General features: G+C 41.8%; 7 protein-coding genes across 8 annotated transcripts; 2 read left to right on the top strand and 5 right to left on the bottom strand.

Moving 5' to 3' along the window:
* Positions 1-521: 521 nt before the first annotated feature.
* RB195_007296 (uncharacterized protein) lies at positions 522-14,806 on the bottom strand (the record flags this gene model as incomplete). The annotated part of the gene is made up of 22 exons (XM_013437552.2): positions 522-633; positions 719-820; positions 1,627-1,772; positions 1,837-1,956; positions 2,018-2,194; positions 2,947-3,048; positions 3,286-3,441; positions 3,516-3,644; positions 4,345-4,440; positions 4,492-4,606; positions 4,666-4,749; positions 5,508-5,637; positions 5,734-5,845; positions 5,902-6,050; positions 6,113-6,206; positions 6,394-6,513; positions 6,611-6,826; positions 7,387-7,525; positions 7,590-7,678; positions 7,753-7,872; positions 9,855-9,986; positions 14,648-14,806. The coding sequence occupies 22 exons, from the start codon at positions 14,804-14,806 to the stop codon at positions 522-524; spliced, it is 2,799 nt and encodes a 932-aa protein (XP_013293006.2).
* Positions 14,807-25,592: 10,786 nt separating this feature from the next.
* On the bottom strand, positions 25,593-31,644 carry RB195_007295 (uncharacterized protein; the record flags this gene model as incomplete). Its single annotated transcript, XM_013437551.2, has 3 exons — positions 25,593-25,692; positions 28,448-28,544; positions 31,590-31,644. 3 exons carry the CDS (start codon positions 31,642-31,644, stop codon positions 25,593-25,595), a joined length of 252 nt encoding a protein of 83 aa, XP_013293005.2.
* Positions 31,645-31,850: 206 nt separating this feature from the next.
* Positions 31,851-32,578, bottom strand: RB195_007294 (uncharacterized protein; the record flags this gene model as incomplete). The annotated part of the gene is made up of 4 exons (XM_064180845.1): positions 31,851-31,972; positions 32,044-32,048; positions 32,275-32,314; positions 32,473-32,578. 4 exons carry the CDS (start codon positions 32,576-32,578, stop codon positions 31,851-31,853), a joined length of 273 nt encoding a protein of 90 aa, XP_064037683.1.
* A 1,137-nt stretch (positions 32,579-33,715) lies between these two features.
* Positions 33,716-37,077, bottom strand: RB195_007293 (uncharacterized protein; the record flags this gene model as incomplete). Its single annotated transcript, XM_064180844.1, has 4 exons — positions 33,716-34,261; positions 35,967-36,088; positions 36,292-36,454; positions 37,045-37,077. The coding sequence occupies 4 exons, from the start codon at positions 37,075-37,077 to the stop codon at positions 33,716-33,718; spliced, it is 864 nt and encodes a 287-aa protein (XP_064037682.1).
* A 579-nt stretch (positions 37,078-37,656) lies between these two features.
* Positions 37,657-56,840, bottom strand: RB195_007290 (uncharacterized protein; the record flags this gene model as incomplete). Of its 2 annotated transcripts, XM_064180840.1 has the most annotated exons (16): positions 37,657-37,702; positions 37,781-37,830; positions 37,917-37,967; positions 39,164-39,302; positions 39,364-39,476; positions 39,542-39,647; positions 45,662-45,753; positions 45,837-45,920; positions 47,744-47,878; positions 47,931-48,044; positions 48,964-49,050; positions 49,134-49,223; positions 49,290-49,415; positions 53,304-53,385; positions 53,606-53,697; positions 56,784-56,840. In XM_064180840.1, 16 exons carry the CDS (start codon positions 56,838-56,840, stop codon positions 37,657-37,659), a joined length of 1,464 nt encoding a protein of 487 aa, XP_064037678.1. The 2 variants fall into 2 exon arrangements, with proteins under 2 accessions (XP_064037678.1, XP_064037679.1); XM_064180839.1 differs by lacking the exons at positions 37,657-37,702; positions 53,304-53,385; positions 53,606-53,697; positions 56,784-56,840 and adding an exon at positions 51,859-51,894 and having other exon boundaries at positions 37,777-37,830.
* Positions 42,860-43,087, top strand: RB195_007292 (uncharacterized protein; the record flags this gene model as incomplete). The annotated part of the gene is made up of 1 exon (XM_064180843.1): positions 42,860-43,087. One exon carries the CDS (start codon positions 42,860-42,862, stop codon positions 43,085-43,087), a length of 228 nt encoding a protein of 75 aa, XP_064037681.1.
* Positions 43,902-44,603, top strand: RB195_007291 (uncharacterized protein; the record flags this gene model as incomplete). The annotated part of the gene is made up of 1 exon (XM_064180842.1): positions 43,902-44,603. One exon carries the CDS (start codon positions 43,902-43,904, stop codon positions 44,601-44,603), a length of 702 nt encoding a protein of 233 aa, XP_064037680.1.
* Positions 56,841-58,072: the final 1,232 nt, after the last annotated feature.

Here is a 58,072-nt window from a genome sequence, read left to right as displayed (position 1 = left end):
TCATGATTTGTTACAGTTGTATCTAAAAAATCCAATACCCGCGTAATCTAACAACAACGTCTTATTCTGGCCCGTTTTCGCAATTTGTGCACCTTCGGTTAGAAAAAAAAAACAACTTAAAGCTCAATAGCAACTAAGGTGATCTCAACAGATCAAAACGACTAGACCGATTTATTCACAGAACTCTGAATATAAATGTGAACATAAATCATATAAATAATATGCAAACAGAAATGTAAAGCAGGCTTGTCCTGCATCATAGTACACGAAAACAACTCAGGAAATAGAAAGTGCTAAACATGATCACCCGTAGCAGGAGAGGACAAATAAGAAGAAAACTACGAGAAGTTGAATGCAACAACTGTGTGCATGTTAGTATGAGCAAAAAAAAGAATAGTAGAAAAACACACCGGTGATTATCAGAAAGAATGTGAAGTTACCTGCAATTCAAACACAAATGCGGGTGGAGCACCAGCTGCTGTAGAGCAAAGCATGAGGCATGAAAAAATGATCAGTAGGACTTAATCAACTCTTAGATGTAATTGACTACATTGTGTAGCTGGTGCACGTCGCATAGTGGAATTTGCTAACGGAGCACCGGGAATTGGACCACCAGGCGACATAAGGGTTTGCCTGAAAACAGAGTTTGTGATAATTTCAAAAACAAAAAAAGCTATCCCATAATTCGCAACTATAAGTTCTTACAAACGTATGCTACCTCTCTTTTCCTTTCCTTTGACGCTTGATGTATACAGCGAAAATTGCGAGAACAACCAAAGTAAGTGCTCCTACCAGCCCCAACGCAATAGCTGTATAGACTCTGAAAGGAGTATCAGTCTACAAAATCTATATCTTCAAAACTAGCTTGGATCTACAAAAAGAAAATTCCGGTTTACATTTCAAAAGTCGCAGAATGTGCGATGCATTAAAAAATAAACAAGAGCAGCGGTGGATGTCCGCTTTTGAAGGCACCAGGTTTCCCCAGCGGCGTTCGGAAGAATTCGAAGTGAACAAACTTCGAATTCATATCCGTAATCAACACCCGTAACATAATATTTTTGTGGTATATTGCCCTTAAACACAGTGGGATGAGACGATTTCTCAAAACAAACAATCTCTACCTTATAGTAAGTCACAACCGCATCTCAGCTTTAGCTAGACTTTCTTTTAAAAATGTACGATGTATACCCCAACTTCGTTTGTACTACCACTACTTGTCTCTTCATACTTAAAGTCCCCTTACATCCTTTTCAATTTAAATCATACTACACAACGTTTAACCTTCATCATGGGAATGACTAACATTTTTGTGACCTGAGGTTAAAAAATTACTAGATAATTCATAGTGAAATTTTTTCTCCTACATTTTGATCCTAAATATGAAACTGAATGATGCGTATTATAACGCAAAAATGAAAATATTACTTCCCATCAATGTAATATAACTACTCCTGCTCTTCCAAATTTCTATAACATTTCTTTAATGCAATGATAGTATACATCCAGCCAAATTACTCTGGTGAAAGCTGCATTTATATATTGTAATTACTAAATATCAAGGAGAGAAAACTAGGCAATATTCACAAGTACAGAGTTCCTGGAAGTAAGTACAGAACAACAAATTACCTCATACGTGCAGCTTTCGCTGCCTCTTCCTCCTCATGAATCATTTCATTCGAAAGCCGATTAATGTCATAAGGTGAAAAAGTGGATAAAACAGGTTTTTCGAATTTTGGAAGCTTCGACAACATTTCTTCTAATGAGGTATTTCCCTGCAAAAGAAAAAAATAAATAAAAAGCTATTAAGAAATATTGCATTGATATGTGAGGACATACCGTCGCAACTCTGTTGAAAATTAGGCCTAGTTTATCGCTGTTTGACTTGAAGTGTTCCAAGAGATCTGACGGCAACTTGCGAAGATCAGGAACTTCCCCACGAGAGAAAGCTGTTATGATCTATAAAAAAAGATATCGATTCTTCGAAAGAATGGATACGTAAATGAGAGTTATCGCTCACTTCCGAAGGAATCTTGCTTAAGTCGTAACCGGTTGGCAACATCCTCAGCATGTCCATCATTTCCTTTGAAAACACGAACGCTGGTCTTTTTACTGGAGGTGATTTTGATACAACATCGGTATCGTTGTCGCTCTCATCTTCGGTAGCCAGGACAGGGATGAGGCTAGTGTAGTAATCCTGGAAATAAAACAGCCGATACGACTCGAACACAAAAACAGCGCCGTTGTGCACACGATGCTCTCGAATGCAAGATAGGAAGGGCCACTTGGTTGGAAGCAAAAGTTCCAGACAGATGTGGATCAAAGATCCGCAAACATTCGGGGTTGATGAGCCGTTCAGAAGAGACACCACGTTTATAAGGGAAGAATGGATTGATTCTGTTCAAGCTTTTGTTGGACATTCAGGAGGTACTAAACGTACCTTACTTGTAACTTACTTATTACTTTGATAACTTACATTACTTCAACCCTATAAAAACTGCATCACAACGGAGAAGAAAGTGTTGAGTTAGTGACATGAAGTGGAAAAGAGTAGTCGCGACTGTTAGTTATCATGCACATAAAAAGAACATGGAATCGTCAGCACACGGTACAAATCAAGTATCAGAGGTGATGATATAAGTTGACATCGCAAACGTTGAGTCAGGAGACCCATTACGTAGCCTCACTCAGAAATAAGCGCCTTTAAACCTTAAAAATCGGTAAAAACACTCGGGTCAATGCGACTTGAAACGGTTGCATAGGCGGCTGTACTCGCAGCGGTGCGGTTGAGCGTAGCGGTTGTGGTCGAGAGGGGACCCTAGGTAGCTGAACAGCCGTTTACGCAACTGCACCATGCTTCAGGCCATTACAATCCGTGCATAGTTAAATTGTGGTACGAAAGAGGTATGCAGTTGAAAGAGGCAGACCGACACACCAACAAGGGTTCACCTTGATTGTTTGAGTTTGAGTTTCGTTCAATCCAGGAAGTGTATCACCTTGGATCACACCGGCGATCAACTCATTAGGTAGCTTGTCAAACGACGGAAGGAACTGAAAAAAGACTAATCCTGTGTTAGTGAAATGATAAGCGATGCGTGGGGTTAGCAGAGTGTTACTGAAGCGAAGCAAAAAGCAAAAGATCTCATAACTGGATCCCATTCAAAGAAACACTATAGTCACACATACGGATGTGAAAATGCTCATCAAAACACAAGAATCACGGAATTCCAACTTTCTGTATGTAGTTAGCCAAGCCTTCATCAAACTACCAGAACTAATCGTACTCACCTTCTCACCGTCAGGCAGCGGAGTTCCGCTCCGTGCTGCTGCAGCCGCCTCATGCATCTTTAGCATGTATTGTTGGACAATGTTGTCCAATGTCTCTTTGGGAATTCCAGGGATTTGTCCACCTCGTAGAACATGTGAAATGAGATTGGGATCCAACTAAAGTTCACAATATTACGAGAGATTACTACGAAGATAATAAATGTTGTAGAAAAGAATGTATAAAACTTTACCTTGCTAATATCTACATTTCCCAAACCAGGAACGTTAACCACAAAGTTTGGAATTGACTCTATCAACTGCTGAATGTCACTAGCTACAGGTTGACCTCCAGTAGCAAAGCGTACGAGTGGAGCGGTGAACTGAACAAGAGTATATTTGCAACAAGTATATTCTCATTGTTTCAATCAATCTTTAAATATCACATATAAAGCGAATACAATTATTTCTATCGTAGTTAAAGTTACCACAAATTTGAGGTGGAGTACGGGATAGTAGATTACGGAGAGGTGTGTGGTTCCGCCCATTTCTTCCTAACTGCCGTAAAAAGATGGGGCGATGCGGCGCAGCACAGGGCTGACGCGCTCCAATCGAACTTCTTGTGGAAAATAGTGCGCCGAAACGCTCGAAGACGTATCTTCCGAGCAGTTTTCTACGGCAATTAGGAAGAAATGGACGGAATCACCCTCCTCCCCATAATCTACGACCCCGTATATGAATACTCCACCTGAAATCTGTACCACCCCAGATTCGTGGGGTGATTCCTTTAAGTCAGTTTAAATAGCAGCTGCAACGAAAATGCTCTGTGAACATTAAATACGTTATTGTACAGAAATCTGATCTACAGTTAGCATGCATGAAAGAAAGAGGAATATAGTTAAGATGACACACGTAAAAAAGAGAACAAAGTGATAGTAAGTTCACTTTATGAAGTTATGAGTCTGTCCATAACCTTCACGAAAGAAAAGAAGATTCCTCAAGAAAGAAATTAGGGTTACATGATTCCAACGAGGGTGAAATCTGAAGAATCATTAAAGAGTCAAGGTAAAGACTAAAGATTACCTGCTCAATAGCAGTGTTCAATTGGGGATTAACAGGTTGTCCTGCAACTGCTCCTCCAGCTTCCAAAGCAGGCATATTTCGCATGGATGGAATTGCCTTAAGAAATTTCCGTATTTGTTGCATGACTCTGATACAGCAAAGTCATACCTGAGAAAGTGTTGATAGGATAGGAATCCCTGCCGCGGCGTGTTCTAACGCAGAACTGTCCATACCTCTAGATTGCGGAGGATTAAGACCAGGAATCAGCGAAGAAATGAAGGATCTTAAAACATTAGGAATCTAGAGTTGGATGTAAAACAAACGTATCTATTAGTGACATACCTTTGCCCTTGCTCGTTGAATCCAAGAGTTTTCATTCCCTCGTTTAATGTGTCATTCGCCTTCTTCATCATTAGATCTTTTAGTCTAAATCAGTTATCCTTTAATTAATATTGAGTTCCACTAAGCTTTAATCAAACAATGAGATAAAAGGCAGTACCACGAAATAGCCTTTTAAAGACAACGTATCAAGACTTTGACGTGGTGCGAAACCCACAGCGAAAACGCAGTAGTAGTAGGTCGTCGTTCCGCTCATCTTTCCCTTATCGTCGTAAAGAGCGGAGTATGAACCGCCTTCGTTCCTACGAGGCACGTTAGAACCATTATGTAAACGTTCCAGATCCCTCACCTCATTAATTGATTTCACTTGAAGAGGGTGGTAAGGAAAACTCCTTAGAATCCTCGACCGCTCTCTCGTGCACGGCGTTTTTACGACGAATAGGGAAAGATGAACGAAACTGCGCTGGATTTCGCAATCTACTACCCAAACCCCCTGGGTGCCGCATCACGCCAAAATCGTGATATGCTGCCTTTAAAATCAAAAATTCGCAGCCATTATAGAAACAAGTTTATTCTGTCACACGTGTGTGAAACGGTATTCCAGGAAGCAGTTACATTTACACAGATTTGGACCAAACTTTGAACATAGGGACATTTTGACAAGAAATTAGGCCTTCATGTTTTCCAGAGATTGCAATTAAAAGTAAGTGTTCTAACGTATTTCACAAGCCATAAATTCCCAATTCCTCTTAGTGTTCATGATGAAACTCCGATCTTGCAGATCCTAATGACATCAACTGCAGATACGTGAACATCTAATAAAAATAAGTGAAGACATCTCTTACCTGACTCCAGCGTATTTCTCAGGACCAGCACAGCTGATTTCAGCCTGGAACGGTAGGAACGTTCTCACACGGTTGGTTACAAGGTATCTTACGAACCAGTCGAATGAATCATCGCATATTAGACGATTTCCTAAAGAAATTGAATGCATTTATGAAAACATTGGCAGATGCTAGGAAGAAAAGACAAATAGTCAAAAAAGTTGTAGCAATCCAGACAAAAAAGTACCATCTAAAAGAATATTAGCAATCTTAGAGTCGAATGTGCCTTCCTCGAACGATGTTAGTTGATTATTTGAAAGGTCCAGCCAAAAAAGCTTCGTTTGATGCAAGAAAGTTTTCTAAATACACATTTCGTGAGCAGAAAATTCTACTGAACAGGATAAACTAAACAAACCTTTCCGATTTTCTTGAGATTATTGTAGGCTAAATCTAGCGTCGTCAGTTGTCGAAGTGAGGAAAACGTGTTCTCATCTACAGATGATAGGGAGTTGTTGCGAAGGTTGAGCTGCTGCAGATTCTTCATTCCATCGAGCATACCACGTTCTATTGCAGGACATTGTTTTAGATTTGATCAAAATCTTCAACAAATACTTCACCAATACTACCTATGGTCTGAATCGAGTTGTTTGACAGCAACAATACTAAGAGTTGATCCAAGGAGTCGAAACTGTTTCTGGCGATTTGTACGATATTATTGTTCTGAAATACAAAATACAAAATACATTTCCGACAGCGAACGAACAGAACATGGGATGAAAGTCGCACTACAAAAAATGTAGTTATTGTATTAAATTGAATAGAATTAATTAAATAATAGTATCAAAATAGTTAGAACATGATAGTTTGGTTTCGACGAATTCAGAAGGAATTAACCGCTAGCGTATACCTGAAGACTGATCAACTGCAGCTTTGGATTGTTAGAGAATGCGAGAGTTTCCACCTTCTCAATTAGATTTCCATCGAGGCGAACTTGCTTCAGGCTAGTAAGATCTTTCAGCTCCGGAAGCTAAAACTGCGTCAATATATGTTTTGTTTTCGCAGCAACGTTAGCATCGTTAGTTTGTTTTCAAGCACAATATCGCGTACAGAAATGAGGTAGTTACCTTTTGTAACAAATTGTTAGTTACATCCAAAATTTCTAGCTTATGGAAGGCTTGGAGCCTGTTTCCATCCAGGCTGCCAATCAGATTGTCTCTCATGTACAAATACTGTAGTTGTGGTACATTCATGAATGCCATAGGATGTATCTGATTCAAAACGTTCCCATGAAGACGAAGCTCTTTCAACTGCGGAAGATTCATCAGCTCGAAATTGTTGATCTGAGTAATTGGAAGTAATATGTCTCATATTGATTACCTTAATTTTTTTAGTTAGCTATTTTCTCTTAAAAACCCTTTACCTGATATATAGGGCATAGGATATACAGCAGACTAGATTAAAACATAACGGATGAAGTACAGAAAGTGGCTTATAAGGAAATTCACGAGAACTTGTCTACATCTACTTCATTAAAACTTTATCCTTGCATGTTTTGAGAAAAAACATACAGAAGTTTCCTAGTAATGGCGCTATTGCGGGCACATAGTCCGCTCAAAACGACATGAAGAACGGTGTCTTTCCGTACGCGCTCGAAGTGGTGCGGTGGAGGCAGCAGTTGGAACCCAGGTGGGACCATCGCAAACTGCAGCGATGGGTGGTGCCAACAAGGGTTCCAGTTCGCTCCTAACCGCTACGCTCCACCGCACCGCCTCGAGAGAAGCTGCTTACGCAATTGCACCGTGCTTCATGTCGTTTTGACCCTACTATAGATGATGATGATGATGAATATGGCCGTCATGTAGTAAACTCGAGAAAAAAAAAACCTCGATTTCAACCGTACCTCGCCAATCTTGTTATCAGACAGGTCAAGATACATGAGCATGACACTATTACGAAGATTTTGTGCGGGTATAGCAGAGAAGCAGTTCCCACTCAGATCGAGCAGCTGTAGATTTGCTTTCACCTCTGCCAGCGCATTCCTGCAATAATTCTATGTACTTTGAGGGGAATCTCAAGAAAAAAAATCATATCTATTAAACTAACGGTGAAAGGGAGCAAATCCCGTTGCGCTCTATCCGCAAATATCGTAGGTGTGGTAATCCATCAAAGGCATGCTCAGGTACATCTTTTAACTATACTTCCACAAACAAAAGCAAATTAGAAGAACATATTTAGTACAGACCCTGATTCTTTCACCAGGACTCACCTTATTTCCATACAAATTCAATGACAGCAGCTTTGACATGTTCCCAAAGAGTGGCACGTTCGACAGGCTGTTGTTCAACAAGCTTAATTCCTCAAGCGATGACTCTACTGTCCGAAAAACCTGAAATGAGAGAATGATGTTTAGAAACAGAATGTACAACAGAAAAGATCCATGCTTAAGACGAATGTGAAGAATCTTCTATGGAACAATTGGTGATGATATTTTGAGAGCACATGTATCAAAATAATTACTTTTACTATGTTGAAAAACATTGTAGTTCATCACACTAATTTGTAAAATATATGTATCATCTATCGTCTATCATTTGTAAAATTCTCATGAAAAAGTCAAAATCATACAACCTTCATATAGTGTGTTTGTTCGCCGTGACTAAGTCATCTAACTCGCATCACTTTATGGTTTTATGCGATCGGAACACATTGTGTGCACGCATTGTAGTCGCAGAAAATACGCTTATAGCATACTATAGAAAAGACATGTGTTCAACAAACCATGCGTAATACCATACAAACCACTTGCAAAAAACTGCAAAAAAAAAAAAAACTGCAACTTGCTTTGTTTCAGCAGCAAAGATTGCAATGATGCAATAGTGTTAAATAATTACGTAAGCAGCTGCAAATTCGCAACTACGCTCTCAGCGTTTGGTTTGGGGTTTCTCACACTCTATGGTCACAGCAGGAAAACAAGTGGTCTATTATCAAAAACAGTTTAAATTTGCTATTAACTTGAACAACTGGATCTAATACTGCCAACAATGCACCTCATCAGCGAATATTACGCAAATGACAACTGTTCGTTCGCCACCATTTGATCGTATACAAGAATTTTAGTTCAGAATTGGGAAGATGAACGCAGAAGACCAGATCAGTCTCTACTTATGGGTTGAAACCAGCGACGAAAAGCGGATACCTTTTTCCTCCCTCAAGTTCCACATCCAGTTTCCGCACTGTACGACTTTGAGTAAAACTTTTCAAAATTCAGAGATACGAAATTGTGTAGATTGAAATAGATTCATCGAAAGGCATTTTAGGAAATATCCGATGTATTGCATGTTTACGTATGATTTTTAAAATACATCTTGTACATATAAAAGAACAACGAATATCCAACATTGTTGTCAGAAGAACAGCAGTTAATTGCTTCAATATCTGTATTCCACTAATGCAGCACATGTGTGCCTGATGTACAGGGTCATTATGGAGCTGGGGAGGGAGAAAACCGTTTCTGAGAGCTAACGAAAGAAATATACGAAAATCTGGAAGAAAATCTTTTTTGAATTCTTTGGTTTCGTACTATTACAGAACCAAAGAATTTTAAAAAATTACAAATTATCTGACTATTGCAGAAGTGAAACTATGCCAGAAACAGAAACAAATTATTTGAATTGTGAGTGCTGCCTTCAAGTTTCTGCTTGCTCAAGGATTGTATGTTCTTAACCTACGAGAAATTAACAATGTCTTCATGACCGAACACCACATATATTCTAAATTTCCCAACTTACTCTATATTAATTCCTTCTATATTGATACCTTATACATAATATATTTGTACTTTATTACTCTTTATCCAGATAAATTGGAAGAGTATAGTTTCTTACGGGATACACCAAAATTATTAGAGGGGGGGGGGATTGTTTATCACATGTCCAGCGAGTGACAATTGATGATCCCGACACATTTCAGAGATATCACTGTTGTTCCCTGTTGTTCGGTCAATTGACAACTATTCGCAACAGCCAGTGTGACCCAAATTCCTTCCGTCATCAACCTCATCGATTCATACTCAATCGATGTCGTACCCTTAGCGCAAGCTCGCTTACTGACAGAACGTGTTGAATTATTGTGATGAAAGGAGCAGTTCTGTTGATGAGGGTGTTTAGTGAAATTCGAATAGACAGTGTATCGGTTTCAATCACCACAAATCGCAACAAAGATTATACCGCGACCCCGTTTCAAACCTGAATAACCACAGACAGAAAACATCTCTCGACTCCAAATGGAAAGAAATACGTAAAAGTAGAATACGCAATGACGAGCAATGAAGACTCTTTTGCGAAAAAAAAAACGAAGTCGTCGACGAACCTTTGGATCTATGGAGGATATCTGGCAGTTTGACAGTGTCAGCGAACGGATCTTTCCTGGTGGCAGCACGTCCAGTGTCGGTTGTGAACATTTTGACACCCGTAACCGTTCAATAGGTGTTGACGCGATGTCCTGAAAGATCAACATGTTTCGTTTACATTGAAAGTGTGAATCGGCAACAGAAATCTCCTTGCTTAAGTAAGCCGCAGGAAAAGTCCACATTTGACAAACTCATTACACCAAAATTTGAATTCGTTCTTCTCAAAAAAAAAAAAGACTATTCCAATTCTTCATAGGTATTTCCTTTATTTCCTTCGATCGAGCACATGCGAAATAATGCAGAACCTTCACTATTCGCTAACTTGTTTGCAGTTCTTTTGCGCAACAAAACTAAACAAACACAAAAGAAACCGAACATGTACGAGTTTGGAGCGGAACATGAACAGGCAACGCTAGGAGGCGCTTACAGAAACTTTCGAATAGTTTAAATTCTCTGTATGACATAAATGTGCTCGTAAAGAAAAATTTATAACGTTTGGAAGAAAATAACCAGTTCGTGGACGTCAACTACTGCGAAGAATATGGGAAGTTAATTGTAAATTTCTTCCTCTTAAATTCAGGATCAAATGTATACTTCCTGTATTTGAATGCTACAACATTTACTATGTCCACAAATACGCGCCGTGCATAGATTTAACAGCAAAATAATAAAAAGAAAAGAAAATCATGGAAGCCAGCTTTCCCCCACTCTACACTTCTTTGCCTTCTTCATTCTCTTGACTGGTACGGAACACATGCATTTGGCACACTTTTTTTTTTGATAAAAACCTGTTCACATCATTACATCCACAACTTACCATACACTCTTCAATGATCGAGCTACAGTAACACGGAAAGTATCCTCAAACTTCAACTAGTATATAGACAAAATTGAAAAGTTTCATTTGTAATCTAATGGCGAAAACACCACCTACAGGTACTTATGCCTTCAGGGACAAAACGTTATTTCAAGCAATCGGCCTAAAATGTGTTCTACCATGGGGGCCGTGCATGCGATTGTCAGAGCCGGTGCTCCGACCCTCTTCACTTTTTGACGGTTGGCGAATTGACCTTCTCCACTTTTGGACGGTTGAAAAAGGGACCCCCTTCACTTGTGGATAGTTGGCGAAGGGATCGCCTTCTTTCTTGGACAGTTGGCGAAGGGATCGCCTTCTTTCTTGGACGGTTGGCGAAGGGACCCTCATAACTTGAGCTACATCCCATGAGCTAGACCCTCATCACCTGAAGAAGGTTCGGCTCCTCCTCATCGCACCTATGATGGGGACGCCTCGCGTCCTCCGTGAAAATGTGAGCTGGCTTCTTTCCACAGTGCGCGACAAGCTGTCCAGAATTTTTTCTTTCTGTTTTCATGGTTTTCCTTATTTTTCTCACAATCTTGCATGAATAGGAACACAGTCCTAGCAAACTCATTTTCAATCACGACCTCCTGACATCTGTTTTATTTCTAGGGCGCCTCCAACACGTTACTTTTAAGCACTTTAAGGATTAAATTCTCGTTCCACTTTTTGTGTAGTTGTGAAATAAAGATTGAATTCTCGCCCTACTTTCTAGTGTACTTGTGAATCATTGACGTTCTTTTTAATATGAGTCGCATTAAAACACTCAAAATGATTATGGAAAGATGCCAACCACGGAAAATTATACTAAAAGTGGGGTACGCCTAGTTGAAGTCCTTGCAAAGATCCCATGCTACCAAAAGAAACTGTTCAGGGAAAAAAGGTCCTCCTATTATTACGACTATGGGGAATACTAATCACGTACAATTAAAAGGCATCACCCCACGAATCTGAAGTGGTACGGGCTCCAGGCGGGTAATGCCTATACGGGGTCGGAGATTGTGGGGAAGAGGGTGATTCCGTTCACCTCTCCCTGTATCAGTGGAAACGGACGACTCTAAAATTGTTTCTTACAACGGCTCCTGTTGCAATGCGCAACCGTTGCGCCCCATCCCCGCCTACGATTCGTCTGAATGTGTTTTCGACCGTCGACTGTCCAGGGCCGTCTGTTTACACTGATCCAGGGAAAGGTGAACGGAATCACCCTCTTCCCCACAATCTACGACCCCGCACGACGTTACCCGCCTGAAACCCGTACCACCCCAGATTCCTGGGGTGATGCCTTCAAACGAGTAATGGGACAGAAATTACACTCATTCAAACTAAGGTGATTTTGGAAGATCATGGAGTCCTCGGAATAAAACACCATAACGCTAGTGGCGAGCTACTCCGCTACCTATTCCTAAGAGCACCGAATCTTATTCAGGAGCCATGACACAGAAAAAAGGATTAAAACTATGGAAACAAAAATGAAACATCTCCTAGGAGCATGTCACGCTCTGTGGAGGGGAGGCCTTCACCCATGGCACAGTGCGCCAGCCTGATTTACCATGTAGTCTGCATGCATGCAGGGTTTGTCCCAGTAGTGAGACTGGAAATCTGTTAAAAAAAGATCTCTTGCACATTCTTGTAAATACAGACGGCAGTTTTCAGAGTTTCAATGCCCTTGAGTATCAATACACCGCTTCCAACGGTTCTGCCACTGTTCCAAACAATTATGGAGATGGTATGATGTTATTGCGAAAACATTTCGATTGGAGCTAGCAAGTGAGCATTGGTAAATCCCAGGTACATATAGTCTGCTCAAAACGACATGAATCACGGTGTAGTTGCGTAAGCGGATCTGCTCGAAGCGACGCGGTGGAGATAGCAGTTGGAATCGAGGTGGTACCATCGTGAACTGCAGCAATAAACGGTGGTAGTAAGGATAATCACTCGATCCTAACCAGTATGCTCTATCGTTCATGTCGTTTTGACTCTACTATAATACAGAGTGCGCGCACGGGGGTTAAAAGAAGCCTGATGCAGTTGTCGAGGGTCCCGCCACGATCGCAATCGCTAGCTCCACCGCGCCATTTCAAGAGCAGCCGCCTACGCAATTGCACCGGGCTCATTGTCGTTTTGACCCGAGTATGAACGTAGCCCTAATTGACACATATCGTCTTGGACGAGTTCAAGATGCTGATCGATCCAAGATTTTGCATAAGTCGAATGATCGCATTCCGTGATAGCTCCCCATTCATAAAGACTGCCACCCTCGCAATTCACTCGCAACTCTTTTGCTGATATTGCCATGCTTCACTAAGTAGCCATTGGATGATCAAGTTGATATTTGATGATCCTTATTCAATCACTTCACCACCATAGAAGAATTGCACCTAGCACTTAGCACTACTTTCCAACTCATTAAAAATGAACGAGAAAATCAGTGAACTCGAGAATCTTACAGGTAACCAACGCATTTAAATGAATATCTCGCGCATAGCATGCGATCGTGTTGCGTTATTTTTACAGGGATATGTGTTTTTCTGCATCGGAGACATAGTTAAACAATGTGCAGCCACACACCAGTTTTCCACGAATAACTGGATACTATTAGCATTGGCCCACAAAGCAGATTGGAAAGAGGACACATTTAATAGCCCTACCAAGCGCTAGCAGCGTTCGTCAGTTTGAGCGAACGAGAAAAAAAACCTAGCGGAGAGAGAAGAACATGATTACGCACATGTGACTTATTTGATAACTACTTAGTGACGTTTAGCAAGCAAATGTTAGAGGTTCGAGGAAAATTTCTTGACATTACATTTTGGATTCCTCCCGGGTAAGGTTCGATAAGTTGCTAGTAAACATTGCAGCAAAAACAAACATCCTCTCCAAATTTTGAGATCAGATGGATCAGGCATGTCACAGTGACGGACAAAGGAACTTTTTACACCCGTATAAATAATAAAAGGACGTAAAGTGGAGTTTATCATGCAAAGGGAATGCAAAGAGTTGTTTTTTGTCTAAAAATTTCATTATTTCTACACTTCGGCGAATTTCATTTCACCACTTGTACAACAGTAAAGAGTTGCGTCGTCTGATAATTTGGTCACTCTGAAGCTCCTAATTCTTTTCATTCCAGGATTTGTAGAGATATTCCGATATTTACAGAACCAGATCAAACCTGGTACATTTCCTCACCAAAACCACCGTAACTAATATGTGAAAAAAAATGAACCAAAGCAAGCGAAATGAAAAGGAAGCCGCGAATAGGCCAGACTTCAAAAACACGCCAATAAGCAAAATTAGGTGAGTATAGCTGTAGAAATGAAATTTTATGTGATGTAGTGGAGAATACGAACTGAAACTTCGAGCAATTCGATCAGATTCTGACCATCACTGTTTAGAACCTGTGAATCTTACAGATTTTCTCTTCTCGAATGAAATAATCCAATAACTTTACTGTAGCTACATGCTTTTTTTCGAGGATCTAACTATTTATTCAAGGCCGGAGTCCCCAATAGGGGCACATGGAAGCTACCAGTGATTCAAGTTGTAAATTCTCCTCTATCATCGCTTTAGCATAGTGACCACGTCAAAAAGTTGTTCCGACGACCTATTCCTGTCGCCGATCATTAACTGAAAATCTGGCATCAAATCCGGCGTGCGCGGTCTATGACTCGCTGCGACCCATTAAATAACTAGATCTGACCCCTCTACATGGAGAATCGACCGCCAATTGAAAGTGAATTATAACTGAACAGAAGCGGGAAAGTGGAGGAACACTTTGAGTGGAAGGTGATCCGGCGCAAATCCAGTGCTTCCCAGAATAGCATACATTCATAATCTCTTAATCTACATCCAAAAAAAAAATAGGACTTGATTGGAAGATGATGCAAAAAATCACATTCTTACCTTAAATAAACTGGGCAGATGCGCTCCTTCACAGGTGATCGACACTCGACCATTCGATTCTTTGTTACATACGCACGTTGACGGTAAACTGGGACAATCAGTAGCAGCAGAGGCGAACCAAACGGTGCTTAGCAGAAGAAGCAGGATCGTCCGGGACATAACCCGGTTGGTTAGTAGAGTTTCGATGAATGAGTTGATGAGTAGTGAATGGCATTCGGGGAAAACCCCGGATCGATAGTCACCCGCCAGATCTTTACTGTGCTGTGTGATCTGCGCGGGAACAGATCAAAATCACTTTAGTAGATATAGTAAATAGAATAGCAAGTGGAAAAAGACGAAATCACGACAATAAAATGAGCAAATGATGTTCACCACCTTCTTTACGAAAGTAAGAAAAAAACAAGGATTTTAACGACTGAACGACTCAATTGACATGCGGGGAAAAAATGGAGGGAGAGATCAAATACGTTGAATGCAATGAAGCAAATGATGTGTGGAAATTTCTTGCGCTTGTAGAAACGAAACGTAAAACAATAGAAATTCCACTGCTTGTTCCGAAGTAGCCCTGACTGTTGTGGATTGGAGCCAGCCGGCTGCCAGGGCGGAGCGATGGATGACGAAGGAACCGGCGTTGCGCAAGAAATTGGGACGAGGTCACTGACACCGTGAGTAACCATACCTAAAGGGGAAAAATTGGACCCGGATCTCGGAAAATGTGGGTGAATCCGTGTTGTTTCCGGTGGGAATTCTTCGAAAATTCTCGAAAAGAAGAAGAAACAAGAAGAAAAACGCTGTGTGGACCAGATCTGGAAAAGAGAAGGGAAGAGATTGTGCATAAATAAAATCTCTCGTAAATTGTATCACCAATCAGCTTCGAGCATCAAAACCGATCTTTTTGGGAAATTTCGCGAAGATGTTCGATCCATGTGCTGTAGAGAGGAACATAGCTATGAAAGTGCAGTTTACGTGGACCATAGACCAGAACTTTCCAAATCATAACACGATATGGTAAATACAGTATGAATCTGTTCTAGACCTCCTATCTCCTACTGGTATAATAGCTAGGTAGCTACAGTTTTGATGCCAACAGTTCCCAGGACCTACATGGAGAGCGCTTTTGAATAAGTTTTATTATACAAAAGTATATTACATATAGTTTATATTATTATAAATTATTACAAAATTATACAAAGGTTAATCAGTAGGATGATTAGTGATCGAGCTCTGTTTCGGAATCAATATTTACTAAATGGACTTTTTCACTGCCACGACTTTCTTCGATAGTTATCATGCTATATAACCGACACCCGCACCTACCCATGAGTTTGTTTATTTGTTTGTTTGTTTGTATTTGTCTGCATGTCGCGAAATCCTTTCGACAATGCCTAAATTTCTTTGAAAAAATGAACGAAAAGAACAGAGCGTTTGGAAAAAAATACAATTCTTTAGCAAAAATTCAGAACTGCCACTAATTTTATTTTCTATTGAATAGTGAAGGCGAGCGATGCGAGAACCCCAGACTGATACACTAGTATAGTTTCGTCAAAACGACATGAAGCAGGGTGTAGTTGCACGAGCGGTCGCGCTGGAGCAACGCGGTCCTCGACCGCTCTTAGACGGGCTGCGAGCGGTTTTCCTGGAAATTTGCCAAATTTTTCCAAGTGGGCGTCATCCGAATCGATGTTGACCGCGATTTTTTGGTTGTTCTCATTCTTTTCTCTTCCCTTACTGATTTTTCATCTTTTATGTTTTTTTTTTCATCGTATTTTAGTTATGTTTGCTGTATTTGCTTTTGTAACATACATCTATATTGTATCAGTATTGTTCCTAAGTTATTGCAATGCTTTTTCATGTGCATGTTCTGCTTTAGAAAGTTGGTTCAAAATCCTTATTATTTATGTTTATTTGTTTTTCCCCCTTTCTCGTTTAAAAAAAAAAAAAAAAAAAAAAAAAAATAATTAAAAGAAAAAACCACAAATCTGAGGCGGTGCGGATTTTTGTTTGTTTATTTGTTTTTTCAATATTTATTTGTTTCTTCCCCTACCCTCCTTCCTTTACAAACAAAAAAAACCTTAACATGAAAATAAATACATGAACAAAAACAATACAGTAACTTAAGAACAATACAGACACAATATATATCTTAAACTTAAAAACTTCAATTTTAAAATTTTCCTAAAAAGACATTTGGTCAGCAAAAACTTCACCAGAATATAGTAAGCGGAAACAGAGCAATCAATCAAAGTGGAACAATCTTACACACAAACGATCCATATCAATATTTTCAGGATGGAGCTGTATATTAAAATTCGGTGTCAGTAGTTTGATTGACGCCTTTATGGACCTTTTTTGTGGTGGGAGAGTTACACGAATGAAAAGCAGAGCGTGAGATCGGTAGTGTTCCAGATTCAAGCAATAGATTTGCGTCGACAATGTGGAATAACTCTACAGTCGGGTGAAAACGACATGAAGTTCGTTGTGGTTGGGTAAGCGGCTGCGCTCGAAGCGGCGTGGTGTAGCTAGCGGTTAGGATCCGCGTGGGACCATCGCTTATTGCACCGATGAGAGGTGCTAACAAGGGTCCTTTTTGGATCCTAACCCGCTATGCTCCACCGCTTCGACCGCAACCGCAATTAGGATCGAGTGAGGACCCCTTCTGCAACCCTTCATTGCTGCACTAAATGGTGGTCCCACTTGGATTCCAACTGCTATCTCCGACTGCAACCGCTTACGCAACTGCACCGTGCTTCATGTCGTTTTGACCATACTACATGAATGCATGAATGCGTCATCATTAAAGTTTTAACTTCTTCTTTCCTGAAACTTTCCTGAACCCAATTAAAGCTCGCTGGTTACACCAAAGCTGGGTTAGGTATGCAACACAGGTGCATTAGCAAGGCCAACAGATCTGTAGTGATTTTTGATGTGGAGCTTATTCTGTGTAGATTCTAGGATAAAAGTGGACAAAGGGCAATCACTGCGCCACCAAGTTCACTACAATTCAGAATCGGTTGAGGTTTACGAACGTGTAACTGGCCTATACAATGACTTACGGGAGCCAGCCGATTGGTCAAATCAGTGTTTTTACCTTCCCAGACAAGTTTGGCACTGATTTAGCGACCCCGGAAGGCTGAAGGGTTTGGTAGGCGCTAGGACGGAATTGAACCTCCGATCGATCATGCTGCAGCCACAGGAGAACCTTTTACCGACTGCGCTACACCTTCCCGGAATAGTTCCGCAATTCATTACTATAATCACATCCAGTACAATTCTGGGATACTTCCATCAAATTAATCCGACTCGACTCAGTCGAACGCATCCAAATATGCATCATCTTCAATAATGTTAGCTTTTTTCCTCGTAAAACTGCGAATTCCGCTGTATGAGTCCAGAGGTGAGCCGAGAGACTCCAGCCGCAAAATGCTGGATTTTGTTGCTCTGAGACATTCTGTAGGTATTTTTGCATCAAAATTTTATGCTCTTACCAATAAATACGTATACGTACCTAATACGTATAAATACGTATTAGGTTGACTCATAAATAACTTCTGTTTTCTTTTTCATATATTTATTCTGATGATGATTTCCTGTGATTGTGATTTATTGATGTCTTGCGCTTCTCTGCTGACTCTCTCGTTGTTTGTTGTGGATTTTGTTCCACGTACTGACTTCAACATATCTTCATCGAAGTCTGAAGGGTGACCTCTTCCAGAAGGATCCAGAAGGACGAAATTTGACGAACGAATTTCTAAACGCCCGATCGGTTATCACTTCATCACCATGCACATTGCATATTTTTTGAGCCACGGCTGCAGCAGTATTGCCTTGTTTAAAGGCATCACCCCACGAATCTGAGGTGGTGCAGATTTCAGGTGGAGTATTCTTATAATGGATAGTAGATTATGGAGAGGGGGGTGATTCCGTCCATTTCTTCCTAATGGCTGTAAAAAATGGTCCGGAAGATTCGGCGCCGCACAAGGCTGGCGCGCTCCAGTCGAACTCCTTGTAGAAAATAGTGCGCCGGAACGCTCGAAGCCGCATTATCCGGGCCGTTTTTACGGCAATTAGGAAGAAATGGACGGAATCACCCTTCTGTCAATAATCTACGATCCCGTATACGAATACTCCACCGGAAATCTGTACCACTCCAGATTCGTGGGATGTTTTTAAATTCCCAAAGCATCACATGGCATGGGTTGTATTTTTTGATTCTGCATTTTCAGGGCAAACAAAAAAAAAAAACTAAACGTAAACCGCACAACACTAGACTGATGTCTAAGGACTAATCAAAGTTTTGGCTGCTGCGAAGCGATAACCAAAATCCACTGTTTGCGTAACTCATTGTATGCGTAAACAGGTAAACAATTGCAGAAGATATATACCATGAACATGAACATGCAGAAGATATATACCATGAACATGGTTGGAAGTTACTTATGGCTAAACTTAATACACATCGCACATTGTCATACGGTGACACACGTTGATTGTTTGGCCTGAATAATTTTTCTGGGAAACAGAGGCAAAGTCCGGTGCGGCGGTCGCGTTTGCACCCATTAACAGCCGCATAAAAAAGCCGCTGGTACTCGAAATCAGGCCTTTCGCTTCAAGAACTAGGAACGGTCAAGGAAAAGGTCAAGGAATGCTTTCCACCGTCATTTAGCAACTATTCATATTCTTATCCAACAAATACTTCTAAGCATCTTCCTAGTATTTGAGATATCGCTTTCTGGAGCAAGTAAGAAAGTGAGGAGACGCATACGTTGACAACATTGTTCGAGATATTTCTTTTAATTCAGATTCTTTTAGTTTTAATATTCTCTGGATCTGATTCTATCTAACGAATTTCAAGACCCCACAGATATTCCGGTTAGGAAGATTTGAAAATCCCAGGAAGTTGATGACAAAGATGTTGTTAACGCAAAAGCGGCTCTTAAAGGAGAGAAGATTCTCTTTAGGTGGATCTATTTTTTAAAAAATTGGTTTTAGGTAATATATTTATCATTTAGGCGGTTGCAGTGCAGTCGGTAAGAGGTTCAGCTGCCTGCATGACTGATCAGAGGTTCGAAACCGCCCTAGTGGCAACCAAATCCTTCATCCTTTCGAGATTGATAAATAGGTACTAATCTTGTCTGGGAGGATAAAAACACTGAATTGACACATCGGCTAGCCCCAGCAAATCATTTTATAGGCCATTTATACGTTCCTGAAAACCAAACGATCCTGAATTAAAGTGAACGTGATGAATCCTTTTATCACAACAGTAAACATCGACGAAGAATATTGTCGTCTTGTCTGACGCCATTACGACAATGCAAGAGCTGGATGGTTAGAGAGTTGTGGCAAAAGCCAGCCTTCAAAAATACGAGGTGAAACGGTGTGGTGCGTAGCAGCAGCAGAAAACTATGTGTCAATTCCTTCTGAAGCTCATTACGCTTAGCAAGGAAATTCATAAATGAACATCTCGAGGAAGTTAGAGGTGAACAATATCGACTGAAGCAGCAAAGAAGAAAGGGAACATTTCCTGCGAATTCTGAACATCTGAGGAAAAAAAAAGGCATACTATGCTATATTGCACTGTGCTCGTCGATACCTAGCAAAGTCCTTCATACTTCAGCTGTCGGAATAAGGTAAGGTTACTAACAATGAAGAACCAGTAAAACCATTCTGTGTAGGAAAGGGGACCCGTGTGACAGTTGTTTACTTTATGCCACCATCTACAAGTAGTTCAAACAAATAATCTTCAGCGAGAATGAATGAACATCGGATGAACGACAATAATAAACAAACAGTGAAAATTGGAAGGAATACATACATAAGAGTGGAAATTAACCGGTGGAAGTTACACCAACATAAAAAATGTCATTGTAACCTTGAACAACAAGGTTGAAGACAGCGTATCACGAAGCTGAGAATGTTGGGGTCTCTGTGGAAAAGTATAGACTATAAGAGTGCAGATTGTGGGTATGGCCTCACCCAACTCCCCCCAATCGCCTTGAAAAACGGCGTGGGAAATGGCTTTTGTTCCTACGAGACACGTGCGAACGCATCACCTTTGTGCACGAGCAGCATCCATGAGCCAAAATCAATACAAGAGACCACAACATGGTCAGGTTGGTGATACGGTGACTTTGAAACTTCGAAAGCCACACGAAGCGGACATCGATGAATCATGCGGAGAAACTGGTCTGCGGTTGAAAATAGAGGAGATTTTCCTTTTCTTCTCTGGTTTTACCGGATCCCTCTGATCCGTGATTCACCCTTTATCGGATCTCGTCAGCTATTGGTGTCAGCGATTACAAACGTAATAAGCAACTTACTTTCAAAGTTGAGCAAGAGCAAACGAGCTTACCGCTATATTGCGACCTTATCGAGGACGCATTGAGGAAGATCGAAGAAATTTATTCCCTTACCCTACCTAGCTAACATAACCGTCTGATTGGGTGGAGGGGAACCCATTGGCGCTCTTATTTCTGGAAGTAAATAACTAAATCCATCAGGACTCTAAGACCTAAGCATTAATCTTAGAGGATCTATGACATGTAAACTAAAGTTACTAAGAGAAAAAAAGTAAAAGAGATAGAGCTTCCGGAAAGGAGGGCGACACTTAGTGTCCCCCGCCCCAGCTACATTTTCCCCATCGTCCTTCCTGCACCCCATCACTATGCTGTTGTACGAAAGTGATGAAAAATGTTTGAAGTATATTAAGGTGAGATCAATGGACCTCCGTCATCGCCAATGTTCATAAAATTAGGTACACCGTTCACATGAAGCATCAGAACGGCAATCGTTGAAGAGGAACCTCACCAAAATTTTAAATTTTTACGGGTAAAAATAGTTAAGTGGCGTAGCTAGAAATTGCTGCGCCATTTTCCATTTAAAAACTGTTCGCCATGGACTCCTTCGTCCAAAGCAGTAATCATGCTCATCGCTAATGGTTTGAAGAACTAACTGGACTTAGTGCCTCCAAGGATAGGAAGACATGAAACAGCTATGGATAAATCGATCAGATCGATATAATCAGTGGATCGAGAAACCCAAAAGTGGTCTATAATGTAGTTGTTAGTGTTTGCGTCCAAAGTCTGGTCAAACTAATTCCTCTGCACACGGTTCATACCCACATAGATACCCACTTGGTATGTGGATTTTCTTCCATATATAACATGGATCTAGAGTGCTTCAGCCTAACCATAGTAGGGTCAAAACCACATGAAGTACGGCGCAGTTGTGCAAGTAGGTGTGTTTGAAGGTCGAGCGTAGTGGTCAGGGTGAGGGGACCCTTACTAGTACCATAAATCGCTGCAGTTCGCGCTGGTCCCGTGTCGACCCCAATCGCCATCACCACCGCTCCGCTTCGGACGCAGCCAATTACGCAAATGCACCGTGCTTCATGTCGTTTTGAGCCGACTAGATACCATAGTGTGAGGTCTCAATGAGTCACAAGAAAAAGATTACAAGGTAACGTACGGCCCCAACACGAAGAAAGCAGCTAATTCCAATAGTTTGAAGTAGAAATAGGACGTTAGAGCCGTACATGAAAAAACTGTCGCAGGATTCCCAAACGTACATACTTGAGCGCACGGAAAAAAGCAACATCCTTTTAGATGGCGAACTCTTGAGAATGTTGTTCAAGACGATGAAAAGAAAGAAGCGCTAGCAATCGTTGCGAATTTGCAAATCTATTCAATTCAGCAAATTTTTTTTAAATTGAGAATCAGTAACTGCTGTTTCATCAAATAAGTTAACTTGATAGCAAAAATTACATTTGTTAAAGGGGAAGCGCTGTAGTGAAGCGGTTACAGGTTGTGCTTCCTGCACGATCGATCGGAGGTTCGAATCCGCCCTAGTGCTCACTAATCCTTTCATCCCTCCGGGGTGGATAAATTGGTACCAGGGTTGTCTGGGAAGCGAAAAAAACACTACTTGACACATCGGCTAGCCCCAGCAAGTCATTGTATAGGCCAGATACACGTTCGTAAACCTCAAACGATTGTGAATTGAAGTGAACGTGGGGGCGCATCCCAAGCGGATTGGTTAACGCCAGAAACTTTATCCTTTATCCTACTCAGAGGAAGGCGAGCAACTAATCCAAAGCCGTCGTACTTGGCTAGCAGTCTTCCTTAGTCTTATACCAGTCCAGATCCTAATCCTAAAGAGGCAGCATATCACGAATTGAAGTGATGAGGGAATCCGAGGGAAAAGCTAGAGATGGGATTGCAGTAGATTGGAGGATCCGGGCTGATTCCGCATGTGTTTCACACTTCTCGTCACAGGATGAAATGGCAGTGAGATTATACTGTAGTTTTTTTTTTCTCCACACTTCAATTCCCGTGTCGAGATATCAAATATCACCGCTTTTCTCGTACTCTTATTTCTCCTAAGAGGCCCGTAATACGAAGTAATGCGTCATGACAAATACGGTTGGGAGGCGGAGCTGTCACAGCCGTAAACCATCATCCTGTATCTGATTTTTCCTTCTTACGTTGTTGACTACTTTTTTCTACATGGTTCTAGCCACGCACACGAGAAGAAAGGATCCTGAGTGCTTGAGGACCGCTCTTGTTAACTAAGATGGAGATTAAAAGAACCCAACGAATCTCCGCCTGATATGTTTGCGGGATAATTTGCTGCTACCGTTTGAACTGTTTGATACAAAAGTCTAAAAAGGATAAAGTCTCTGGCGATCCAATCCATTTGGGACTCGTTTTACTGTAATTCATAGTCGTTGAGGTTTTTAGGACACCTGTTGGCCTATACAATGACCTGCGGGGGCCAGCCGATGTATCGAGCCGTATTCTTATACTCCCAGACAAAGTTGGTACCATTTTACCTACCTCGAAAGAATGTAGGGTTTAGTTGGCACTAGCGCGGTTTCGAACCATTGACCGTGTGGCTCGAGCCGCTCCCTCCCCCCGCCCCTAAGTGCCACCAATATACAAAGTTTTCATGAAAATCATTTTCACGAGAATACCGAGAGTGTGGATTGAGCCCAACTCCGACATCCTTAGATTGTGTAGGAAGTTATGGATGTTCCTTCGAAAGAATTTTACGTTCTCCCAAAAAAAAAGAGAGGAAAAATGTTAGAAATCCTTCTACAAAAACTGACATGACAACTGTCAACGTCTATCTCTAACCTCTTCTGTATCTTCGGTATCTATGACCACTTGAAGGAAAAAGTTCATTTGATAGGACCTCTAGACTTTCTGAGGGCAACAACTAGACAAAATTCGCTCCTTCTCTTTTAGTAATCCACCACAGAAAATATCATGTACTGGGGCGGGTGCAGTGTAGCGGTTGGAGGTTGCGCCTCGTGCACGATCGATCGGAGGTTCGAATCCGCCCTAGTGCTGACCAAGCCATCCCTCCGGGGTCGATAAATTGGTACCAGACTTGTCTGGGAGGATAAAAACACTGACTTGACCCATCGGTTAGCCCCCGCAAGTGATTGTGTAGGGCAGTTACACATTCGTAAACCTCAAACGATTTTGAATTGAAGTGAACGTGGGAGCGCATCCCAAGCGGATTGATTAACGCCAGAAACTTTATCCTTTACTTTATCCTTTATTAAGTACATTGTTCTTTAATATATTCGGTAGTTCCAACAACTCACACCATCCTTCTTTGAATCTTTCCTTATAACTGTGTAGTTCTCTACGTCTCCATAACTAGAAGGACATCCAAGGCGATTGTCTGCATTTCTATGAATTAGTGGAGCGTGACTTCGTCGAGGAATGTTTGCGTATCTCCCGGCATATCCACTGGACACGTAATGTCTCGGTGGGACTCGCGGAAAAGTCTACGGTAGCCTATTTACCGTTCACCGAAGAATGTTTGAGAGGCAATGTTGAACTCCTTCTAAATGTTTATTCCATGTTTTTCTTCCCGAAAATCCCAGAGAAACAGACTATGCCAAACATCAAGAGCAGGGCTGCGCAGGTTGCCTTTATATTTATAGATTATATGATCTATTATTATTATTATATATTACTATATTATTTATTATTATATTTATTTATTTATAGATCATATTATTTTATCTTTATATTAGATTATATTTTATCGAAGAGAACCAACTAACTAGCTGTTTATTCCTAATCAGTTTCTTTTCAGTAATAGTAAATAGTAAAAGTATTAGTTTTGACCTATATAAATGATATATGTAGTCGGTTCAAGAGTCAAAACGACCTAAATCGACTGTATTCGATGAGGCTGAGTGAAACTATCGGTTCTCATCGACTTGGGACCTTCACTAGTTCCATCCAAAAGAGCAGTCCGAGTGAATCCAGCGATGGTCCCACCTCCATTCCAACCGCAAGCTGTATCGCGCCGCAACCGCTTGAGCAACGGCACCGAGCTCCAGGTCGTTTTCTCCCGTGTATACTTACATTTCGAATATTACTGTACTTCTGAGTTAATAAACGCGCCTGAATCTGCTCAGATGGTACTAGAAGACGCTGTGTCGTTTATACTTAACTGCACTTCAACTATTATTTTGGTTAATTTCTGCATCGCACAGAACAGTTTTCCATCATGCTGAAATGCCAACACGAGGAAGAACACAAATCCGCCCCGTAATCCCTCCTCTTGTTGTGAATGCGTCCATTAGATTGCTATTAACACCTAATGACATTGATCACTACTTTATCTCAAACATGACTAGAAAACAATGATAAATAAATGTTAAAGCTGCAAGAGACGGTGCAGTAAAAGCGGTTAGTTCTCTGCGAACGAACAGCACACAAGAAACAAAAGTTACAATATACTGGATACGGGAAAGATCAGCAAATACATGATTGGAAGCACATAAAATTGGAACTAGCGAATGTCAGTGTCATGATACCTAAGGAGGCAGTCAGTGCGTTATCCGAACTTTGTCCAGAAAATTTTGTTATGGCGATAAAAGTGGATGTTAGTTTAGCTTGCATGATATCACAGTAATTGTCTTTTACAAAACAGAACATTTGCTCTTCTCAGCCCATGGGTTCACTTTCTTATCGATTGGATTCACGAGTGGATCCTCTTGTGTTTCGGTGTAGCGACGGAGTCTGAAAACATGATTCTGATGAAAAAGCACCAGGCAGAACCGCGAAAGAGGATGAATACTTGCCTTTGAAGAAAAAGAAAAGTTTTACAAATGAGATTACTTTATGGATAGTGGCGATTCTAAAAAAGAATTTAACTCAACATAGCAATCTTCTACTATTTTTTAGTTTTTATAGGTACATAATCAACTACACATTTTTATTCTTTTTTATGGTTACATCTGTTAATTAAAGGCATCACCCCACGAATCTGGGGTGTTGCGGATGCACTAGGCTGGCGCGCTCCGATCGAACTTGTAGAAAATAGCGCGCCGGAACGCTCGAAGTCGTATCTTCAGGGCCATTTTTTACGACAATTAGGAAGAAATAGACGGAAAAATCTACGATTCCGTATAGGCATAACCCACCTGAAACCCGCACCACCCCAGATTCGTGGAGTAATGCCTTTAAGCAACATCAGAACGTGAGAGGGCTTATAGTCTAGGAGATTACTTAGAGGCATTCCTATTTATGCTTATTTTCCCCGTTATTTTGCAGGAATGGTAAATCTGCTAAGTTTTGCTAACCTGGAATTGCGAGTATGAGGGTAAACGGTACGGTAGAAAGGAACAGAAATGCTCCCTAAACTACAACAAAGAGCACAATCTTTGCTACTAAAGGTACGACACCACGAATCCGACTGGTGGAGGGAATCGCGTGAAAAGCTAGAGATGGGGTTGTAAATTGCAGGATCTAGGGTGGTTGCGCTCATCTCTCCCTAATCGTCGTAAAAAAACGACATGGGAACCATTTTGTTTCCTACGAGGTACGTTAGAACGTTCCTCTATATAAGCGTTCTCGTCCCCTCAGCAGCCTGTTCAGTGGTTTCACTTGAATAGGCTGGTAAAGAGACTTCATTAATCCTTGACCGCTGCGCAGCGTGCACAAAGGTGACGCCTTGCAACTGAAATCGTCGTGAAAAACGGAGTTTTCCACGCCATTTTCGATAACTAGGGAGAGATCAGCGGAACCTCGCCGGATCCCACAAACTACAACTCCATATCTAGCTTTTCTTACAGATCCTCTCACCACGCCAGTTTCGTGGTATGCTGCCTTTAAAGTGATGAGGAACAAGTTCTATTATAAACGGGAAGAAAATAATAAAATGAAAAAAAAAGAAACTGAAGCAAATGCCTCAACTCAAAAATAACTCAGAGACATTTATGACGTTTTAATTATTTATGTAATAAACTCTATGATTTCTTACAGTTTTATATTACAAAGTTATCATTTAGTATTGTCCTTGTTCGACTCTCCTTGAATCTTGGCATGTTGGAATCGTAGCTTTTTTTTAATTGATTTGCTTCAGCTATGGCCAAGAATAGTAATTACCTTTATTTTGAGCTAAAACAGTTATCATTTAGTACACCTCTAAGAGAAGACTTTGGAAGAGAAGGCCAAGATCAGGCAAGGATCGCTCTTCCGGTGAGGTCACAACAGTGAAGTAATTGTGGATGAAACATAGAACACTTCAAAAGCTGAGTCTACTACGACTTTTAAAAGCCGATTATATGTCTTATTCTGCTTGTGAATGGAATAAATTTAAATTTAGGAGCGAGTTATGTGTGAAGAGATGACTCTTGGGGCGCGATATCGCGTTTATTTCGCTGATTTTAAAGACGGTGCCAACGGTACCGTAGTCCTTCCAGAAGTGCTCGTGTAAAGGATGTGATTCGTGGGTGATTCATGTGATTTACAAAAAATAATACAGGAAATTACATGGGTATATAGCAAGACAAATTTGTTAACTTAACCATCCACTTCATGGAGAAAATATTTAACCACAGCCAACTCTGTAAAGGACAAAAAATCCTCCTACGGGAAAAATACATCTCCATTGGATTTTTGGGCTTTATTTGAAAAGGTAAGTAAACCAAAAACTAATGCGACAAATATTTTCGTAAGCTTCCCGTCATCCTCAGAATAAAAGGTTGTTTTAGGGAGTTCCATCATCTCTTCAGCTGTTTACAGATATAATCGAATTGATCGGAATGAGAGTGAGAGTGTTGTTCATAAACAACTGGAAGAAGACTATGTAATCTTTATTTCCAACAGTTTGATGGGCGTGAAAGATCTCCGGATGTAAAATAATTGGGATCTTGCCGAATATCCACAGCTAGATGATTATTGACGTCGTCAGTTTGTTTTCCAGTAAATTGACGACGTCAGTAATCACATAGCTGGTGATCGTGGGAAAACTCCTAATGAGCTAAGAATAACAGCTTAACTACAGTAGTAAGTTGTATAAGGTTTGCCGAGAAAGTATGAGAGCTCGCCAGAGGAATAATCGAGGTCTATATATTTTAACGAATATTTTTGAAAATAAAATACGAAATTAAAGGCGAACTGGTATTTGTGATTCAAAACTTCCCAATCATTGAAGAAAACATTTTTCCGTTTCCATGTACGAGTAAAAATCCTATGACTTGCAGTTAAAAAAAAGCACTACAGTATCACAAACACTTATCAGCCATTATTTGATTGGGAATGAGGTCACCTAGGAAAAAGTCCGTCAGAACAAATACAAACTCTATCGTTGAGAGTGAGGTAAATGATACAAAAAAAAAAATAATTTTTAAGTACTGTCTTCAAGTACTGCAGTCTGTAATTGTTTTCACATGAGTGACTGCGGTGAACATGATGGTAAATACTGGAGAAATAAGGAATTCTAAATCACGCGTCATCTTCTAAAAAAAATCTCTGAAAATTGTCGACTTACTCAGTTGCACTTTGACTAATTGGTGTTCGTTCGATGTTGAGTTGACTGCGTAGAGAGTCAACACTGCGTTGCATGTCCGACTTATCCATTATCGTTTCTGGAAGGTTGACCTTTCGTCGTGGCATTTTGTTTTTCATTGTTGTTACAAAGATGACGGACGGGAATGAAAGCGACGACAATGACGGCAAAAGAATTATACAACGATCGTGAATGGAATACGAGCGCGAAAGACATTTAGTTATAGGAACAGGAAGGAAGGAAGAAATATATTTGACATTTTGTAACCGCTAACCATTCTCAGAAATTAGGATAAAACTTACAGTATGCTGACAGTAACAAGAAATTTTGAAAGAGAAAGTGATGGAAGGAGCTGCAGGAGAGTTTTGGCGATGAAGAAGGAGTCGGGCAGCAACTGGGTCCATCCTCCAGAGAAAAAATTGAGAAATAGCAAAGTTGGCACATGACATGCGTTGGAGAATATTGTGTTCGAGAAATTTATGGAATTCCCGTTGAAAGAGCACACATGACATAATGTATGACCTTTTTGATTGCGATAACACAACAACAAAAAGCAAAAGAATAAAAAGGTTTCTCTTTATACTTTTTTCCGTATCAAAGAGGGCCTTTGTGGCACCATATACTCAACTTTGCGAATAATTCATATGATCGAATAGTTTCCTATAGAATCGTCCTCATTACATATAGAATCCAACACTACAAAGCGACAAAATGAAAGCACACGTATATAAAATTTTACATTTTGTGAATCGCCGGATCTGCGATAAAAATGGCGAGTTGAAGTCAGTTCTTCAACTTATAACACACATATTTGATTACTACTTGATTAATTTTTTCCAAAACATCGCAAAAATTTTTTTGCCGATTCCCTATTCCTAAGGTCGTAGTCTCTTCCTTTTCTGAATTTCTTCCTTCTCTTCTTTCTTCTTTCCCCTGTTCTCTTTTCATAAAGGGGTCGAAAAATGAAAGAGCATCGTTCACTGATTGATAGCTGTATTGACGGGTCATTGTTTATTGATAATTTCCCCGAATTTTCAGAAAATTCTGTTATTTCTACTTCCGAATTCTTTTCATTACTTCAAATTTTACAATGAGGAAAAGAAAGAATGTCATAAAGATACTTCCATTCATTGTACTTCTTCTATAATGAAAACTCCTATAAACTTTTCTCAGCTGAAATATTCACACTAACAAAGTCTCGAGGCTAAGTTCTATTCCGATACTGCATGTATGACTAGGGAACCGGGCGAAAACGAAAGGAGGACTCGAAGAAACTCATGATTTCCCAGGTGGTTACAGCAAATTTCAGCTTTGAAATGAATTCCGGTGAAAAAAAAAAAAAGATTAGAGGTAAAAGAAAGTTCGAAACTGAGGACGAATGCTAATGAGATTCCACATCCTCGAAGGCTAAACAACATGATGAAGAAGAGAAATAAGACGTTATGGCCGTTATATAAATAAACAAATAAATATAACACGATGAAAAAAACAAAATAAAAGAAATGATTGCGCTACTGCAAGAAAAAGAAAAGCTCAAATCAGAATTGCGAATCATTCCCAACGAACACGAACGAAAAGAAAAGATGGAGAAATTCGAGAATATTCTGCCTCTGCACTGAGAAATTCAATTGAAATTCTACCAGCATGCAGCGATAAAATCACCATTTTATGCGTTTTAATTCGAAAGTACACAGGTTTGTGGAGAACTTAAGGATAGGAAAAATGTGTGGAGAAACCTTGGTGAAGTCCACGGAAGTTTTGCGAGAGCATCGTATCGAATTGGTTAGCACTGAGCCGTTGAATACACCACTACACACAGAGATTGAGGTCGTCGCTTTGCAGGAGCAGCCGGGCACGCGCATGCGGTGTCGATCGATGCCGCCGGCCGAGACGTGCTCCGGAGAGAGCGAGGAACGCGCTGGTCCGGGTTCCCCCCGCTCCTGGCCCTCCCCTCCCACCGCGCGGTCAGCGCGACACGGACACTGCTAATCGTTGCCTCCTAATCCTTCGTATTTGTTCGCTATTGGAAAATTAACTTAAAGGCATCACCCCACGAGTCTGAGGTGGTACGGATTTCAAGTGGAGTATTCTTATACGGCATAGTAGATTATGAAGAGAGGGGTGATTCCGTCCATTTCGTCCTAATTGCCGTAAAAAAACGGTCCGGAAGATGCGGCGCGTGCACAAGGCTGGCGCGCTCCAATCGAACTCGTTGTAGAAAATAGCGCTCGGGAACGCTCGAAGCTGTGTTTTTCGGGCCGTTTTTTACGCCAAATAGGAAGAAATGGACGGAATCACCCTTCTCTCCATAATCTACAACCCCGTATAGGTATAACTCACTTGAAACCCGCACCACCTCAGATTCGTGGAGTGATGCATTTAATTTTTATCTCGCGTACAACGGATTCAATCGATCGAAAGTGACAGGTGTTGAAATGGTAAAGAGAGGGGGGGGGGGGGGCGGAAGGATTGGCATTCTATTTCTTTTCCGTCACCGAGTTCTATTTCTTGAAATGAATAACTAAGTCAATCGGGACCCTAAAACCTAAGCATTAGTCTTAGAGGATCTATGATATGTAACGCTAAAGCTACTAAGAGAAAAAAGGAAGATAGAGAGTCCAGAAATAAGAACGCGATTGTGTGCCACAAAGCTTTATGGTACACCAAGAAACTTTTATACTGTTTGAATGCTCATTAATTAGTGGGTTCATTTCGGTTATTTCCTCGATAGATATAATCGGGACAAAAGCGACATGAAACGCGGTGCAGTTGCATAAGCGGTTGCGTTCTAAGTGGCGTAGTGGAGCTATTGGTTGGAATCCAGGTGGGACCATCGCTAACTGCAACAATGAACGATGCTAACAGCGGTCCTCACTCGATCCTAACCGCTACGCTCCATCGCTCCGCTCCGAGCGCAACCGCTTACGCAGTTCACCGTGCTTCATGTCTTTTTAACTCTACCATACATCATTACAGCAAAATCGATTGGTTATGCTAAAAATGGCTCCTGGAAAGAAAGTCGGGGAGAAAGGAAAAAATGAAAAAAAAGTACACGTTAAAGATGATGATGAACGATCGTTACACCGTATTTGCCTGTGCAGTATAGAATTGTTGAAATACTCACCACTATTAGCTAAAAAGTTTCTCCAGTAGGGCGGTTGACAGTGCTTGACAGTCATGGAACCATCCTCTGTTGATCTTTTACGAGAAAGACCTCAGAAGATCCATTTTCAGCATTCGGAATCCCAAACTTTTCTGGATTCGGATCTAAAAGTTAGGGAAAATGAAACATTAACGGTTGACCTCAACTTCAAAAGAGTCTCCTAATCATATTACTTGAAGTAATACTAACTAAATTAAACTGAACTAAAACTATCTAACGAAACTAATCTCTTTTATTGCCGAAGTAAGATGCCTTTCCAGCAGAAAAGTCAGCAATGATACCAGTAACTTGTACAGCAGGTAGAACAAGCAGACGCAGACGACTTATCAAACAAACTGCAACTTCTGAGATTTTTATTTCATTCATTCACATATACCAATGGTCCACGAAAAGAAAAAAAACGAAGGATACACACTTCGCCTGAGTCAGAACAAGTTTCTAAAAAAAAACCACCACCCAATTTGTGAGATTGTGAGAAAAACCTCAATAAGAATGATGACCTCAAACAAATTTAAAAAAAAAACTCAAACAGCATAGTAACAATTAGATTGAGATAAAATTGAAAGATGGAGTTTGCTCCGTAAGAGCACAAGGAAGCAGAAGCAACATTTTTTCTCGGCACTTCCATTATTGCGGTCAAAGATACCAGTTTTCAATCTGGCGAAATGTGTCAGAGTAGATAAGCACTAAATAAGTGTATAAATTTCAGAAGAGATGAAAATCCGAGGAGATTTCTTATATGACATGGCACAAAGAAAGAGCAATGAAAAAAGTTCCTGACTACTCCTCAACTCATCACTTGATGAATCATGAGTGAAACCTGTCCCAGCAACGTTCAACTGACCTGCGACAAACCGGTGACCTGTGACCTGCGATCTGCCTGCTTCCGTATTTTCCGCAAACACCCAGCATAGGCAAAGACTAAAACGCACGGTGCAGCTGCGTAGCATAATCTAGTCAAAACGTCATGAATCGACGAGTGTGGTTGCGGTGCAATTGCGTACGCACTCGAAACGGCGCGGTGCAGGCAGCAGTTGGAACCGAGGAGGGACCTGCAGGGACTGCAGCGATTGGTGGTCCCAGCAAGGATTTCACCACGCTCCTAGCCGCTGCGCTCCATCGAAGCGCCTCGAGAGAAGCCGCGTACGCAATTGCGTACGTGTTTCATGTCGTTTTGACCCTACTATACTTTACATTTGAGCTTTCTTCTGATACTCTAAATTTAGAGAAGTGACTGGTGAGTTTTTTCTCTCATTTCCATGTCTCTCTTCATAAGTAAAAAAAATCATATTAACGACAATAAATAGAGTGACTTAAAGAAGTATTTCTATCTTAAGATAAGTTCGTAGCGCTTGTGTGCTAACGAATATCACTTTGGTCACAGATGTATAATACTTACATACGCGAAATTGCACGCAAATTCTCTATGGATCAACATATTAAATCTTAATGGGTTTTTAATGGAGTTTCTTCCTTAATTTCCATGCAGTTCTCATTTCACAGGCTTAGTATACGGAAATCGTTGAATTGATGCAATAAAACATAATTTGTTACTGTAGACGGTTCAAAACGACATGAAGTACGATGTACAGTCGGGCCAAAACGACATGACGTCACGAGTGTAGTTGCAGTGCAATTGCGTACATGTTCGAAACGTGCTGTTGAAGCACCGGTCGTAACCGACTGGTTGGGACTGTCGCAAATTGCACCGATGGGTGGTGCCAGAAAGGGTTTCACCACGCTCCAAGCCGCTACGCTACACCGATGCGCCTCGAGGGAAGCCGCGTACGCAATTGCGTGCGTGCTTCATGTCGTTTTGACCCAACTATAGTTGCGTAAGCGACTCCGCTCGAAGCGGAGCGGTGGAGATAGCGGTTGGAATCGGAGTGGGACCATCGCGTACTGCAGCAACATTGCCAGCACTTTCATCTTCTTCATATCTCTCATAGATTTATTGGTCCGGAACGGAAATTTTAACCTTTACGAAGAGTTTATTTTAAAAAATAAAAAAAAACAGATCACGTGGTAGTAGACAATGAGTGAACAGTGTATATGATAAATGTCGGATATTTTTACTCTTGAATCCATCACGGTGGTGCACTGATCGATGATTTATTTGCGGCTATTAGAGGCAAAAGTGGTACTTTTTCAGGGCTTAATTGCTCAGCAGATTGTCTCTTAGGTGCTACCTTGTTCAGATTTTCCATAGATCCATATTTAGGTGGTAGAAGTGTTTCGTTTGAGCGTGTCACTTTAGCTTCAAGTTGAACACTCCTTATCGATGACATCGTTTTCGCTAACGACAACGTAGGTGGTGCTTTGTATTCATCTAAAGCTATCCGTTCATTTGATAGCAATTCTTTCGAGGTTGGAGTCACTAAATTTTCCGCCGAATTCGGTTCGACTTTTTTTGCTGATTCCTTTAATAATTTCTCGGCACTAAACATTGGCGTTGGAGCTATACTTAGTTTTTTGTCTGGTGTTGAGCAAATTTTAGTGGTCTCCGCTACAATTACATTCCCTTGTTCGGATGAATTATGAGATGCTGCTACTACTTCGGCAGAACGTCCTCCACTCTTCGCAGTTGGATCTGCTAGCGGTTTCGCTGACTTCTCGATTTCCACTGCTGTTCTCTGAATGGAATAGAGATGCTGATGCAGTAGAAAAATCTTGCTTAAAGGCATCACTCCATGAATCTGAGGTGGTGCGGATTTCAGGTGGAGTATTCGTATATGGGATCGTAGATTATGGAGAGGGAGGTGATTCTGTCCATTTCTTCCTAATTGCCGTAAAAAACGGCATCGGGCGCACTTTTTTCTCCAAGGAGTTCGACTGGAGCGCGCCAGCCCTGTGCGGCGCCGCATCTTCCGGGCCGTTTTTTTACGGCAATTAGGAAGAAATGGACGGAATCATCCCCCTCTCCGTAATCTACTATCCGAATACTTCACCTGAAATTCGTACCACAGATTCGTGGGGTGATGCAAAAGTCAAAAGATTTAAACAAAGTCGTTCATATATTAACACACGATAAATTTGTTATTTGATACTTTTCAATCTTATGCTCCTTTTTGTTGCTTTACACTTTACTTCACAGTAATGCGGACCATTACATTAATTATTAGACCTTTTAGTTTCTTTAGAAATATATAATTTTTCAAAAGGCAGGATCTACATTTTTGTCTGACAAGGCGGGGTAGAAGTAAAAATTCTTCTGCTAGAACCTACTCCTATCGCTCTACGGTTGCTCTGCTCCAATTATAACGCCTACATTCTTCAATGTTGGCTACATACTACCCTTTGACGTAAGGTGTAGTCAGATCAAAACGATATGAAGCACTGTGCGGTGTAGCGTGCGCGGTTAGGATCGTGGGAGAACCGTTGCTAACACCACCTTCCACTTCGCGATGGTCCCACCGCGATTTCAAGCGCTGTCTTCACCGCGACGCTTCGCGCGAGGCCGCTTACGCAACTGTGCTTCATGTTGTTTTGACCCGTCCATAACCTCGTTTAAAGGCATCACCCCACGAAGCTGAGGTGGTACGGATTTCAAGTGGAGTATTCGTATACGGAATGGGAGACTATGGAGAAGGGGGGGATTTCGTCCATTTCTTTCTAACTGCCGTAAAAAAACGGCCCGGAAGACGCGGCGCGTGCTCAAGGCTGGCGCGCTCCAATCGAACTCGTCGTAGAAAATAGCGCGCCGGGACGCCCGAAGCCGTATCTTCCGGGCCACTTTTTTACGGCATTTAGGATGAAATGGACGGGATCACCCTTCTCTCCATAATCTACGATCCCGTATACGAATACTCCACCCTAAATCCGTACCACCTCAGATTCGTTGGGCGATGCCTTTAACTCCTCCATTCCAATCAGTCGAATCAGTTTTGCTTGTCGTATTATTGCACATCCATGCGTATGTTCCTTTTTTCAATGCGAACCGATAATAAACACGATAAATGATCAATGAAGTGCTATAAAAGCACATCTCTCATGGATTGGGTTCAGCAGATTTTCCAGGTGTTGTTCCGAATAGCTTTCGAGGGGATTTGCAGTGTCATAGGTCACTAATTGTTACTTTCTTTTTGCAAGTTTCACTCTTTTTTTAGAATCCAAGTAGTAGGGGTCCCAAATATCAACAAAAACATATTCATTCAAAATAGACACTAGTAACCTGTGCAAATAGATGAAAATGATGTTGAAAGTGAAAGTTAGAATGTTATTGCTTCAAGTAATTGAATATCCTTCTTTTATGGTACACGTATGGGTGTTTTAAAATAAATAAATAAATAAATCTACAAAAGACTTCCTAGCCAAGAGGTTCTAAGATATAAAACTTACAATAGTTTTGCAAGCAAGCTTTTCATTCTCGTTTCCGCTGTCTGATAACTGGAGAGTGAAGAACAACTCCCACAAAGATAGCCTGCGAGGCGATAAATTTGGATATCGAGGATCAACAACTCCTAAAAATGAGACCCATAATTTTACTGTTAAGGGCCATTTCAGGGCGAGAGCGGTCAATTGTTCGATATGAATTGATTGATTTATTAAAGTCTGATGTTAAACATAATGTAATTTTCCTTGAAATTTCATGAAAGTTTTTTATTTTCCGTAAGATTTCATGATTTTTTTGAAATTCATGTAAAGGGAAGTGAATGTGACTCACGACCAAAAATTGTCATAATCAATACTGAAAAAGCAAGAAGAAGAAGGCATGCCGCAAAACATGCCAAATTCCATAATAGTGGATTTGTAGCAAATTTATCTCTATGATAATTTAGATATTTAACCGCTTCAATCCAATGGTGGAGGAAATCTTGATGGAATTCCTGAATGTGGATATTTTTTAAAAGAAAATTCGCCTTACATATGCCGGAAAAAATCTGAAAAAACACTTTTTGGAGAAATTTTGATGTTGGATACATTCCGATGGTAGATAGACTTAAGGACTTAGTCTTCGATCACGAAAAAGGGAATCTAGGAATCCAGAAACCCGAGGTCTCAGGACCACCAAGAAGCTTTAGCTCGTACAAGTGATGAAATAAAAGTACGTTAAAGGACATCACCCCATGAATCTGGGGTGGTGTGGGTTTCAGGTGGATTATAGCTATGCTGGGTCGTAGATTGTGGGGAGGGTGATTCCGTCTATTTCTTCCTAATTGCCGTAAAAAACGGTCCGGAAGATGCGGCTTCGAGCGTTCCGGGGCGCTATTTTCTACAACTGGTTCGATTGGAGCCGGCCAGACTTGCGCACACGCTGCATCTTTGGGAGCGTTTTTTTACGGCAATTAGGAGAAACTGGACGGAATCGCCCTCTCCCCACAATCTATGATCCCGTATAGGCATAACCCACCTGAAACCCACACCAAACCAGATTTGTGGGGTGATGCCTTTAATTCTGTCTTCAAGTTTTCCTTACCTCCCACGAGTATGAGCGAACAATTTTCACCATGTTGTCCAGGAAATGGAAGAACGAAGTGAAGTGAACCCATACCTATGTGGACTATTTATCCTGAATTCATGTTTTCTTGTTACGTGTTTATCCCAGAAGCCCGTCAGAGAAAACATGTTTTCCACTCAGTCGCAATGAAGTGATAGAAATCTAGTATCAACTTGTGCAAGAATACGCTCCACCGCTCCGCTTCGAGCGCAGTCGCTTGCAGAACTTTCCGCGCTTCATGTCGTTTTGACGCAAGCATACAGCGAGCAATGATGCCCGCGAGTGTCCCGCCTGGATTCCAACCGTTCCGCTCCGAAGAACAGCTGCTCACACAACTGCATCGTGTTTCTTGTCGTTTTGACCCTACTCTACCTTACTCTCCATTTTCCTTGTTGGTTAGCCCACAGAAAACTGGTTATAGCTCAGCATAGATCGATAAGTCCCTAAAAAAAAAGAGCCACTTGGCTAGGATACTATGAAATGGATAATCCGCCCAAAATCCTTGAAGCAACATGTCACATTGTCAATAAAAACTTTATGATGTCGATCAAACATTAATAATTAGGTAGATGAGAGAGTTTATCAACTTTTTTAAATCTTTTCGACAAAATCTTCTTGAGAGCAATCAGTGTCGCATCTGCAAAGGAGCTAAGACATGCAAATTGGTTTTTGAATCGCCTATTTAATAGGAAATGTGTACCTAAGGTCAGATTACCGGATAGGTGAACTCTTTTCACGACTAACGGCAGGTGAACTCTTTTCACGCTAAAGAAAAAACGTCCTGAATCTTTTTATACGAATCATTATAATTTTGTTTTAAAAAAGATTTAGCTTTGAAACAAATGACGCACACATTGAGGATGTGAAGTATCTTCCGTTGCATTGCGCTGTACTTCGTCTTTCTGAAATGATATTTTTCGCTCATATTAATTTTGGAACAGTTCAAATTTTAGGCGGTTAAGTAGTAGAAGCTCCATTTGTAGCAATGTCGAACGTGATAATTTTGTCCACTTAGAAAGTGTAGAATGTTCCAGAATTTACGCAAGATTTAAATTAAAAGCATCAAATCATCCCACGAATCTGAGTTGGTCCCACGAATCTGAGTTGGTACGGGTTCCAGGCGAGTAATCTTACGACGGCTTTTATTGCAGTGCGCAACCAATGCGCTGTCCCCCCGCCTGCGATTCGTCGAAAACCCATTCGGACGAATTGCAGGCGGTGCGCAAGGGTTGCAACAGAACCCGTCGTAGTAAACAGCGTTCCGGGGTCGTCCGTTTACACTGCTACAGGGAGAGATGAGCGGAGTCACCCTCTTCCCCACAATTTGCGATCCCGAATAAGCATTACCCCCGAAACCCGTACCACCCCAGATTTGTAGGGTGATGCCTTTAAATAGAAAAACGCAGTTTTTCTCAATTTGTAATTGTAATTGTATTTTTTTTTCTTATTGAGGCATAAAATACATAGCATAGGGCTATGCGTAGAATAGCGTATTGGACAAATAATCTTTTCGGCTTTGTTGGCACATACGAACTCTTTCGTCGAAATTTTCCATAACCCTTTTGCATAAATGTGGCTGAGTTTTGTTGATGCTGTGGATGTGCGCTTGTTGACATAAATTTTTGAATAGCGTTTGGAAAAATTTCTAACTTTGTGTCTTTTCCACTGTAGTCAGGGTGCAGGACGATGTCCACAGAGAATTAAAGGAAGAGAAATACAGTTCTTGTTCATCTTTTGAAATTCAATTTCACGAATCAGAGGCTATAGGGGCTACTAGAGGCCTCAGTTTACCCAATAAAGAAACACTTTCATTGATAGGATTCGTACGAAACCATATACAATGGATTCAATTACGGGTGTAAAGAGTTGTTTTGTCGCGCAGTCTCATCACCGATTGATCGCTGATTGGTCACTCATTGGCTGAAATAAAGCCACTGGTGCTTCCTAGGCGTTTGATTCCTGGTTTTCTAGGAGATGACTGAGTCTCTGTTGCAGTCATTCGTGAAAACAACCTCTCGAACCTTACTTATGGAAAAAAAGTGAATATTGGAAATTTTTGCAAATTTTTTTTCGAACTATAGTAATTAGTGTGACTCACAAATTTTATTTTCCTTTTTACACCTTTTAACTGGTTAACAACCATATTTTGGGGTTCCACTTCAGGTGAGCTTTCAACGCTTTCACGCAACTGATCACCGATAGAGTCGAAAGAAGGCCGTTGTTCAGGATCAAGGACCCTGAAGAAGTGAGTCGTTCTTATCAAACTTCATTTTAGCATAAACAAAGGTATAGGAGAACCAAATTTTTTTGAGTATTTCTATCGCTTTTCGCGGTGTTTCTTGTGGTGGATACGGCATTTCCGCTTTTCTTATTGCTTTTACGATGGCTTGATCTTTCACTCCGATGAAAGGCTTCATTAATACAACTTTTTCATTAGTATAATATGATTGTTCATTCATCAGCCATGTCAACATACCTTACTTCCATTACTGAATACTTCAAACATTACCGTTCCAAAAGCCCATACATCAGTTTTCTTTGAAAACAATGGTTCCATACGGCAACACTCGGGCGCAAACCACCTCAAGTAGTGAATCCAATGAGTTGAAATAAAGGATATAGGATAAAGTGTCTGACGTTAATCAATCCGCTTGGGATGCGCCCCCAAGTTCACTTCAATTCAGAATCGTTTGAGGTTTACGAACGTGCAACTGGCTTATACAATGACTTGCGGTGGCTAGCCGATGTGTCCAGTCAGTGTTTTTATCCTCCCAGACAAGTCTTGTACCAAATTATCGACCGCGGAGTGATGGAAGGCTAGGTTTGCGCTAGAGCAGTTTCGAACCATCGATCGATCACGCATGCACCGGAACCTCTAGCTGCTACACTACACAATATTTCTCTCGACACTTCGTTTGCAGACGTCGTTGTTCTCTTTTCGAGAAGTACCAATGAAGCAGAGACGATGCTCAAGGAATTAACAAACGGAACACAGGGGAAGAGGAGTGTGAATGGATAGAAAGGATATACAGTTCATGAAGAACGTTTACTGCAAGAACGCAGGAGTCAACTTGAAAGCTCCCAGATCGTAGAAACTTCGTCATACGCATACGTTGTATAAATATAGAGTACGAATTGAAGGATAAACTGAATAAAAGGATAAGAGCAGCATGGGCAGTCTTCGCGCATGTCAGGGAAGCTACGGACCTATTGACGGACTAAGATCTCCGTCCCTATTTGTTCGACGCCACAGTCCTTCCAGCGCTCTCTTACGCAGTTGTGATGTAGGGAGACAGCGTTACCACGTCCAGAAAGCTACTTACTAGCAACAGAGCCCTCGAAAGATGCCTTCTCAACATCAGCCGGCGCATACAACAGCTGCCTAGTCTTCGAAGCTCCGACTTAAGAGCTATGTCCCGTCTTCGCGCAAAATGCCCTCACTAAAAAGATGTGTTCGTTGCACGAACGTTAACTTCGCTCGCGAAACTTTCGAACATCTTGGATGACAATGGCGAGGGAAAGATACAAATGGAAAATTTGTTGGGAGCCGCACGTTCAGTGAAGATGGGCTATCTAAGTATCTAAGTAAGTAATTTCGGCTTCAAAGACATACATCGCGTCGGACGCCCTTTCAGTTTTAGATGAGGAGCGACTGAATGAGCTTATTAAAGGCATCACTTCACGAATCTGAGGTGGTACGGATTTCAGGTGGAGTATTCGTATGCGGTGTCGTAGATTAAGGAGAGGGGGGTGATTCCGTCCATTTCTTCCTAATTGCTGTAAAAAACGGCCCCGAAGATACGGCTTCGGGCGTTACTGCGCATTATTTTCACCAAGGAGTTCGGCTAGAGCGCGCCAGCCTTGTGCGGCTCCGCATATTCCGGGCCGTTTCTACGGCAATCGGAAAGAAATGGACGGAATCACCTTCGTTCGTGTGTTCAACAGAAAAAGAGGCAAGGAACAGAATCATCTAGATAGAGATGGCATAGTATTCTCCACGAAAGTTGATTGGATGTACAAAATGTAGACATCAGAAAAACTATAAATTACACATAATCATGCAAGACAATCAGGAAGACAGCAGAAAATCTTGTTGCGAGGTGATTTGTGCAAAGACCAGCACAAATCACCTCGCAACAAGATTGGATCTTATTTCAAGCAGCACCCTGAACGTCCGGCTAAAGCTGGACTTCAGGCTTTTTTTGGTGTTCGCTCCGTTCGCCTTCACCGATCAAAAAGAAATAACGGTAGCGACATTTTTTTGTAAAATTAGAATTGCTTTTTTCTATCAACGCTCTCTTCAATTTTTTTACCCGAAATTTTAAGCATAGGTGAAAGATTTCACGGTTTTTTTCCTAAGCGCGTCAGTTCTATATTTGGAGAATAATCAAACTTGATTTTACATCCATGTTCCTCTCAAACCTCCACAATTTGGAAACACTACTCGAAGTTTCCTTCGTTCTTAACTATTAGCAAAGAACGATGTGCTAACATGAAATGACGTGAATATCACTATCGTAGTGATAAAAATAACGTTCTACGTCAGATCGCGTAAACTGTTGGCTTCTATATTCTGTATTTAAGCAGCCGCTCGCATGTCTGTTTTCTCCTTTTAAAAAAAGGATGATAGCAGCGTGAGGGAGGCATGCTGGGAAATAGATACGCGAATGAGCAATAGAAACCCCTTCTACTGCGTTGGGGCTCCCGCGCAGCAAATTCGACGCAGCGGAAACCGTCTCTCCTCAGTCTATAACTTTCTTTCACCTGCGCACCATTAGGACCCCATGGGACCCGTCGCACCCCATTTTACAGCTATCTGGCTCCGGGGCACGAATTCGACGCCGTAGGACCCGTCTCACCCAAATTACCGCGTTGATGCTCTAGCGCACCAAAAGAACGCCATTGCATCCGTCTTCCTCTTTTTTTGGAATTTTTTGACTGAGACACACACATACACAGACGCACACACGTGACAGAATAAGCCCATTACTGTACTGCATGATAGTTTACAAATTTGGGAGTATAAATTCACATAAAAGTTTATTTAACCTCACTAACATATGAGAGAAACTACCTTGCCTTATCAAAGCCAACATCGATGGGTGCACAAATTTGGACAATGGATAAAAGGTAAAGTGCTCGCCCATCAGGTGCACGGCAATGGTTCGGCACCTCATCGGTGCAGAGTTTTGCATCATTATGGAGTATTTTCGTGACACACAGACAAACACACACACGGACTAAGCGCGTTATTATATAGCATGATTTCGTGACACACAGACAAACACACACACATACACACACGCGAACTAAGCGCGTTATTATATAGCATGATACTTGGACGAGCACCCATTGGTATTGTATTAGGCTGGGCAGAAAGTCTTGTCACCCAATATTGCACCACGTTGTAGTTGCAGAATATTCTCGGAGCTCCTTCACAAACGATATATATGGCCGGGAGACCTTTCTTGACTTTAATCACGTCAATTACGCAAGAGCAACTTCGGGCCATCATCTTCTGTGAATGGCCTGGCAGCATTGGAGCAACGGCAGTAGCGCGCAAAATCAACAGGCGAGGGCACTGGGCGACTATCACCAACAGGACTGGTACGCTCGCTTCGCTAACAGGGTGTCCATCTGTCACTCTCTCCGTCTTCGCCCGGATCGAAAGGAGTTTCTCGAAGATCATACTACTTGAGATGAGAGTTGGGTTCTCTACAACTCTAAAGCGCACCGTGCCGTGCATCTTCACCCCAAGAAGTGTCTCCTTTGTTGCTTCTGGGATTCGAGGAGAATGCTGTTTTATGAGCTGCTCCCACAAGGCCAGATCGTCACCGGTTCTATACACGCTTGTCAGCTCCAGAAGCTCGCATTGGCCGTTCGCGAAAAACGGCCGAGACGAGCTTCGGTGCACCTCTTCCTCGATAACGCTAGGCCCTATGCACAGCTTTTCATGGGATACAGCTTCAGCTCCGCAGCTACAGCTAAGGAGACCCATGAAAAACTGAAGGAGTTAGACTGAGACACTGTGCCCCATCCCCCCTATTCTCTCGACCCTGCCCCTTGAGACTACCACTCATTTCGACCCTTCTAGGTTTTTCTAGCTAAGAAAATCTTCACCAAGCTTGAAGAAGTCGGACGGGCGCACAGCGCCTTCTTTGACTACCAGTCTCTCCAGTTCTGAGAGAAGGAGATCGTTGACCTGCCCATTAGGTCGGACACTGTTGTAATTAATATTGGTGATAATATTATTAAGTTGTGTTGTAAGCTGAGTAAGAAAAAAAAAACAAAACAGAAAAAAAGAGAAATGGTGACAATACTTTCTGTCCAGCGTAATAGTAGTGGAAAAAAATCGATGATTACCAGAACTCAAATTTGGAACCGAGGATGGAAGCAGGAGTGCGAAAGTTCGACTTTCCTTGAATCTTGGCATAGAGATTGCAACTTGTTGATAGTCGAATTTAAGCAACAGCCAAGATTGTTAACAAAATTTATTACGGCTAACGTTTCGGCGTTGTCGCCTTCGTCAGAGCCTGGAAAGTAAGAACATTTGCAATATATCCTCTCAAATGCCTCATCCAGAACAAGTCATCATCCCCTAGGATATTACACCCGGAAACAAAAACCAAAAAAGCCTAAATTGTTGTGCCTACCTCAGTAGCCGCGTTGCCGTGATGTTAGCGGATATCCGCGTGGTGCAATCGCTCCGCTGATACTAATTAGGATGCGACCCGCATATGACCCCGTAGATCAAACCCACAAAGGTCTTGATACAGAGCCAGCTCGTTGGTCACGGCTAAGCACTCTTCCTTTCTATGCATTTTTGGACCTTTTGCATGTTTAGGACAGCCGTAAGGGTGACATCAGATGTCCAGGAGCGGATCGATGCGATCAACCTAGCGCAACGCATCGCGAATTCTAACGGTTACATTGGTAATGTAGCACGTAGGCCAGATCTTGGTGCACAGCAAGAATATGCCACACTGGTTGAGTCGAATAAGATCAATTTCTGCTTGCTCTTCATAACCGACGACCTGAGTAAAGCTATACGGGCTAGTCTGGTGAAATGCGGTCTCGAGGACCAAGTGAGAGTTGTGGAAATACCACCAACAAATCTCAAAAAACAACTAGTTCGAAACAGAATGTACGACCGCTTCTGTCTCACTCCAGACTGTGTAATATGCCCATTCGGGAAGGAAGGGGACTGCATGGTCTCTGGTGTAGTCTATCTAATTTCGTGCAAAACATGTGGGGGCAAATACATTGGCGAAACAGGGCGCCCCCTTTGTGTTCGCATTAAAGAACATCTAAGAGGGATGAAGCAATCGAATGCAGCAACTCCCCTCGGAGTTCACCGCAGACAATGTCATGAAAACGTTCCTTTCTGCATAGCTGTCACAATTCTATCGTACGAACCCGAAATTATAGCTCGCAGAACTTTAGAAGCGTTTTGGATGAATGCAAAAGGTCCAAAAATGCATAGAAAGGAAGAGTGCTTAGCCGTGACCAACGAGCTGGCAAGACCTTTGTGGGTTTGATCTACGGGGTCATATGCGGGTCGCATCCTAATTAGTATCAGCGGAGCGATTGCACAACGCGGATATCCGCTAACATCACGGCAACGCGGGTGCTGAGGTAGGCACAACGATTTGGGCTTTTTTGGTTTTTGTTTCCGGGTGTAATATCCTAGGGGATGATGACTTGTTCTGGATGAGACATTTGCGAGGATATATTGCAAATGTTCTTACTTTCCAGGCTCTGACGAAGGCGACAACGCCGAAACGTTAGCCGTAATAAATTTTGTTAACAATCTTGGCTGTTGCTTAAATTCGACTATCAACAAGATGGAAGCAGGTTTTCCGCGAAAATCATACCATAATAAAGAAATAAAGGATAAAGTCACTGGCCTATCAATCCACTATGGATGCGCCAATGCGTTTTACCCGAATTCGTAATTATTGGATGAGGTTTTGGAGCGTGTTGCCCTATACAATGAACTCCGAGGTCCGATAATCAAGTGTTTTTATTGTCCCAGACGAGTCTAGTACCAATTAATCGGCCCAGGAGGGATGAAAGGCCTGGTTTGCACTAGGACAGTTATAAACCATGGACCGTGTGTCTATAACGGACCTCTGACCGACTGCGCCGTATACCTCCCCATCCCATTCTATAATTACGCTACAAATTCATTCCTATTTTCTAAACTTCCCCACACCAACAAAACATTTGAAACAAGCCTTATTGAAGAGTGTTTTTGAGCTTGGGGTAAAAGTGTTGTGAACAAGGGTGTGAACGGAGGTAAATCCTGTGTTTAGAATTTGCTAATCCTCTAAACACCAGAGCAAGCTGAGCATATATGTTACGGTTATGGCAGAGCAAAGATCAACGCTGAACTTAAGTTTCTTGGTTCACTGTGAGTAACCTGTTTAGCCATTAGGAATTATTTTAATCTTTATTAACAACTCATTCGGAAATTTGCAGATCATATAGTCCTGCCGTACCACACGGAGAACTTTTTGAAAAATTACCTACGCGGAGATCACGACGCTGACCTTACGTGTATAGTCCAATAGTCGCTAGAAATTGTAACACTAACCGTATTGGCGCTTCTTTAATTATTGATTTACACAAAGTATTTCCATGTTCGAGGGTTACGCTTAGACCAAAGTCAGCAACCTTGATGATTCCCTAAATCTTAAGTTCTTTTTCTGCGATAAATCCTCCTCGCCCAAGAGACTATTCTTAATGTTTTACTATTTATAAAAACTTACATCGCTTGAGATCAGACAATTTCTCGCTGCTAAGTCACGATGAACACAGTTCATTTTATGCAAGTATCGCATTCCACAGGAGATCTAAATCTCACAATAATCTATTGCTTTCTAGCCGATTCGTCCATACCCACCTGCAGTTGCCAAGTCGCTCACCAAGTCTTCTCTAGCCACCCATTACACTTACCAATTATTCCAGTTTTAAATTATACAGAGTTGAAAAACTTTAATAATCCAAGCAATCACGCATATCTACTCGCTTCGGATTATACGCGCTATATATGTAGTTGTGTGGTATATATGTGGGAGACAGTGGTGAACAAGATTATAGCGATCGATTATAGATTATAGCGATAAAGATCATTTTCACTCTCTCTATGTCAAAATTACTACATAAAATTCGAAAATGATGCAGAAAGGAAGATGTTCGCCTGTCTTCAACACTGGCAACAGTGACGCTATCGGGAGGCAACCCTTCCCATTTGGAGCGAGTGGTCGGAGCTTTTACGATGGAATTAGCGGAAAAATGTTCTTTTTTCTCCTTCTGGGATTCGTGAGATGATGAAGACCATCCGCTCAATATAGATCGACAAGAGGATGCCTGATTTGTGGATATACGGTATCAAATCAATTATCCTCTACAAGGAATTATCCGTCACGGAATCCAAGATCGACTCAGCAACATCTTTGCTGCGTGTCATGCACAAGGTATTAGGGCAGATCATCTTAGATCGGTCTATCAAACATCACGAGGAAAACCACCCGTGATGGAAAAGCCGGCTTTTGTGCTGGTCTATTTACGATAGACTAGTTGTTTATCATAAGAAAAATGATTGAAATATGAAAGCGTTATTCGAAGCTACAGCTGTTAGCCATTTTGAACTCCTACCCTGCTCATCGGGACCGACATCTGAATCTGGCGGTATTCTAGAGAAGTTCGTTAGCCGAATAGAGGACATGAACAGAAGAACAACTACTGCTGTTCAAACACCATCCAGATTTACTTCATTGTCTGAAGTGGAAAATGGAGCAAAACAAGGGGTTGTCGCGGCACTTTTCTTATTCATCTTTGGCGTCGATAATATCATGCGGAGAACAATTGAACAATGTCCTGTTGATGCGATTTCTGCACCATTTGGACGACCTTTGGTCGAATTCCAGAACGCCGACGATGTAGTAATTTTCGTGGTCGACCCCTATCGCCAACGAAGTCAAGCTGCAAGTTTACCTATTCGCCCTCGCCGGTGATGGAGAAACTGGACTGCATTGAAGGCAGCTGCTCAGACGGGTGTTTGGCTACTTCTAGCCATAACTAAGAACTTTACTCAGAAGCGGATACGGTGTAGCGGCGGATGACGCGAGAAAAACATCAACGTGCCCCCTCTAAACTAGTCGAAAAAAACCGTCTTCGCTTTCTTAGTCTTATTATAAGGAGACTATCAGATCACTTTCTCCATGTTGTCTTGAGGATGCTCTCAGACTAAAACTGGAGAAAGCCTGTGGTAAAGGAAGAAAGAAAGAAGAAAGACAAAGAAGAAAGAAAGAAGCTGCGTCTATCTTGAACTGCCTATCGATGACAAGTTTCTGAAGACAGACGAGGCGTAATGTTTCGCAGGATGTGGAACAACGATGGACTGATCGGTGACTAACGGGTCTGTTATGATCATCACTGTACGGAGCTTTAGGTCCTTCTGGTTAAAGAAACTGCTCACAACGCAGAAGAGCTTATGTTCTCCATGTTTTTTGAACTCTTCGTCGAAAGTTGAGTTTCTGACCTTTGTATTAGTTAGAAAGAATTTAATTGAATCTCGCTACTCATAAAATGTCCCATTTACCTCACAAGCTCGGAAAACATCCGAATTTCCTCTCTAAATTCGAACAGGACCTTCAAATAATACCTCACGCACTTCATAGAGATAAACAAATTTTTCTGTATTGCTTATGTCCTTTCCTTTCTTTCGTAGAAGATTATCCATGCTTCCACCGGCACACAATTCCATGAGAATCATCACCGGCGGCCGATCACACGCGACTCCATAAAACTGCAGATAAAATTATTGCTTGTAGTTATTACTACTTTTAAACCTATTCAACCTTGACTACGTTAGTATTGTTATATTCAACCATTAGCTTCGCCTCTTTGATCAAGCTTGTCCTTGCTTCCAGTAGTGCCTCTGGCGTAATAGCCTCGGTTGGTATGTGGCAAATCTCAAAAGTTTTTCTTTAATCTTATCACTTATCCCTAATTCATCCTTACTGTTCTTAAGAGAGACTGAATCATCATTTTAGAAAATGGTTTTATTTGTGATATAGAGAAAAGAAGCTGATTTTTGCACTCTACACCCATTTTTTTTACCCTGATCGTACCTCTTATATTTCCTTTTCAAAACAGTTAAAGATGAGGGTACACTTTACCCTTACACTTTCACCCTTCTCCTTCGAGCACAGCCGCTCACGCAACTGTACGGAGCTTTAGGTCCTTTTGACGGACTAAACGAAGAATCGCCTACAATCTGCGCTCTCTCTCAACGTTTCTCTTGTCACATTTGGCCAAAATCTATCAATCGGCTAAAATATGCGGTCAGGACATGCATACCCTTATACAATTGGGGTCAGAGCGACATGAAGCACGGCACAGCCGCGTACTCGTTGCAGTGCGGAAGAGCAAAGCGGTTGGGATCGAGCTGGCTGCATCACCAACTGCAGCGATGAGCGGTGCAGGCAGGGGTCCTCGCTCGATCCTACGCTAGCGCTACGATCAGAAGCAACGCTTCGAGCACAGCCGCTTGTGCAACTACACCGTGCTTCATGTCGTTTTGACTGCACTACACAGATTCTCTCCTCCGTACAAATAGAGGGAGATCGTTGCTAGTAGGAGGTTCGGGTGCGACCAAATGGTGGATGGTTCGAAAAAGCCGACCGAGCTGGAAGACCGAGCTGATCATGCTTGCGATATCGACAGAGTGAAGTTAAACTTGTCTGAAAGGATTAAAAAATTAGCTTTATGCAACAGCAGTGTTACAACCAATAGAACCAAAAGATCTTACATGGCAAAATAAAGTGGTCTCAAATGCTACAGTCAGTCCGAGCCCTCAGAAAATTCCGCACAAAATGAACATAAACTCACCTTAATAGCGACGTCAGTTTCGTTCTTATCGATTGTAACTTTCCCCCTGAATACATTGCAGAAGTGGCCGGAACCCAATTTTCCAGACTGCAAAATGTTTGTGCGCTATTACTTAACGTCATCTGATGAAAACAGATTGTAGTCGAGTTTAGTATCAAATGACATGTCACCTCATCATATTTGACAGCAACATGACGAAGCAGCCACCATGGACGGTGTATCGCCTTTACGAGACGCCGTTCATTCGGAAGTCGATGTTTCTAATCACGGGATAGCATTACAGAAATATTTCCCTTTCTAGCGCCTTATGTTAGTTTGCTACAAACCTTATAATATTTGATCAAATGAGCCACAGTCCGGAATTTCACTGGATTTCCTTTGTCCAGTAGATAGTGTAACGTGAATAGATCGTCAACCACGCTAATCGTCAAATTATCGATTTCAGACCCATTCTGGAAGAAAAAATTCAACTATATCATTCCAAGTAAATGTCTACTTTGTTGCATTCAAATTGTTTCACTTCTTACTTCTTCTCTCTCATGTTCAGCGTATCTCCGAACGTTTCTCGTAACAATTCCTTGCTTGGGTTACAATAAGGGCGGAAAGGTTGGCTATCATTAAAGTAACCTACCAACGGCTTCATTTAAAGGTGAATCAGTCAGTTTTTGAGGTGGATGATACTATTTTTTCTAGATATGTTTACAAGAAAAGACAGTGATTTGGATGAAATCGGGTTCTGTTCATCATCTGAGTTGTAACATCACTCTGTTTTAAAGGAATCACCTCACGAATCTGGAGTGGTACGGATTTTCGGTGAGTATTCGTATACGGGATCGTAGATTATGGGGAGGAGGGTGATTCCGTTCATTTCTTCCTAATTTCCGTAGAAAACGGCGGCTTCGAGCGTTCCGGCGCACTATTTTCTAAAAGGAGTTCGACTGGAGCGCGCCAGCCTTGTGCACGCGCCGCATCTTCCGGTCGGTTTTTTACGCCAATTAGAAAGAAATGGACGGAATCACCCTTCTCTCCATAATCTACTATCCCGTATAAGAAAACTCCATCTGAAATCCGTGCCACCTCAGATTCGTGGGGTGATGCCTTTAAAGACAGTAGCCACGGTGATTTCTCGCAAGAAAACAACAAAAAGAGAAATTAGCAATGAGCTTCGAATTAGTGGACCAGACCCAGAGAATAACTGCGCTTTCTGAGGTGACATTTGATGACACGAAACATTTAGACGATCCTCCTACCGTTTTCTTGCACACTCACACAAATATATTTGAAAATAAATAAAGACTAACCGACACATCCACAGAATAGCTAATCATAAGAATCACAATGAGGTGATTTTCAAATCAATTTTAAAAGTTTGGAAAAAAAGCCACGCAAAAAAAATGGTTTTAAATGCCGCACACCACGAATCTGACGTGGTGAGGGAATCCACGGCAAAAGCTAGAGATGGAGTTGTAAATTGTGGGATTAGAAGTGGTTGCGCCCACCATTCCTTAAGCGTCGTGAAAAAACGGCGTGTGAACCGCTTTCGTTCCTACGAGCAGCGTTCTAACGCACCTTTATGTAAATTCCCTGGTCCCCTCAGCAACCTTTTCATAGGCTTCACTTGAATGGGCAGTCGAGGAGAAGTGCCCGCTGCGCAGCTGGATGCGGCACATGTACGAAAGTGGCGCGTTGCAATAGAAACCGTCGTGAAAAAACGGAGTCTTTCACGCCGTTTTTCTTACTACGATTAGGGAGAGATGAGCGGAACCACCCCTCATCCCACAATCTACGACCCCGTATAGAGTCAATCCATACCACGTCAGATTCGTGGGGTGATGCCTTTAAAATAGAAGAATGGAAATTAAGAAAGAATCAAGATTGGAAGCATTGCCAAACAAGTCTGCTATGCTTCAAAAAGGTCTAATCTTGAAAGGTCAATTTTTTCTTCCCTCCACGAAAACGTCCAGTTTTATCGCTAGGGAATGCATTTCTCATCTTTTGTTTCCGATCAAATTGGGTTTATGGAAATCTTGTCAGGGGTTTTTCTTTGAAAACTCCACAAATTTCGATTCTTTATCGATACCCATAATGTATCGTGTGGTAAATGAAAGACATCCTCAAATTTTCTCCGCAAGCAACACATACAGCCTGGTACCCTTCCTTAACTTTAAATGTAGCGTATTGCGAGTTTAACGTGGCGCGGAACCACATAGAAAGCATAGTTCGGTTCTAGACTGCAGAATCCAGGTGGTGAAAAAGGACGTTTCCCACGCCATTTTTACGACGACTAGGGAAAGATGAACGGAATCACGCTGAGTTCCGCAATCCGGACTGCTCCGACAGGCAGTAAGGGACGCTACGCGTGCAAGGGTGGCGTGCTGCAATAGAAGACATCGTACAAAATGGGGGCGTATCGTTAGGTACCCGCAGCCTTCGCGACAACCTATCCGTAGGGGAAACAACTGGCAACGGCTATCATTAACTGCTCTGCGCAGCGGTGAACAGCGTCAGCAGAGCATTGCGCTGCATTCGCCTTACGCGCCGCCCATCACATCACATTTTACATAGATCATTTATGTTTTCTCATGTTGTTTTTTCTTGTACAAATCTTCTATGTTCTTTCTTCGTTTTTAGCATTTTCATTTTCTACGTCTGTTTCCACTTGCTACGTTGGTACCTTTTCGTTCTTTGAACGTTTCTAGAAGTCAACTCTATTACTTAATTGCAATACAAACACGGCACATGACCTAAGTGATGTGATGATGGATGGGCGTGGCTTAGTAATCACAACTAGTCTAAGATATGCCTGCTCTGGCCTACCGACAACCTCTCCTGCAGGCACTTATTCGGCTGCAGATAATTGGCAGCAGGTACTTAACGACCGCTCTTGGCCCATACCTTAACGGATGACACACGGTACACCTGAGTATGCATCTGTCAATCTCTCCTTCACCTGGAGATGAGAGTTGTGCGCTCTATGATTCCAAGACATATGCTGCCATGTGGCTCCCTCGAGAAGAAGACCCGCCCGCGTAAACCAAATCAGACATGCACCCCAAGAATGCCCTACACTGCTACTTCTGAAATTCAAAACGAATGCTGTACCACGAGCTGCTCCCGCTAAGACACATGGTCACTGTAGTGACCGTGTATGACGGTTGTTGTTTATTGATTACATTGTATGTCAATTTTAAAAAAAGAGAAAAATCACAGAAATGACTGGACTTTCTCACCAACCTAACACTAATATATTATTCCTTAGGGCGCTTAATGACAATAGCTATAAAATACTGCACATGAAGAGATGATAAGAATGAGGAACTCGGAAACGTCACGTGAACAAAACATCCGTGGAAAAACTGATCGCGATTTACGGTTCGTAATTCTCAAACTCTCTATTTTTACCTCTTCATCTAACATTTTGTTTATTAATAACTATATTACTTATGACTTCATATTTATGAGAATGCATAAGACCCACGACTGGAAAATGACAATAATACTGATATTCCCTAAGGCTGCCCGTAGAATTTCATCAGGGCCGGTAAAATAATCGCATCCATTAAAATCATCAATAATCGCATCCATTAAAATTGATCGGATCAAAACGACATGAAGCACGGTGCAGTTGCGTAAGCGGCTCCGCTCTAAGCAACGCGGTGAAGATTACGGTTGAAATCGAGGTGGGACCATTGCAAGCTGCGATGTGCTAATATGGTCCCCACTCGATCCTAAGCGCTATACTCCAACGCACACCGCTTTGAGCGCAGCCGTTTACGCAACTGCGCCGCGCTTCGTGTCGTTTTGACCCTACTATACCGCCAGAAGCGTGGCAGTTGCAGTTATTGCAAAGTTGCGAGTTTGTGGATTTTCATAGATACAATAAGGAAGTACAAAATCACAACTAGAGCGTCTTCTCTGACATTCATACTCGATTATATTTAAAGGATACCTTGGAAGGTTGGGTTACTTGTTTTTCGTATCGACGATGATTCTCGGAAGTGCACACGCTTTTCAAAGGCGTAAATGGAACCCTTCGGGCAGCCGAATTGTTTTGCAAGTTGTCAAAGAGTCAGCAGAACATCACAATACAAGATGCGAGAATGTCTTCTACAGAAAAGCACATGTACAATTTTTCCAGTAGTGACTTGTATCTTAGGATATGGAGACGCGCGACAGTTCTGGCAAATGCACAACCAAAAGAATCTCGATAGACAAATTTAGTAGAAACGTTTTAGATTCTGTGATGTCACCACTCTTGTGATAATGAATCGCAAGTGTGGTCGCTGTGCAGGCACAGTTCTGAACTCAATGATGCACCGCACATCTGTTTGGTTGATTACCTTTACATTGAGGACGAGTGTATATACATCGCCGTTTTGGCTGGCTCGGACGAGGAAATCACCTGTTTCGCGGAGAAGAGGACTGAAAAGTCAGATGAATAATCGACATATTCCTCTTCACCTTTGTTTAGTCTGTTTGTAGCTGTAACTGCGAAACTGTAAACCGAAAAAGCCTTCAACACTCGACTATAGCTCTAAAGTGTTTTCTTTCTGATTCGAATAAATAAGGATCGAGTACGGTTCAAAAAAGTCGCGTGCTGAAGGAATTATTACTTCTGCTTGATACTTTAACAGCTACTTACGCTACATCGTCTCTTGTTCTCAAACCATGATACCATGGTTCTTCTTCGATATTACGCTTCCGTTGTGTACCATACTTTCCTGTCGCAAGACTCTGGCACAAACTCTACTCAACACCGTCATATTTTACTTTAAGAAGCAAATTAGAGCAAAACTTCTCAGAGAGTTTGACTCTCTTATCAATGCTTCTTTTGCACACTGGTAAACAAAATGTGAAGTGGTACAAATACACTTTTACAGCAAAACGTTACGTGGGTGTGATTTCAGATTCATGAGATTTTTGTTTCTGCTACCTTAAACGGAATCGAGGCTACACGCTATAGTTGAAGGATTTCCTGCAATGTGCACCTGAGATTTTTCGTTGTTAGGACTCTTTTGAAAGGCCGCGTATACGAGTCTGACTGCTACCTGCTCCCAGTCTCCCTGCTTGAAGGTATCACCCTACGAATCTGAGGTGGTACGGATTTCAGATGAAGTATTCGTATACGGCATAGTGGACTATCGAGAGGGGGTGATTCCGTCCATTTTTTCCCAATTGCCGTAAAAAAATGGCCCGGAAGATGCTGCGCGTGCACAAGGCTCGCGCGCTCCAATCAAACTCCTTGTAGAAAATAGCGTGCCGGAACGCTCGAACCCGTTCCCGTTTTATCTTCCGGGCCGTTTTTTCACGACAATTAGGAAGAAATGGACGAAATCACCATTCTCTTCATGATATACGACCCGCACCACCTCTCAAATTCGTGGGGTAATGCCTTTAAACTAAGCGCAATCAGGCATTGGAGTGTATGTTTTGGGAACGCATGAGCTTTAAAACCCGCACAGTTCAATACGTAAGACTGTCATGCAATGCAAAAAATGCTGTCGTCCAGCGCACACAAAGCCCATAACCTGAAAGGTCAGCTATTTTCAGGAAGCACGGATCAACAACCATCCGTTTCCGGAACTGCAGGACGTTGTCGAGTGAACTCCAGCAACTCCATCATCCCCAGCATCTACTACGGCGATGCTGAAGAGAAGGTAGGAGGATGAGCGATAGCTGCGAGGAATAACAGCAGCAACGCATCTACGGCAGTATGATAAACTTCATGCGTTAACGTCTAAGACGCTCAGGTAGCAGCTGACCATTGTCCGAAATGAAAGCAAAGATAGGGCGGGAAAGACAATTCGATGTGCCGAAAAAATGGTATTATCCCACAAAGCGTATATCGGACAACGCTAACCGTCCTGTCAACCCACGTGGACAGAAGACGTTGTCTTTGCTTCGACCCCCAAGAGGAAACATCGATATCGTCAGCCTACGTGGTAAAGATGAACCCACTTAAAGGCATCACTCCACGAATCTGAGGTGGTACGGATTTCAGGTGGAGTAATCGTATACGGGATGAGAGACTACGGAGAGGGGGTGATTCCATCGGCGCCGCACAAGGCTGGCGCGCTCCAGTCGAACTCCCTGTAGGAAATAGTGCGCCATAACGCCTGAAGCCGTATCTTCCGGGCCGTTTTTTACGGCAATTAGGAAGAAATGGACGGAATCACCCCCTTCTCCATAGTCTCCCATCCCGCATACGAATACTACACCTGAAATCCGTACCACCTCAGATTCGTGGGGTGATGCCTTTAACCCCAAAAAGTAGACCATCTCTCGAACTTCAGCTATGGTTTGGCGAAGAACATTTCTCAGTTCAGCGACTGAAAATCTAAAGGAGCCACCTTTGACTCTGTCGACAGTTCATTTCTCAGTTTTAAAATACGGATCACGACCGAAACTCAACATGGCGGGTCTGAACGCAATTTCAAAACGAAATTGCAAGCTGTGAGAAGAGCGCTTGCGACTCGAATGCCAAGGAAGTGTGTTTTTGCAGCTGTGTGGATAAGATCCATGTATGTGGATCTCAGCAGGATGAGCGTACGAGAAGGAAGCTGCATTTTTATTTGTAGGAAGGTCGCGAAAACCAATAGAAGTCAAGAATGAAGGAATTTGAGAAGCAGGAAAGCACAGGAACCAGAAGAAAGCGTACGTTTTACTGAGGCAGTATAGCAAAAAAAAAATGAAATATTCTCCAGTCTTCAACACTGCAGAGCACCAATCGACGGAGCAGTCCTACCAATTTGGAGGGAACATTTCAATATTTTGCAAAACTGGAAAGTAACAATAGCCTCGGAACTTTGGAACTCGGGCTCGTCCAACGACAGGCATATAGAGACAGCAAGGGACCATCGAAGGTTCTAGTCTGTATCTGTTAGAAAAAAAGTGGAAAATCTGGTGGAGATGATGGAGTTAACGGAGAAATGCTGAAACATTCCCTTCGTCTGGGATTTGTGATATCGCGAAGATTATCCTGTCAATATGGACTGACGAAATGATACTTGACTCCGTGGAGATGCGCTATCATAATTCCTCTCCACAAGGACTTATCTGTCGCACATTCTAGAACTATCGAGAAGTCTCATAGTTGAGTGTCATCTCCAGGGTTTTGAAGCAGATTAGGCTGCACCGACTAGTCTAACATCGAAGAAAGAACTAACAAACTAACATTGAAGAAACAACTTGCGACGATCAAGCTGTTTTTCGTCCTGGCCGATCTCCGATTGACCAGGTGTTCGTCGTCATCTGGCAGCGGTGCTCAAAGCCAATGCAGCTGGCCTTCCAGAACTTTGATGCCGCTTTCGTCTTTTCTCATCTGCTCAATGCGCTTCGCGTCGATGGTGTACCAGTAAAGTTTGTTCGCCGACTTGATCATACTAAGCAACGAACAACCGCTGCAAAGCGTAGCGATTAGAATCGAGGACAACTCATGCTAGCACCATCTATCGCTGCAGTTCGCAATGGTTCCAACTCAATTTCAACCTCTTTTTTCGCCGCCTCACTTCGACCGCAGCCGCTTACGCAACTGCACCTTGCTTCAGGCTATTTTGACTTCACTACATTTGTAAATCTGTTGTACTCGGATGCAGGTCTATTAGGATATAGATGCTAGGAAATTTCTTGGGCTATCAGTTCGTTCATTTTATGTTCTGAAGCCTGAAAGTTGAGCTAAACCATACTAAAATCTTCGATACCTATATTAAGACTACAGATTTGGGAGCACGAGGAATTCGCATAACATTCGCTCGTCCAACCAGTCCTTGCCATATAATTTTAAGAGGGAAACTGGAAATAAATCGTGCACTTAAGATTACCTGTACACTAGTCTCCTTTTTGATTTCCAGACTCTCACGCAACAGTTCCGGCGTCATAAGTAATAGGAATTAATACCTACCAGCATGCCCAAATGTTATTATTGATAATGATTATGATTTGATTATTAGGGTACATGATTATCGCTCGAATTCAACCGCTCTTTCTTCATTCAAATAGGAATAGTGGGAGTGATCAGGTCGAGGTTCGCAGCAATGATATGAATCGTGCGGTGCCAGCGATCAAATTACGTGAGGTTAGAACTTCCTCACCAACTTACCAAAAGTTTTATTCATATTATAGTCGGATCAAAACGACATGAAACACGGACATTTGCGCAAACGGCTGCGCTCAAAGCGGAGCGGTGGAGCGTAGCGGTTGGTTTTGTAAGGATCCACGCTACCGCCACACACCTCTGCAGTTCGCCATGGTCGCACCTCGATTCCAACCGCTGTCTCCGCCGCACCGCTTCGAGCGGAGCCGCTTGCGCAACGGTCCGTGCTTGATGTCGTTGTGACTCTACTATAGTTACAAATTATGTTTTATTGTATCAATTCAAGGATTTCCGTATATTAAGCATGTGAAATGAGAACTGTGTGGAATTGAAGGAAGAAACTCTATTAAGATTCCCATTAAGATTTCTAGCACACTAGCGCTACAAACTTATCATAAGATAGGAATATTTCCTTAAGTCACTCTACTTATTGTGGTTAATATTTACTTTTTACTTATGAAGAGAGAGCTGGAAATAGGAGAAAACCTAACCTGTCATCCCTATAAATTTAGAGTATCACAAGAAAGTAAACAAGAAAATACAGAAAGGTCCAAGCGTTTCCAGCGCGGTGGAGGTAGCAGTTGGATCCAAGGTGTCTCCAAATCAAATTGTCAATAGTGATGATTGTTCTGCACTGTTATTGTGAAGGTTAGCACCGTCGTTACAAAGAAATTGAAAGGTTTCCTGCTGCGTTTTCCCTGGCAGTAGGCGCTACATTACAGACGAATTCACTACCATATTCATAGGACACGAACTGTGTTTCGAAGAGATTCAGTAGATTCTACATGCAGTAAAATCCTGCACTTCTTCATTTTTAATTGAGGTGGGACGGTTTTTGTCAGTACATGTGAAATTCCCATAAATATTCATTGATTCAATTAATTTGCACGACTTAAATATTGTCTATCAATAGAGTCCAACTCTGTTAAGGCATTATATATGGATCACAATTCTACACGGGAGGGATCACAATTGAAAAAAGTTTTTCGACCAGAAATAATCCGGAAAAAGCGTGAG

This window comes from Necator americanus, chromosome I (assembly GCF_031761385.1).
Source record: "Necator americanus strain Aroian chromosome I, whole genome shotgun sequence".
Lineage (NCBI taxonomy): Eukaryota > Metazoa > Nematoda > Chromadorea > Rhabditida > Ancylostomatidae > Necator > Necator americanus.
This window is presented reverse-complemented; position numbering and strand designations above follow the sequence as displayed.